At 42.7% G+C, this 72,089-nt stretch overlaps 1 long non-coding RNA gene across 1 annotated transcript; it reads left to right on the top strand.

Moving 5' to 3' along the window:
• Positions 1-48,913: 48,913 nt before the first annotated feature.
• On the top strand, positions 48,914-67,060 carry LOC129050777 (uncharacterized). Its single transcript, XR_008514541.1, has 5 exons — positions 48,914-49,012; positions 49,295-49,380; positions 50,237-50,436; positions 63,048-63,472; positions 66,771-67,060. It is a non-coding gene; the product is annotated as an uncharacterized LOC129050777 (long non-coding RNA).
• The last annotated feature ends 5,029 nt before the right edge of the window (positions 67,061-72,089 follow it).

The following is a 72,089-nucleotide window of genomic DNA, read 5'->3' as shown; positions in this document are numbered from 1 at the left end:
ATTCATGATCTTACAAGAGAGGCTAGCCTGGCCCTCCCATCTTTTCTGCCATGTGAGAACATGATGTTCATCCTTTTTGCCTTTCCACTTTTCCCCCATGTGAAGAGGGTGCAGCAAGAAGGCATCATCTTGGAAGCGGAGTGCAGCCCACACCAGACACCCAATCTGCTGACACCTTGATCTTGGACTTCCCAGCCTCTGTGAGAAAACAATCTTCTGTTCTTAATAAATACCCAGACTCAGGTATTTATAAATCCCTGTTATGATCACACAAATGGACTAATGCAGGGGGTGAGTAGGCACAATTGCTGATGAAAGTGGTAAAGATTTTTTACCTCTGGCTGGTGGAATTCCTTACCTTAAACCAGAATGTGTGGCCACTTTCAGGAAGAAGCTAGTAATGAGGTTACAAAGATAAAAGTGAATGATCTTAAAATATTACATATGAAATTTAAGTATCAGCAAGCACTCTTTTTTTGTTGATAAAGATGAATATGGGCTGCTGTGGAATTATTGTTCTTGGAGTAAATCTTCATACTAATTCTCCTAGCTGAACTGTTCACTACAGAAACCCCTCCAATATCATAATTATGACAGTAATGATAATAGCATCAACTACTATTTACTGACCATTTATAACATGCTAGATTTGACTAAGTACTTTACACACATTAGCTCATTTAATTCCCTCAACACTGTAAGGCAGGTATGGTCATCTCCATCCTACAATATGAAGAAACTGAGGCTCAGAAAGATTCAGCAACCAGGCTAGGACACATAGCTGGAAGGTGACAGAGGTAGACCCAGCTTTCTGAGTCCAAAGCTCATGTCTTTAAGAGTAATGTCAGTTTCACTCAGAGTGTGCGGGCCACAGGTTCCCAGCATCTGAATTATCTGGAGTAGCCAAACTGTAAAAATGCAGATTTTTAGGCTCCACCCTGGACCAGAATCTCTGAAGATTCATTGGGCATTCCTTGATGCTCACTAAAGTTTGAGGACTCCCAGTCTCCTGGGCTTCCTTTCTCCAAGGTACTACTTCTGTCCAGACAGCATCTTCTTGCACTTGAAAGGGTCAGCCTGGCTCTCTGCTCCACTCCAGTCCAGCTCTGCAAGCTGATGAATTACTGAAGTCATTTCATGGGAGCAAAAGGAATCTTCAAAAACATCACCTTCATCTGCTTATATTTTAGAAGAGGAAACTGAGGCTCGGGAAAGATGACCGACTTGATCTAGATCACAGAACAGCCCAAGTACTTTGCTTCTCCATCCAATGTGCTCTCCCCTATGCTGAGGGTCCCTTCACTTCCTCTGGCCCTTCTTTTCCCTCCTTTTCAGACAGATGCATTTTTCTCATTCAAGCAAGATGGACTGAGCCTAAGCTTTTCTTTGGGGCTGGCATTTACAGAGACAGAAAAGAATGCCCACAACTGGATCACATCAGTAGAGTTCAAGAAGGCACGAGGCCTGTCTTGCACCTAGGGTAAAAAGTTCTCACCTTGCAAGCATACAGCCACAACATTTGCATTTGAGCTGCGGAACACAAACAGACTTCGCCTCCATCTGAAAATTGAGAACTTCACCCAACTTGCCTTCTGCCATGTCCCCTTGTGAGCCTCATCGAGTGCCCCTTTGCTCTCAGCAGCCCCTACCTTAAACTTTTAAACACCAACAAAAGCCTTCAGGTGCCACATTCTCCTGGCTTTGTGGTTGTCTTTTCCTCCTCCCTCTCTCTCACTTTTTCAGCTGCCTTCAAAACAGAGAGGAGAAGCCTCTATTTGGTTCTGACAACAAGATCTCCCGGTGCATATTTCGCCTCGTGTTTTCCTTCTGTCATTGATCAATAGACTCAAATGCCAGGCCTCCATCACAGCTGCAGACTTTGATAGCCCAAACTGTCTTGGCCCAGCGGAGCTTGTCTGCTTGAGTTCTGGTGCTGAGAAATGTCACAGCAGGGAGGGGCCAGGAGCCCCTCTCAGCATGCAAGGGAGGAGGGTGGTGATAGCACATTCAGGCACTCTCTAGGCATCCCCTATGGGCTGGAACTCATTCCTGTCTGGGGCTGTTTGCAGCCACAGGTAAAGCCTGTCACTGTGCAGGCACTAGGTGAGTAAGGCATCGCCAGGGCTCATGGCAACCAAGCCTCGTTAATTTTTTTGCCGGGAAATCCTCAAGGAAAAAGGACATCCACAAAGAGTTTCCTGAATCCAGGTCTCAGCTGGGATGCTTACCATCAGTGTGCCCTTTGGGCTGCACTGAGCTTATCTGGGCCTCAGTTTCCCCAGCTCTGTAGAAGCTCCCCATCTTCACCACCTGTCTGAGAAATAAACAAAGCAGATGTGAAAGTGATTTGGAAGGTGCAGAGTGCTCTATGAGTGAGGAGTGGGCCATGATAGAAACTAGATAAGCAAGTGCTTTTTCAAATCTCTGTTTCTTCATTGTCTGTCTCTACAAAAATGAATCTGGAGCTGTGCTGTTTGCAGAGCAATTCTCACTTACTAATTACTGTGAAAGTTAAAAATTATAGGTAGATATGGAAGAAAGGAGAACTAGGTAGTTGCTAAATTATTCACAAATGCTCCTGCTCAACAATTACCTTTTACTAATCTTCACCTCCCTCTGCCTCAGGTCCTAAACTCCCCTCCCCACAAAAAACCCTCTCACAGGAAGATGTAGGACTAGAAGGAAAGGCAAGAGATGGGTGGTGGGAGCCACCTGCCTCCTTTGCCTAGTTGGGATATGAGTGAGCTCTTGTCAGTTTTCTCTGCCAAGCGGGGGGCATCACTTCTTGGCCAGCTGGAAGTGAGATTTCTGCTCAAATTTCATTAGAAGAAAACTTCACAACCAAGAACACTGGTGTCCTCTTCAGGAAATGGCCCTGTATTTTACGGGGGGCAGACTTCAAAGTGGATATCCAGAACCACTTTTTTTTTCCCACATGCTCACTAACTTTTTGCTATCAAGGTTGCTGGTAGTGTCCCTTTCACCTGGCCATCAGAGACAGGCTGATAATGAAAACAAGTCTATCTGGATGGGTGGGATTTTCTCTAAATCAGAGTGCTCTCCCTACTTCCCCAGGCTGTCTCTCTGATTGCAGCAGAAACTACTCACACTCCTTCTTACAGCAGGACCCTTAACTAGAATATCTGTGCCTAGCAGTTGCCCCCTACACTGGCACTGGATACAGGCAAAGCCCCCACCATGAATGTTAAATGCAACACAGAAACTCACATTATAAATCATGCTGAGGAGCCAAGATGGCCGAATAGGAACAGCTCCGGTCTACAGCTCCCAGCGCGAGCGACGCAGAAGACGGGTGATTTCTGCATTTCCATCTGAGGTACCATGTTCATCTCACTAGGGAGTGCCAGACAGTGGGCGCAGGTCAGTGGGTGAGTGCACCGTGCGCCAGCCGAAGCAGGGGCGAGGCATTGCCTCACTCGGGAAGCGCAAGGGGTCAGGGAGTTCCCTTTCCAGGGGTGACAGACAGCACCTGGAAAATCGGGCCACTCCCACCCGAATACTGCGCTTTTCCGACGGGCTTAGGAAACGGTGTCGCAGGAGAGTATAGCCCGCACCTGGCTCAGAGGGTCCTACGCCCAGGGAGTCTCGCTGATTGCTAGCACAGCAGTCTGAGATCAAACAGCAAGTCGGCAGCGAGGCTGGGGGAGGGGCGCCCGCCATTGCCCAGGCTCGCTTAGGTAAACAAAGCAGCCTGGAAGCTTGAACTGGGTGGAGCCCACCACAGCTCAAGGAGGCCTGCCTGCCTCTGTAGGCTCCACCTCTGGGGGCAGGGCACAGACAAACAAAAAGACAGCAGTAATCTCTGCAGACTTAAATGTCCCTGTCTGACAGCTTTGAGGAGAGCAGTGGTTCTCCCAGCACGCAGCTGGAGATCTGAGAACGGGCTGACTGCCTCCTCAAGTGGGTCCCTGACCCCTGACCCCCGAGCAGCCTAACTGGGAGGCACCCCCCAGCAGGGGCAGACTGACACCTCACAGGGCCGGCCAGGTACTCCAACAGACCTACAGCTGAGGATCCTGTCTGTTAGAAGGAAAACTAACAGAAAGGACATCCACACCAAAAACCCATCTGTACATCACCATCCTCAAAGACCAAAAGTAGATGAAACCACAAAGATGGGGAAAAAACAGAGCAGAAAAACCGGAAACTCTAAAAAGCAGAGTACCTCTCCTCCTCCAAAGGAACGCAGTTCCTCACCAGCAACGAAACAAAGCTGGACGGAGAATGACTTTGACAAGCTGAGAGAAGAAGGCTTCAGACGATCAAATTACTCCGAGCTACGGGAGGATATTCAAACCAAAGGCAAAGAAGTTGAAAACTTTGAAAAAAATTTAGAAGAATGTATAACTAGACTAACCAATACAGAGAAGTGCTTAAAGGAGCTGATGGAGCTGAAAACTAAGGCTCGAGAACTACGTGAAGAATGCAGAAGCCTCAGGAGCCGATGCGATCAAATGGAAGAAAGGGTATCAGCCCTGGAAGATGAAATGAATGAAGTGAAGCGAGAAGGGAAGTTTAGAGAAAAAAGAATAAAAAGAAACGAGCAAAGCCTCCAAGAAATGTGGGACTATGTGAAAAGACCAAATCTACGTCTGATTGGTGTACCTGAAAGTGACAGGGAGAATGGAAACAAGTTGGAAAACACTCTGCAGGATATTATCCAGGAGAACTTCCCCAATCTAGTAAGGCAGGCCAACATTCAGATTCAGGAAATACAGAGAACGCCACAAAGATACTCCTCGAGAAGAGCAACTCCAAGACACATAATTGTCAGATTCACCAAAGTTGAAATGAAGGAAAAAATGTTAAGGGCAGCCAGAGAGAAAGGTCGGGTTACCATCAAAGGGAAGCCCATCAGACTAACAGCAGATCTCTCGGCAGAAACTCTACAAGCCAGAAGAGAGTGGGGGCCAATATTCAACATTCTTAAAGAAAAGAATTTTCAACCCAGAATTTCATATCCTGCCAAACTAAGCTTCATAAGTGAAGGAGAAATAAAATACTTTACAGACAAGCAAATGCTGAGAGATTTTGTCACCACCAGGCCTGCCCTAAAAGAGCTCCTGAAGGAAGCGCTAAACATGGAAAGGCACAACCAGTACCAGCCACTGCAAAATCATACCGAAATGTAAAGACCATCAGGACTAGGAAGAGACTGCATCAACTAATGAGCAAAATAACCAGCTAACATCATAATGACAGGATCAGATTCACACATAACAATATTAACTTTAAATGTAAATGGACTAAATGCTCCAATTAAAAGACACAGACTGGCAAATTGGATAAAGACTCAAGACCCATCAGTGTGCTGTATTCAGGAAACCCATCTCACGTGCAGAGACACACATAGGCTCAAAATAAAAGGATGGAGGAAGATCTACCAAGCAAATGGAAAACAAAAAAAGGCAGGGGTTGCAATCCTAGTCTCTGATAAAACAGACTTTAAACCAGCAAAGATCAAAAGAGACAAAGAAGGCCATTACATAATGGTAAAGGGATTAATTCAACAAGAAGAGCTAACTATCCTAAATATATATGCACCCAATACAGGAGCACCCAGATTCATAAAGCAAGTCCTGAGTGACCTACAAAGAGACTTAGACTCCCACACATTAATAATGGGAGACTTTAACACCCCACTGTCAACATTAGACAGATCAACAAAACAGAAAATCAACAAGGATACCCAGGAATTGAACTCAGCTCTGCACCAAGTGGACCTAATAGACATCTACAGAACTCTCCACCCCAAATCAACAGAATATACATTTTTTTCAGCACCACACCACACCTATTCCAAAATTGACCATATACTTGGAAGTAAAGCTCTCCTTAGTAAATGTAAAAGAACAGAAATTATAACAAACTATCTCTCAGATCACAGTGCAATCAAGCTAGAACTCAGGATTAAGAATCTCACTCAAAACCACTCAACTACGTGGAAACTGAACAACCTGCTCCTGAATGACTACGGGGTACATAACGAAATGAAGGCAGAAATAAAGATGTTCTTTGAAACCAATGAGAACCAAGACACAACATACCAGAATCTCTGGGATGCATTCAAAGCAGTGTGTAGAGGGAAATTTATAGCACTAAATGCCCACAAGAGAAAGCAGGAAAGATCCAAAATTGACACCCTAACATCACAATTAAAAGAACTAGAAAAGCAAGAGCAAACACATTCAAAAGCTAGCAGAAGGCAAGAAATAACTAAAATCAGAGCAGAACTGAAGGAAATAGAGACACAAAAAACCCTTCAAAAAATCAATGAATCCAGGAGCTGGTTTTTTGAAAGGATCAACAAAATTGATAGACTGCTAGCAAGATTAATAAAGAAAAAAAGAGAGAAGAATCAAATAGATGCAATAAAAAATGATAAAGGGGATATCACCACCGATCCCACAGAAATACAAACTACCATCAGAGAATACTACAAACACCTCTACGCAAATAAACTAGAAAATCTAGAAGAAATGGATAAATTCCTCAACACATACACCCTCCCAAGACTAAACCAGGAAGAAGTTGAATCTCTGAATAGACCAATAACAGGAGCTGAAATTGTGGCAATAATCAATGGCTTACCAACCAAAAAAAGTCCAGGACCAGATGGGTTCACAGCCGAATTCTACCAGAGGTACAAGTAGGAGCTGGTACCATTCCTTCTGAAACTATTCCAATCAATAGAAAAAGAGGGAATCCTCCCTAACTCATTTTATGAGGCCAGCATCATCCTGATACCAAAGCCTGGCAGAGACACAACAAAAAAAGAGAATTTTAGACCAATATCCTTGATGAACATTGATGCAAAAATCCTCAATAAAATACTGGCAAACAGAATCCAGTAGCACATCAAAAAGCTTATCCACCATGATCAAGTGGGCTTCATCCCTGGGATGCAAGGCTGGTTCAATATACGCAAATCAATAAATGTAATCCAGCATATAAACAGAACCAAAGTCAAAAACCACATGATTATCTCAATAGATGCAGAAAAGGCCTTTGACAAAATTCAACAACCCTTCATGCTAAAAACTCTCAATAAATTAGGTATTGATGGGTCGTATCTCAAAATTATAAGAGCTATTTATGACAAACCCACAGCCAATATCATACTGAATGGGCAAAAACTTGAAGCATTCCCTTTGAAAACTGGCACAAGACAGGGATGCTCTCTCTCACCACTTCTATTCAACATAGTGTTGGAAGTTCTGGCCAGGGCAGTTAGGCAAGAGAAGGAAATCAAGGGTATTCAATTAGGAAAAGAGGAAGTCAAATTGTCCCTGTTTGCAGATGACATGATAGTATATCTAGAAAACCCCATTGTCTCAGCCTAAAATCTCCTTAAGCTGATAAGCAACTTCAGCAAAGTCTCAGGATACAAAATCAATGTACAAAAATCACAAGCATTCTTATACATCAATAACAGACAAACAGAGAGCCAAATCATGAGTGAACTCCCATTCACAATTGCTTCAAAGAGAATAAAATACCTAGGAATCCAACTTACAAGGGATGTGAAGGACCTCTTCAAGGAGAACTACAAACCACTGCTCAAGGAAATAAAAGAGGATACAAACAAATGGAAGAACATTCCATGCTCATGGGTAGGAAGAATCAATATCGTGAAAATGGCCATCCTTCCCAAGGTAATTTACAGATTCAATGCCATCCCCATCAAGCTACCAATGACTTTCTTCACAGAATTGGAAAAAACTACTTTAAAGTTCATATGGAACCAAAAAAGAGCCCGCATCACCAAGTCAATCCTAAGCCAAAAGAACAAAGCTGGAGGCATCACACTACCTGACTTCAAACTATACTACAAGGCTACAGTAACCAAAACAGCATGGTACTGGTACCAAAACAGAGATATAGATCAATGGAACAGAACAGAGCCATCAGAAATAATGCCACATATCTACAACTATCTGATCTTTGACAAACCTGAGAAAAACAAGAAATGGGGAAATGATTCCCTATTTAATAAATGGTGCTGGGAAAACTGGCTAGCCATATGGAGAAAGCTGAAACTGGATCCCTTCCTTACACCTTATACAAAAATCAATTCAAGATGGATTAAAGACTTAAATGTTAGACCTAAAACCATAAAAACCCTAGAAGAAAACCTAGGCAATACCATTCAGGACATAGGCATGGGCAAGGACTTCATGTCTAAAACACCAAAAGCAATGGCAACAAAAGCCAAAATTGACAAATGGGATCTAATTAAACTAAAGAGCTTCTGCACAGCAAAGGAAACTACCATCAGAGTGAACAGGCAACCTATAAAATGGGAGAAAATTTTTGCAACCTACTCATCTGACAAAGGGCTAATATCCAGAATCTACAATGAACTCCAACAAATTTACAAGAAAAAAACAAACAACCCCATCAAAAAGTGGGTGAAGGACATGAACAGACACTTCTCAAAAGAAGACATTTATGCAGCCAAAAAACACATGAAAAAATGCTCACCATCACTGGCCATCAGAGAAATGCAAATCAAAACTACAGTGAGATACCATCTCACACCAGTTAGAATGGCAATCATTAAAAAGTCCGGAAACAAGAGGTGCTGGAGAGGATGTGGAGAAATAGGAAGATTTTTACACTGTTGGTGGGACTGTAAACTAGTTCAACCCCTGTGGAAGTCAGTGTGGCAATTCCTCGGGGATCTAGAACTAGAAATTCCATTCGACCCAGCCATCCCATTACTGGGTATATACCCAAAGGACTATAAATCATGCTGCTATAAAGACACATGCACACGTATGTTTATTGCAGCATTATTCACAATAGCAAAGACTTGGAACCAACCCAAATGTCCAACAATGATAGACTGGATTAAGAAAATGTGGCACATATACACCATGGAATACTATGCAGCCATAAAAAATGATGAGTTCATGTCCTTTGTAGGGACATGGATGAAATTGGAAATCATCATTCTCAGTAAACTATCGCAAGAACAAAAAACCAAACACTGCATATTCTCACTCGTAGGTGGGAATTGAACAATGAGAACACATGGACACAGGAAGGGGAACATCACACTTCGGGGACTGTTGTGGGGTGGGCGGAGGGGGGAGGGATAGCATTGGGAGATATACCTAATGCTAGATGACGAGTTGGTGGGTGCAGCGCACCAGCATGGCACATGTATACATATGTAACTTACCTGCACGTTGCGGACATGTACCATAGAGCCTAAAGTATAATAATAATAATAATAATAATAATAATAAAAAGAAAAAAAAATAAAAATAAATCATGCTGGTGGTTGGGGGAGGGGGTATTGCCATAATTTTCAGTAGATTCCCAGCCATTTACACCGAGTTCAGTGGAGCTGCATTCCACATGCATCCCCTCTGTGGTAAGGAAACTATCTACACTTTATACAGAAAAAGTTACGAAAGAAGAAAAGAGCAATTTGAGTGGTTTCTGTGATTCTGCTCAGGAGTGAATGAGCATGAAATGAGGGGCATGTCTGGGGCGCTCCTCAGTCACCAGCATTTCAAAATGCCTCTTGCCACTAGGAGTGGGATTCCACCTCCAAACTACACATTGTCTGAAACACCAGCTGAGAAGTGCCACTCTCTATTTTGTGCCTATTCTCACATGACGTTGAACCTTGGATTTAATGGGTGATTTAAGCTATATTCAAGAGTTATTTGGACTTAACTTGATTTTTACCTTAGTCTCTAGAACCCAACATCTGGTGAGAGAACCCAACCCTGTCTAAGCTCAATAGAAGGTAAGTTTAGACTTCTTTTATTATTATTATTATTATTTAGAGCTGATGCAAACATACCTGTAGCACCCCTGCCTCATGCATCCCTTGTGATAGCAAAGGCATGCTTGAGTCAGAAAGGAGGGAGCAGAGGTTCCATTAGGGCACTGGGAGCCGAGAATTCATTTACCAGGCCACGAGGTTGGCTGTGGGATTATAGAGTTGTGCTTCAGTTTTCTATTTTGTCAGGGTTTACCAAAATCAGGGATGTGGAAATTACCCATCAAGTGTCTCAAGGGGAGAATAAAATGCAAAGACCAGAGTCACATCACCTCTCTGACCCTTTTACTCTTTGTCTTCCATCTCCTGGGAAATAAATTGGCACAGATACAGCCAAGGGCCCTTTCCTTTGCGGCCTTCCTCCCAGTGCCCCCTTCCTCCCCAGAGGCACTTTTTGTTGACGTTGTTCTCCCTTGCATATTTTTATACTTCACTCATTAATGCTGACATAGATTACCGTTTTATGTGTGCTTGGGTTTGTGTAATGATACCAGGCATCACATGCCCCTTTGTGGCTAGCATTATTGCTACTTTTCTTTGCTCTACTGTAAAGAAATCTGTCCCGACTCTCTGAGCCCATTTGGAGTCTGCAGTCTTTCAGGAGGTCCCATGGGTGTGCCCTAGCTCTTATCGACTCCCCTCTTGTCTGGACCCACTTGGTACTGGCTGTCCTGCCCTACCCGCCACTGGGCTCATTTGTCTCTGAGGGCAGCCACTGAAACTCAACTGTCTTTGCAACTCCTCTCTCCTACCCCACCCCACAGCACAATACCGGATTTGAGTGGGAGTTGCTAAGTGATCTCATTCAGTAGGTTGTGGGCAGTGAAGGCATGAGGGGTAAATTGTCTCCCTCACCCAGTCTTGGGTAATTTGTACTGTAAGTTCTAGGCCTTAGGAGGGTCCAAGAGGAAGCAAAAGACACCGCTTTGCAACAGCCAGCACCAGACCTGCACAAAGAGGACTGTGGACTCGCGGGTGCATTCTCTCCCCTAACTTATGGCTTACTCACACATTTGGGGGAATTTTAGGAACATGACCAGCCAGAGTTGGGCTGAGATTTTCTCTCTTGGGGCAGATGTTTCCAAAATTGATGATTCTCACAACTTCCTGTACTTCATAGTCATGCAAGGAGTTTGTTCAACCTGAGGTTCCTGGTGCCACGCCTGAGTCTGATCTGTATGTGAAGCTGTTCCCACTCTCAGCGTTCACTGAGTTGTATTTCTTCCTTCCATCCAACATCAGTTTCTCTGGGGGCAGGTTAACATAACCCAGTGTTTCCAGACCTTCCTCATCCTCATATTCCCTGGGGAAGGCTCAATAAAAATGCACATAGTCTGCCCCAGCTCTACTGAACCTGAATCTGCAAGAAGAGGTGCTAGAATTTGTATTTTTAAAACAAATATTGCAGGAGATTCTAATCGGCAAAGCTTGGGAAGTACTGATCTAATAAATGTAACATTTTCTCTCAATATTTTATTACGAAAAATTTCAAACATACAGAAAAATGCAAAACATTTAAAGTGAACATGAGTATTTCCACAGCCTAGGTTCTACCACTGACATTTGAAGGTACTTGTTTATTACATATCTATCCATCTATCCATTTCTCTCTGTACAGATCCACCAGGATGTCTTTGTTTTGGGGCATTTTAGTGTAAATTGCAGGCATCAGTACACTTTCCCCTAAATACTGCAGCATGCATATTATTAACTAGAGTTCAGTCTTCGGGTTTACACTTATTTTTCTTCTGAGATTAAATTTATATAGAGTAAAATGCACCTATTTTAAGTGTACCGTTGAACTAATTTTGACAAATGCATATACCCAAACCCTCTTAAGCTACAGAGCATTTACTCACTCCAGAAGGTTCTCTCATACCCCTTCCCAGACTATCTCTGCCTCTACCCCTCAAATCCAATTTTCTCATGTTTTCCACCATAGTTGAGTTTTGCCCTAATAAAAACAACCTTTAAAAAGCAGTAAAACGAAAAATGGTTTTCTGGCAAACTCATATCCAGATTATCAGTATTTCCAATGACTGATGTGGAGATGCTGCAGTTATGGCTGTGTGTGAATTCAGAGTCCTGGGCCCTGGGTCTCCATGTTGTTCCCCAAATCCCTCTAGGTGTCTGTTTTATCCCCTAGTGCTCCAAGGAACTCCATGTGAAACTGTGGCCCTGGGGGCTACTGCAGCAAAGATGGTCTTATATTATTTGGTCCTTAGAGTGTTGCTTCATTCTTGGGAAACTTGCTTTCTCTCTCTCTCTCTCTCTCTTTTTTTTTTTTTTTTTTTTTTTTTAGACAGAGTCTCACTCTTTCCCCCAGACTGGAGTGCAGTGGTGCGCTCTCCACTCACTGCAGCCTCCGCCTGCCGGGTTCAAGCGATTCTCCTGCCTCAGCCTCCTGCGTAGCTGGGACTACAGGTGCATGCCACCACACCCAGCTAAATTTCATTTTGTATTTTTAGTAGAGGTGGGGTTTCACCGTTTTAGCCAGGATGGTCTCGATCTCCTGAACTCATGATCCACCCGCCTTGGTCTCCCAAAGTGCTGGGATTACAGGCGTGATCCACCGCACCCAGCTGCTTTCTCTTTAAGTGGGAAAAAGATTCTGGGCTCCTTGATATAGCTTGCTACAATAATTCTACAAAGAAGAAGAAGAAGAAAAACATAGCTTCAGTTATTGTTTTTGTTTTTTTGTGGGATGGCGAGTTTTCTTGTTCAAATACGGGCACATGGGTAATGCAGTTTCATTTCACAATTCTCAATAAAGCTACCTGAACTCTGATTGTATCAGGAACCTCCGGCTACTTCCCTATCATACACCCTGTAATATCAGCCTGTAATTTTCACTGTGCAGCAGGGACAGGCTTTATGGGCTGGGGGATGCAGCAGAGTTTCATCTTGCTGCCTGGTTGCCACAGGCTAGCAGTGTGGAACAGAGCTCATGCTCAAAATGTCAGAGAGAACGTGAGAACAGCCCCCGCTCCTGCCCAACTGGAGCTTAGGATGAAGAAAGCGAGGGGTCTCCTAGCCCTTCTTTCCATGAGCCAGCAACCAGGTTCTCCTGGCTGGGCTGCTCAGCAATCCTTTCAACTACCCAGTCTCCCTGGACAAACAATTGCTCACCCACAATATCCTGGGGAGTGTTACTGACCCCAGCCCTGCTTCTTAGTCACATCCTTCTGCTTCAAAGTTGTTTCTCCAAAGCAAGCTGCTAAGTCACAAATGAAAACCAAGGAGCAGGGGTTAGCTCCAACAAGGAGTCCCATCCCAATCTGGACCCAAGTTAGAATGACCATAGAATTCAAAGTACAAACAAAAGCAGCTTTTATAATGCAAAGGGACATTATATTATGCTGATGTAACATGCAAAATTGGGAAGGAGTGTCACCCTAACTGGGAGCCCAAAGATGTGGCCAGATATGTCCTGGGTTAGGCCAGGCTCCAGGCCCTGTTTTAATCTTGTTGGCTCTTCCCTTTATTTAATTGGCCAGCCCGTCTCCAACTTTTGGCTCTAGTAATAAGAGTAGATTTATCTGCCAAGAGGCAGGCTGCCACAGTTGAGCCTAAACCTACATACTTTGGCTGAGCATGATTCCCAACCACTTAGGAAGCTGAGGTGGAAGGATCACTTGAGGCCAGGAGTTGGAGACCAGCCTTGACAATGTAGCAAGACCCTGTCTCTCTCTATATATTTTTTTAATTAGCTGGGCGTGGTAGCACGCACCTGTATTCTCAGCTACTCAGGAGGCTGAGGTGGGAGGATTGCTTGAGCCCAGGAGCTCCAGGCTGCAGTAAGCTATGATCATGCCACTGCACTCCAGCCTGGGTGACACAGCAAGACCTTGTCTCAAAAAAAAAAAAAAAAAAAAAAAAAAGTCGGACTGGGGGGGCGTGGGTGGGAATGCTTTGAAGTAAAAAAGAACTTGGATTCCAGTCCCACTTTTGTCTTATTATTAACGACGACACCCTAGGAAAGTCACTTTGACTTTTTGACCCTCAGTTTCCTCACTTCTAATGTAGAGATAATTATATGCTCATTCCACAGAATTGTGATGAGGACTAAATGAGATCATATGTGGCAGTACCTGACAGAGTGCTCAATAAATGTTGAATACTGCCTTGTGAGGCTAACCCCAGTGCCTCTCTCTGTGTCTCTCCCTGTCATTCTGTCTCTGTCTCTTGTCCTTATGAGCTGTGTGTTTCTAGTATTAATACACAAAGCATATTTGCTATGATTCTTTGCTGAATTATTACAGAAGAAATTTGATACATGATACTTGCATCTACGCATAGTCTCCATTCTGTGGCCCCATGCCAGATCACTTTCATTCATTTTAGGCAATCAATTATTGCCTTTAGAACTGAAGCAGGGACTCTCTTGACCCTAAACAGTGTGGTTTTAATCAGCTCAAAAGCAGATGACTGTCCCAAGCCTCTTGCCTATTCATTTTTGGACGTTGGTGTTACCAGTAAATAGAGACACTTGGGAAGAACAATGAATAGAACAGGACTCATTCTTTTCCTATGAAGAATGACCTTTTGTTAGCTTATAACACAGGCTGTACTTTATTATAATTATTCATTTGTGGAATGTTGACTAAGCCTGAATCCCTGGTATGAAATTCAGATGCATTTTCTACAATTCAAAGACAGTTAGCAGGGGTAAACCTCAGTTCACAGAAGCCTGAAAGCAGAAATTATGTCATCCTTTATTTGCTTTGAACTCTGAGCTCTCTTCCCGCTAGGTCAGTGGGGAATTCAGTCTTGGCCAGGACAGGAGATATCCCCACACTCCAGAGTTGGCTGATCTGCTGGTGCTTTACTCACTGAGGTAGTTGTCAGTGCTGATTGTCAACTATTCTGCTCCCTTTTCTCTTTCTGGACCATGGCATGACTTCACTTCCCTGAGTCCATTGTGCTTGGGTGGGGCTTGATGGCTTATTCAGACCAATGAGCTGTAAGTGGAAGTGATGAAGCTGGAGCAAGGATACTGAGAAACTGATCCTTTATTATCCTTGGCCCCATGAGACAAAACTGGCAGTCTGTTTGTATCTCATACTCTTCAGATGGTGCAGGAAACTGACATGATGTGGAAGCTGGGGCTTGAAGAAAATCCTGGCTCTAACTAACCTGTTGTGGGGCATTGGGCAAGTAACTTAACATCCCAGAGTTATCATTTTTATGGATACAAAATGGTACCCAGGATTAAGTGAGATCTTCTAAATAAAGCTCCTACTAGAGCACCTGGAATGTGGTAGCGGCTTAACAAGTACGAGTTACCCTTTGCTAGCCAGTTGTAGTCTCACAGCTGTCTCTCAGACGTCTTGATAGAAGTGTGGGTGGCACTTAGCTCTAGATAACAAATGTTTTTCTCTCTAAGTCTGCCAGATTCTGTTGCAGAGTTATGTCAGACACAGAACCAAGACATTTACTGGAAAGGAAGCAGGCAGCTGCTGAAAATGCACTGGTTCTCTACATCAGGTTTGCTATTTCAATGAACTGTTAAATGTCAAGTGAATGTTTTCCTCCTTCTTTCAGACCTCACCAAGATCATCTCTCTGTGACCCCAGAGAGAAGGGCTTGGCAGTCTTGATTCACTTGCAGACTGCACACTAGGACTTGGAGGAGGGGAGTTTAATCAGGCTAAAGTGTTAACACAAACTCAAATTTTTAGCTTGGAGATTTGTATGGCTTATTTTATTTGAAGTGTGTATGCATATATATTATGCATTCACTCAAAAATATTTATCAAGATCTTACCATTCATCAAGCACTATTCAAGAATCTAAGGATACAAGGAAAAACAAAAGATAAATATTCCAGTTCTCAGGGAGCTTACATGAGCTTACATTCTATGAGGGATATAGAAAACAAGCAAGATATGTAAAATAAATAAGAAGGTAGATATCAATAAATGCTAAGGAGAAGACTAAAGCAGGGAAGAAGAATAAGAAATTAAGTGGAGGTGCAATTTTAGATAGGGTGATTTGGGAAGTCCCCATGAAAAGAGAACTTCTGAGTATATACAGGTATCAGCATCTCCAGACTTTGAAAATGTCCCTGCCCTGCCCCATCTCACACCATCCTTTCTGATAAACTCAAAACAATGGCCAGGATGTGTACATGACTGGCACCAAGAATAGCGATAGAAAGGATGAGCAGAGAAAAAACCCACTGAAGGACGGAGTGGTAGGAGTGCAGGGTGCAGAGATGACCCTGAACAGGTGGAGCTGTTTTATTCATTCATTAATCTAATTTTTCAACAAATATCCATTTCTGCCAATAATATATGTTTATCTTGTAGTTAGATTTTAAAAATGTTCTTAGAATATGACTAAGAGGGAATTAAAAAAAAGAATGAAGACTTTTATGGGGTGTTGGTCCTGTCCATGGTCCTGAAGCCCTCAAACCGTGGAGTCCTTGCCATGAGGGAGCTTACCACCTAGTGGAGGAAAGGGGTCCAGGTATATATTAGTAATAGCAAACACTCACAATAAAGTGTGCTTTCTGCCAAGCTCTAGTGTAAGACTTTAACAATATTGAGTCATTTAATTCTTACTACAACTCTATGAGGTAAGAACTATTATTATCCTAGTTTGCAGATGAGGAAACAGAGGAACAGAGAGGCTAATTGCTTGGCTGAAGTCACACACCTAGCAGGTGGCAGAGCCAGAAATTTGAGCTCATGCAATCTTGCTCCAAAACCTATAACTTTAATCACTACACTGCCTTTCTACAAACAAATAAAATGAATGGTTATAATATAGAATAATATGTACTGAGATAAAACTTGTATTTTTTATGCCACTGATATTGAAAGACACTAGAGTAATCAGACTGTGACAAAGGTCCAAGGATTCAGATGTGGGAAAAGGCATCTCCCTTGTGCTCAGCTTTCTGGGGCTGGGGCAGACCTGGCTTGCCCATGGAGAAAGGACTTTGAAAGTCATAGCCTAGCAGAAGCAGGAGGGTGCTTGTTCACACATCAATTCTGTCACCCTGTAGCAACCTGAAGTGTGTCTAGGAGGAGCTGTTAACAGTATTTGTTTCTGGTAAACACCTTTGTTCCTTGTGTTGACTATTTTTAAACTTTTCAAGCTGAGCTAACTTCAGGTGTGACATTTCAAAGCGGCTGCCCAGTTTTCTATTAGATGAGTGAGGGGGAAGGGATAAATGAGTGAAGAAAAGAACCTGAGAGAATATATTTACATTGCACAAAATGGCAAAATAGAATGTAGGAATGATGCTTCAACCATCCAGTATACCTCTGGAGACATTTTGGTGTGGCAGAGCAGGAGGTGAGAAAGGCTGAAAGGAGCATCTTTTATACCTTCTTTCCCCAATTTAACAAACGTTGATATGATACTCTTCACTCAGGTTTGTGGTGGTTCCCTACCATCCAAGATGCTTATGGTTACACTACCAGATTGTAGTTTTTGATGTTATATTCATTACCTGGACATCCTGTTTTCCTAGTCAGTTTTGAACCTCAAAGCTGACTTTTTAAGACCACAGTTAGGTTGAGTTTCAAGAGCTGCCTTATTTATAAATCAATAACCAGGCCTTGCTACTTTGGTCCCTACAGCTTCACTAGTAACCACAGGCAGAGAAAATTCAGCAGCTAAAATAAAGAGAGTGTTCCCACCTCTGCCATCTTCTTCTTCAAGGGCACCAAGTGCCTGTGAAGTGTTTACCAGCCTCCATGGGAAGAAGGAGCCCCATGGTGACCTCATATGGGAGCAGTGGAGCAGCTTGTGTCCAGGTCTGTTTTATGCCAAGCACAGAGATCAGCCAGGAAGGTGATCTACCAACTCCGTGCAAGTGGAAAACTCACCAGGAGGTGTGTTTCACCAGGAAGGAAGAGAAAGAGATCTTCTTGGGAGAAAACAATTGGTGGAAGGAAGGCAAGAGATCACAAGTTGGAGTTCTGTGCCCCCCCTTGAGGGGAGGAGTTGTGGAGACCTAGGCAAAGTTAGAAAAACTCCCATAGGTTTGGAGAACTTCTGGATTAGGGAATTTCCTTCTTATTTCATGAGGGTCAATCTGAAAAATATTGCAAGCCTCTGAGAAAAACTCTCATGTTTAACATGGAGCTGGAATAGCATGGTCCCACACAGGCTGTAGTTGGGACCAGCTGCAGCGATGATGTAGGAAGTGAGAGGGTTGACATTGGTGTCTCTCAATCACCCTGACTCTATTGAGCCATGAAAGAAGCACCGAGATCTCATAGCCTTTCAAAGGGAGTGAGGCTGGCAGTTGAGTTGCACTGCAGGGATCCCTACAGCTTGGGAGGGACTGTGTCAGCTGGGACCAAGGAAGGCTTGGTTCTTTGGGGGCACCATACATTTTACTACCATGACTTTAGTGGTATGTGTCAGAACATGGCCACCCCAGAAACAAACAGGCCAGAATTCCCTCCCCACAAACAAAATAACAGCACTTGGTTCTGCAGCTCCTACCTCATCATCACTAGGTTGCTACACAAAATCCCCTGGAATTCAGCATCATTAAAATACAAAGCCAGAAAAGGTGGAGCAGAGACAGCCTGGCCTAACCTGAATTTCCTAAATGTTTACTCAACAATGTTAGCAACCATTTGATACTGAGATGTTGATTGGAAAGCCTAAATTCTGTATGCTCCATTACCAGTCAGTAGTAAGGGATTCATAGGAAATTTAACTCAGCTACAGAATGTAAAAAATGCCACTTTTGAACATCTGAAGGTAGCGTTTGAATTGTGCTCTCACACTTTAACCTAATTGAAGGGATCAGACTGAAATAGAAAGCAAGGCAGAGAAGGGGTGGTGAGTGTGAAAGGAATGGGGCAGACAATGGTGGGTGTGATGGCGTCTAGGTGAATTAAGGGAAGAGGGCACTGCTGGGTAGGTAGGAGAGTGGGCAAGTCACCTCTGGCCTCTGGGCCTCGTGACTGCAAGCTGGTCTGTTTCTCTCTATCGCAGCTGGCCCATAGTTTATTGTGAGAATCAAATGATATTACAAATACCAAAAATCCAGAAAGACTGTAAATGATGTTGATGTTTGTGCTTCTTCATTCATACTTTGGTTTTCTATTCTCACTCTGCTGTTTTTGTATACTTTCCACAGAACAATTTACCAAAAATGTTGTGTAAGACATGCACTAGGTGGGCTCCGACTGGATGTTTGGGAGAGAATAAATGTAAAGACCAAAAGGCATGTTCTCCATCCTCAAAAGTTAAAAATAAATTAAAATTAAAATTTAAAAAATTTAAAAGAGCTTCAGGTGCCCTTTAAGTGGCTGGCACATCTCCTGGTGAGTTTTCTGCTTGCACGAAGTTGGTAGATCACCCTTCCTGGCTGGTCTCTGTGCTTGGCATAAAACCGACCTGGACACAAGCTGCTTCACTGCCCCCTAATGAGGTCACCGTGGGGCTCCTTCTTCCCTTGGAGGCTGGTAAACACTTCACAGGCACTTGGTGCCTTTGGAGAAGAAGGTGGCAGAGGTGGAAGTGCTGGGGAACAGTGAGGAGGTTGCTGTACAACGAAAGTGAAAAGGCTGTGGAGAACCCTCACCCCTCTTACTGGGATAGGGGCAGGCTCCATCCTGTGGCTTTTATGCTTCTATCTCAGGGGCTTCCAGGGTCATGTCCTGAGGAGCCTGGACAGGGCCGTTAGTGCTGAGAGCCTTTTTCTTGAATCATGCACATTCTCATCTCTCGCAGCCCTCCCACCGACCCTAAGAGGTAAAATGAGTCAATGCCGTCGCTCCCCAGAGTATCAGAAAAGCCAGGCAGACACAGGGTTTCCTCAATGAGCCCTGGCCTCTTTTCTCCATTGTCCAAATCATGGAAAATGTCAGAAACAGAGAATACAGAGTATTCTACATAACACATACGCAATCACCTCCAGATGGAACAAGTACTGACGGTTTAATATACATGCTCCAGCTTAAAAAATGCATGATAGACACAGCAAAGTTTACTCTTTGAAATCTTCAAAATTCCATCTTTCTTTTCCTCCTTAGAAGGAACTATCATGAAAGTCATGTTTATCCTTTCTGTCCATGTCTCTATCACTTATGAATTAATAGACAAATGTAGGATATAAACTTTTATGTTTTCAAACTCTTTCATAGATGATAGTGTATAGAATATCATTCTTCAACTTGCTTTTTCTTTCTGTCTACAATTGTTTGGAGATCTTTCTTTTTTAATTCATGTACTTAGACTTCATTTCAGGCTGAATTGTGTCACACACTCAAATTCATGTGTTGAAATCCTACCCCCAGTACTGCAGATTGTGACTGTAGTTGGAGATAGGGTCTTAAAAGAGGCAATTAAGTTTAATTAAAGTCACAAAGGCCGGCCCTAGTCCATTATGACTGATGTCCTTATAAGAAGAGGAGACTTGGACATAGACCCCTACAGAGGGAAGGCCATGTGAAGATGCAGGGAGGAGGTGGTAGCATCTATAATCCAAGGAGAGAGGCCTGGCACAGATCCTTCTCTCACAGCCTTCAGAAGGAAGGAACCAACCCTATCAACACCTTGATTTCAAACTTCCAGCCTGAAGAACTGTGGGAAATAAATTTCTGTTGTTCGTCATCCAGTCTGATGCTTTGTAATGGCAGTCCAAGCAAAGGAATACTGCCTGCGTCTCACAGGGGAATCCTAGGGGAGGGCCAGGGGCTTGTCATGGACTAGGACGTTGCTTCTCCCTGAGATTTGTGGATTTTATCAGAGGAATTTATGAAAGCCTTCATGTCTATTACCTTAATATCTTGTTAGGGCAGAGCTTGAGGCACTGTCACAAGTTGTTGGAGAATAAGTTTTGGGGCAAGGGATTGTTCCCAGTGTCCCATAGTTATCTCCAGGACACCAGCCTTTTATGACTACACAGAAGACTGCAACATCATTGGCCACATCCCAAGAGCATTGGCCACTGCTTCTAAATTCTTTCTAATCTGGGGAGTCTGATTGACACTTCCAGAGGCTGCTCTCAGTTCAGAAGCTTCCTATATTACACAAAGCCTGCCCTGCAGTTCCCGAAAAGGCAGAGGATGGGAAAACACATCATAGAGTCAGCTTGTGATATCACCCATCATCTTTAAGAAAGCATTTGTGGAGCTTCACATAAAGCCCCTGTGCCTGTAACATGGGTCCACACCTGAGGAAAACATTTGGATAGATTTTATCTGGCAAAAGGCCAAGGAAGCCAGCCAAGATGAGATCTGTTCCTCAGACTCACTCATTGCAGCTCTGCAAGGGCTGACCTCATGGACATGCTGCAAGAATAGGTTCATGTAATGACCGGTGAGAAATCTCCTTGCTGGAGGAGGCAGCTTGAAGAAACCAGACAGTTTGCTTGAAAACTCAACAGCTTTTTGTAGCCCAAATGACTTAAAGTGCTCAGAGGAAAAGGTGGTATTTTGTCCCCTTCAGAAGCATTTTGGAGCCATTGTTTACAATGGTGAAAAACTGGAACCATCCTAAATGTTTCCAATTTTTTAAAAAGTGGGATTTGTTAAATAAAATAGAGAAGTGAAACTCTTAAAAATGATATGTAATGACATGGAAAGATGATGAAGAAATGGTGTTATTTGGATAAAAAAGTTACTTTTTAAAAGAGTAAGTATGCTACAATTTCATCTTTATTTAAAAATATTTATAAGAAAGACTAAATGGTTATGTAGAAAATGGTAACTTATCTCTAAGTGGTAAGTTCATAAATGCTTATATGTCTTCTTGTTTCTTTTTGCTGTGATATATACAGTCATATGTAGCTTAAGGAAGGAAATATGTTCTGAGTAATCCACCATTAAGTAATTTTCATCATTTGTGTGAACATCATGGAGTGTACTTACACAATCCTAGATAGTATAGCTGACTACATACCTAGGCTATGTGTTATAGTCTATTGCTCCCAAGCTATAAACCTGGACAGCACGTTGCTATGACGAATACTGTAGGCAATTGCAACACATTGTGTACTTAAACATATTTAAACATAGAAAAGAACAATAAAAATGTGATATTATGATCTTACAGGAACACTGTTATATACGCAGTCCGTCATTAACCGGAATGCCATGTGGTGCATGACTGTATGTATGGATATATCTATATCTATATCTATATCTATATCTATAGCTATATCTATATCTATCTATATGTGTGTGTGTGTATATATATATATATATATATATATACACATATATATACAGAAGAAGAATTTACCCTGTGTTTTTGTCCCTCTTTATGTAGCGAGAGAGAACTAAACCAGACATTCTTTAAGCTCTCTACCAGCTGTAACATTCCAAGACTGATTCTGAAACATTGGAAATTAGTTGGACTTAGTGACATAAAAAGTATTTATGAAAAGAACGTTTGCCTGATTAAAAACAAAGTTGTTGGAGAATGTGGAGCTGGCTGCTACATCCACACAACCCATGGGCTTTCATGATGTTTTGGCTGTTCTGATTGCAAAGGAAAAATGATGATAGCTCACAGCAACTAAATGCATTACATACTTGGAATTGGGCCAACTGTTTTACATGTATCATTTTACTTAATCCTCACAGTAACCCTATGAGGTAGATGCTCCCATTGCAAGCTGTAACTCTGGAGAGATCAAGTCAATGCCCAAGGTCAGTAGCCAAGAGAGTGGGGTGTGCGTTTGAAGTTCAAACCCTGAGATTTGAGTCCACAGCCTTCATCTTACTTTCTGCTGTCCCCTGGTGGAGCACTTCCCTTAGCCTTGCCATGGCAGGAAACATGGCATCCTGGAAGAGACCAACGGGGCAAGTGTAAGCCTTTTGGGTCATGAGCGTTAGTAGAGAATAACCCACTGAAGTCTCCTTAGGGCAAATGAAGTGACTCCACAAACCAAGAGCTGAGCTTGGTGGGAAATGAGTCACAAGTGTCAGCCCAGGGAAAGGTCACGGTGGTTCTCCTTGGTGTCAGGCTCAGGGTGGCTGGAGCAAAGTGAAGAATTGCTAGGAATGGAGGGTAAATAAGGGAAATAAGCTACACTGAAGGGTTTGCATTTCCTTAAAAGTGTTATGTAAGGTTTCATGCTGGAGATGAGTTAATGAAACATGCTGTAACTTTAATGAAGTGTTCTAGTTTTAGAAGCATGAGGTATTGCATGCGAGCTGTGCAATTCCCCACTCCTGCCCTGCCCTGCTCTATATCATGGAGCCAGGAGCCTCAGGTTCCCATGCCAGCTCACCCCTGTCTGGGTTCAGATGGTGGAAAGAAGAGAGAAGGCAGGGCATCTCCCTCCATGGCCTCCAGCAACATCTCTGCTAGAGGTCACGTCTCCTCTGAGGCTCTAGCCCTCACTGAATGACTTACCACATTTCCAACTTCTGCTGGATGATGTGAAACCTGGGCTCTGGTAACCCCACTTCCTCCCAGTTCCTGCCCGCCCACCAGTCTTGTGGTGGTAGCAGCTTCTACCATCACCAATCTTTGGCTAACTTGCATCCTTTGCTTGATTTTTCTGTTTTTCCATTACTTGTGTAACCAATTACATTCCCTCTGTTTGACATATCAGAGTGGTTTCCTTTTTAATCGATACATAATGATTGTACATATTTTAGGGGTACATGTGATATTCTGTTAAATGCATACAATGGATAGTGATAAAATCAGGGTAATTAAGATATTCATCACCTCAAACATTTATCATATGATTCCTTTCTTTTGATTGAACTCTGACTGTTATGTTCTTTTGGTTATCAATTTCTGAGTTATTCCATGATCTATAGGGTAAAGTGTGGCATGTAGTGTAAGGGGACTTCAAGGAAGGTTCTATGGCAACATGAAGGTGGGTGATGATAATACCACCAGGAGCATCAGGTGTGACATTTAGCTTGGCCATTAATGAGGCCAAGCTGAATGAGGGAGCTGGAGGAGAGAGGAGCATTTGGGTGAAGGGATCTGTGTAAGCAAATGCATGAGCAGTAAGAATCCTGGTCTTGTAAACAATGGCCAGTAATGAATAAAAAAATAGATGAAAAGTCTTCAACACTACAAACTGAAGAAGTTCTTCAGTGAAGGTGCATTTGAGGATGGAGATATGTAGGGAGTATCAGAGAACCAATGGGTTGTGGATGTGTCTAAAATGCAACATTTTGAAGCGGGAGGATTGCCTGAGTCCAGGAGTTTAAGACCAGCCTGGGAGCATAGCGAAACCTCATTTCTACAAAAAATAAAAACGTAGACAGGTGTGGTGGCACAAACCTGTGGTCCCGGCTATTTGGGAGGCTGAGGTAGGAGGATTACTTGAGCCCTAGAGGCTGAGGCTGCAGTGAGCCATGATCAAATCATTACACTCAGCACCAGCAAGAGGTGAAACCCTGTCTCTAAATAAATAAGTAAGTAAGTAAATAAATAAATAAAAAGTGCAAGATTGGAGAAAGTTGGGAGGAATAAACCCAGAAGGGTATATTGAGGTATGACTAAATGCCAGATTAAATATTTGGGCTTCATCTCAAGGCAACTGTAGGCATCATTGACTCCCAGGGCTTGGCCATGAAAGGTATTCAATTAATCTTGTTTAATAAGTAAAGAACTACTGAAAAGCTTGGTAAAGGGAAGAGACATAAACAGAGCCATCTTCTGCAAAACTTGTTCTGGCAGAAATGTGTAAACTCAGAGTGGTGGGAGAGCAGGAGGGGTGGGGACCAGTTAATAAGTGACTACAAGCTGGCTGGGTACAGTGTCTTATGCCTGTAATCCCAGTGCTTTGGGAGGCTGAGGTGGGATGATTACTTGAGCCCAGAAGTTTGAGACCAGCCTAGGAAACATAATGAGACCCCTGTCTCTACAGAAATTTTGAAAATTAGATGTGCATGGTGGCACACACCTGTAGTCCCAGCTATTCAGGAGGCTGAGACAGGAGGATCATTTGAGCCTGGGAGTTTGAGGTTATGGTGAGCTATGAATCATACCACTGCACTTCCAGCTTGAGCCACAGAGTGAAACACAGTCTCTAAGAAAGAAAGAAAGAAAAAGAGAGAAAGAAGAAAGAAAGAAAGACAGAGAGAGAGAGAAGAAGAAAGAAAGAAAGAAAGAAAGAAAGAAAGAAAGAAAGAAAAAGAAAAAGAAAGAAAGAAAGAAAGAGAAAGTTACTGCACGCAATCATGAGCCTGAGAAAGATAAGGAGGACTCAGATATCTTACATATCAAAAAATTAGAATTGCAGATCTCAGATGTGGGTGACACAAGAGCGCCTCTGAGGCCCAGCACCCAAGCCCTGGGAGTTAATGATGCCTAAGGTTGCCTTGAGATGAAGCCCAAATATTTAATCTGGCATTTAGTCATACCTCAGTATACCCTTCTGGGTGGACAGAAATGCCAGCATGAGCATATGCATTTGATCAAGCAGGGGCCAAAGAAGGGCAGGCATGGAGAAGATGAGGGAGACGCGTGTTTAGTGGTGACAATTATTTAATAACCACCCTTGGATCTCCTGGCCTTTTCTGTCCTGTTGTTGTAAAGACATTCATTTTTCTTTAAACCCAATAAATTATTCTCTGTCGGCAAGCTGGGGGGAGGGGATGAAGAAAAGACCTCGGTTTGCTCTTGGCTTTCCCTCTGTCTAGTCCAAACACTGGAAATGTCAAGTTTGCCCACTAATTAAACATGTCTGTCTTGGACTGCACTTGTATCTTTCACTGAGAAGGTGTAGATTTCCAGGGAGACATTACACATTCATGTTTCCAAATACAGCATTTTACAGTCTCCCTGTGTGACACAAATACCAACTTTGTGAAAGTGTCTCCTAGTAGGAAAGACACCTGAGTAAGGCAGCATGGGTCTGGTGGAGAATGGGGATGTGAGCAAAGCCTTCCCTTTGATTTGTTTTCTTGGGGAGCTGCTCTGGGAGCCTCTGTAGGGCCAGCTCTGGACCTTGCTGGATTTCCATGAATTCTGCTACATAGCTGATGTCTCTCAGGACTGGATCATGGGAAATCTTGTTCCCTGGTCACGTTGACACTCCCTGCTACTGTCCTTGGTGTCTGGGTGGTAGGGAACTTGGCAATTTGCAAGTGTATCTGTGGCCATAATTTTCATAATTTTGCAAAGCTTTCCTAGAAACCTAAGAGAAAGGTATCATTATCACATCCATTCCACAGATGTGGGCTTGTAGTCTTGAAACCTTTATAGAATGAGTTTTTTTTTTTTAAGTGTATTTTCTAGGTGCTAGCTATGAGCTTGGCCCTGTGTTAGGTGCTACAGATAGATCTGTAAACAAGATTGGCACAGTCCCTGCCCACCTGGAGTTTTAGTGGAGTGTAAAGCAAATAAATGATCAGGCACCGGGGAATCAGAGAGGTTAGGAAACACCGAGGAAAAGATTCTGCTGGTTAAGTGGCCAGGCCAGGCCTGCTTAACTTCAAATCTCTGGTCCGTCTTCTTGGGCAGTAAAGCATGAACCTTAAAAATGTGAGCTGAAGATGTGGATGCCATCTGAATCCTGTGGAAGTCAAGGAAGAAAAGAGCTGGAGGGGCCACAGCCTGATTCTAACATGGGTGAAGGCATTTCTGTTATGCTGCTCCCAGAGTGCCAGGCAGGGGTGACTCACTTGGAGGAGGCATGCCTCGGCAGAGGTCTGGGGGTGCTCCCAGGCTCCCTGCCTCCTCCCCCCACTGTTAAGTCACCACAGTGTTGTGGGGGCTGGGGAAAAGCAGCAAGGCTGTGGGATGACAGTTTTCCACCTGCCTTCCTGGACCTGTTTTAAGTCTCAGAATCTCAGCTTCTCCATCTGAACGTGGGCATCTTGACACATTGTTAGACCATGAGTGGCCAGTGCTTGGGATTTCATGGACCACTCATAGTTTTTAATGTGTATGTGTGTGGTGCGGGGGATGGAGCTCAAGTTAGGAAACTATACATTTTTTAAAAACCTGACTGTCTACTTTTAAAATCTCTTGTTAAACAAAAGACAATTTCATATCATGTAAAGAAAGAAGCAATAATACAATGTATAAGAATACAAAATTAAAAATAACTCTTTAAATGGAATTTACATTAGTGGTGTTTTTTTTGTTTTTTTCTTTGTGTGTGTGTGTGTGTGTGTGTGTGTGTGTTTTGTTTTGTTTTGTTTTTGAGACAGAGTTTCACTCTTGCTGCCCAGATTAGGGTGCAATGGTGCCATCTTGGCTCACTGCAACCTCCGCCTCCTTGGTTCAAGCAATTCTCCTGCCTCAGCCTCCCAAGTAGCTGAGATTACAGGTGTGCACCACCATGACCAGCTAATTTCTTTTATTTTTAGTAGAGATGGGGTTTCACCATGTTGGTCAGGCTGGTCTTGAACTCCTGACCTCAAGTGATCCAACCGCCTTGGCTTCCCAAAATGCTAGGCTTACAGGCGTGAGCCACCTTGCCCGGCCGAATTTTACAGTAGTTTTAAAGAGCTGACTTTGTTGTCATTTTTCTCACTTCTCTTTGGACTGTGGTGAAAACTGCACCACGGATCCAGCCCCATCTTTGGCCCTGGGCCCAGCAGCTGGGAAGATGGTCCATAAGCCCCTTTCAGCTGTGTGAGTTCTGGGCTTGCGGCATCCACAGGGCAGTCTGGGGTCTGCAGCTATTCTCCTAGGAAGCAGACAGTCTTGGCTTCATTTCACTCCAGAATTGCGTCTGGAGGCTTCTGTTTGGTCTGTGATCACTGAAATGGCAGCGTCCTGCCAGAGCAGCTCCCTCCAAGTCTCTCCATATGGGGACTGCATTTCCACTGGGCCTGGCAGCTCTTTTGCTCATAACATCAGTCCCTACTGATAGATTCGTCCCTGTCACACTGTTTACTGAAACTAGGCCACTTAATTAAAAGCAAGAGATTTTGCATAAACTCCAGCAGTGGCTTTATAAATTCCAAGCATTGTAAAGGGACCAGATGGAAGAATGGGCCAATTATCATAGAGCCCAATGTTCCCACCCTTTCCAACATGCTCCTTAATCATGGAGGCACCTGCTCTCCCCAGGGAGTAAGGATCCTACTTTCATTGTCAGCTTACCATGAACTTGAAAAGGGTCAACCCCAGCACAAATATGATCTGCTTTCTTGGGATATTTACATCACAAAGTCAATGGTTCAGAGATGCACTTTTTAGACAGCTATGGAGCCACATTAACCATATGGGAGAAGGGACTGCAGATGGGGCAGATATCTTGTCAGCAGGGATTTGGGTACCAGGCTGGGAGGAGGCACTAGAGAACCAAGCAGGCTTCCAGCTCTGAGTCTTACACTGTGGAGTCTTTTGGCTTCTCCAGATTCCTTCTCTGCTCTTCTCCACTCTGCTGCACCTCAGGGGCTGACCTATGTGAACTACATGGTCCGACTCCCCTGCCTTCTGGCTTCTGCTTGCATTTGGCCAATGAAAGCTGCCAATGAGGATAGAAAGATGGGAGGAGCAAGAGGCGAGGGCTTTATTCCTCGTTCTCTCCTGCCAGGTCATTGTGGTTTGGCCCCGCAGGACACATCTCCCATCAGGTGGCTCTTCCTTTACATTCTTCTCCCCAGTTTGGGGAACTGCCAGCTCCCTTTGCTTCTTCATGCCTCTGATGGGGGGATGTGGGTGGGGGTATCGGCTCCCTGCTTTGGCCAGTCCTGGATACCACACTATCCTTTATTAGTTTCTCTAAACTTTGTAAACAAGTCTTGTTTTGGAGTATTAATAAAATACTCCGAAAATAACCCCATCTGGGTGAGCCATTTCTTGACCACCAGGACTCCAACTGTGGCAGGGGTCTTTAGGAACGTCATGAGTGAGTACAACACAGTCCTTGTACCCAGGAGCTTACAATGGAGTTGGAGACATGAGACAGATAAAAATGGGACCAGACTTTCTGTTAATCCAAGGCTGCTATGAGGCATCCTTGATTCAGAAAAACGAACAATGTGGGCTGCAACATCAGGGGAGGCTTCTGAGAGGAGGTGGTGACTTGGGTTGGGTCTAAGTATCGTCCATGTTTAGGGAAGTAGGGAAGAGGTGGTGGCATGCTGGGTAGGAGAATAGCCTAAGCAAAGAGCAGGGGATCAGGAACACCAGGGGCATGCAGTTTCAACGATAAACTCCAGTGGTCTGATGGGAAAGGAAAGTGGAGAAGGAAGAAGGGAAGCATTTGAAGAGGTGGAGGAGGCATGATGAGTCTGGACTTGGTGAGAATGAAGAGAACCACAGTCTGTGCAAATATCTCCTTCTCTCTGTCCAAGGAGCAGGTGCAGCTTCTTTCAGGCTCATTGTCTGAAAGAGCCGGCTTCCCTGGAAGAGCTGGCTGGACTGTTCTCATCATTGAGCCCTCAGATCAAATATCCCATCTTTTGAGAAGCCTTCTGTGGCAGCCAGCCTCCGAGGTGGCCCCAGTGACACCCACCTCTTGGTATTCACAATCTTGTGTAGTTACTTCCTGTTGAGTGAGGGCTGGACCTAGTGACTTGAGTCTAAAGAATAAAAGATGTGTGTGTGCATGTGTGTGTGTGTTTCAGAGACTGTCATAAAAGGCAGTGTGGCATCTTCCTCTCCTGCAGATCATTTGTGCTGGGGAAATCTATTCCAGCTGTCCCGTGCAGAGACGTGCTTGGCGAGGAGCAGAAGCTGCAGGCCAACAACTGCATGTGGGGGCAAATCCACCAGCTTCAGTCAAGCCTCGGATGACTGAACTCCCAGCTGACAACTTGATCACAGCCTTGTGAGAGACCCTTAGCCAGACCCACTCCAGGTAAGCCACTTCCAGATTCCTGACCCTTAAAAACTGAGAAAACAAACATTTATGATTTTGAATTGCTAATATGTTGTACAAAAATAGCTAACCAATACACACCTTCTCTGACTACAAAAATTAAATCAGCACCTCCCTCTCCACCCTGTACCTCCTGTTACCATCACTCCATGCCCCAGCTTCACATGACCTGGCTGTTGCTCTCTCCGAGGGTCCTTCTCGTTCCTACTTTAGTACTTTACTGCTTCCCTTGCTGCTCCTTGAACCTGTGGGGCATGCCCCCACCTCACCACTTTTGCACCTACTGTTCTTTCTTTCCAGAAAATTATTTCCCAGTTACATGCATGGCGTGCTCTCTCTCTTCCTTGAATTTATCAGTGAGCCCTTCCCTGACCACTCTATTTCAAAGTATAACCACATTCCCAATGCCTCCCTAGACTTGTCTCAATATATCTTTCTCCGTAGTATTTATCCACGCCAAACACAGCATATATTTCTACCCATTTATTCTTGTTTTTTGGTGTCTTTTTCTCACTAAAAGGTAAGCTCCAGGAGGCTAGGCATTTCTGTCTGTTTTGTTCATTGTTGTATAACCAGCACTTAGAACAGTGCCTGGTGTATAACAGGTGCTCAATAAGTATTTGTTGAATAAGGGATGATCACATTATTTTTTTCTGCATTTTGGCCCTCCTTGCCCCTTGGTATACATATGAAGGTGTAATTTTATGGGGAAAAAAGAGACTCGGCAGATGTAATAAATGTTACTTATCAGTTGACCTTAAGATAGGGAGATATTAATAATTGTGGATTATCCACATAGATTCAATACAAGCATATGAGCCCTTAAATGCGGAGAGTAAGGGCAGAAAAGGAAAGCAGCAAGATTCCAACCATGCACAGTAGCTGATAAGAAGAGGCATAGGGTCCATGAGATGAGAAGGAAGGCGGGCAGCCTCCAGAGGCTGACAGAGTGGCCCCAGGCTGACAGCCAGCAAGGAAGCAGGGACCTCTGTTCTGCAGCCACAGGGAACTGGATTCTGCCAGCAATCAGAACGAGCCTGGAAGATTCTTTCCAGAGCCTCATGATAGGAGTCCAGATGGCTGACACTTTGATGTTGGCCTAGTGAGACTTGGAGCAGAGAGCTCACATGTGCCTACCTGGACTTCTGACCTACAGAACTGTGAGATAATACATGTTTGTTGTTTTAAGCTGTTAGATTCATGGTAGTGTGCTGTGGTGGCACTGGAAAAGTAAGACAGAACCCTCTTAATTATTGGCTGTTATGTTGCTAGTTTGTTTAGTGTGAGCTCAGAGCTATTGTCTGTCTTGTAACCCCAGTGCTTACAACAGTGCCTAGCACGGAGTTGAATAAATATTTTCTGTATGAATGAGTGAATGGATGGATGGATGGGTCTCTACTTTGCAATGGGGTGGGGGTGTCTGTTGGCTTGTCTAGGGGTTCACTAGATTGTGAGAATCTCAGGCACCAGGGTCAGTTGCGTTCAACTGCACAACCTTAGTGCCCTGCCCTGACCTGCCTCAGAGTGGGCTACAGTACACCTTTGGCAAACTCATGGGCAGCCTAGGACCAAGCTACAAGGAAAGAGCACACAACACTGGCAAAATAACCTGACTCTGTATGCAAAGTCCTTATCCCCGCACCCTGTAGAGTCAGACTCTGGCCATATCAGTCAGAGATTACGAGGAAGGCTTTGGTGACAGATTCAAATGCAGCTGAGCTCTTTACTAACTTCATTTTCTCTGAGCTTCAGTTTCAAGCTCTCAAGTGGAGATGATGATGATAATACCCACCTCCTAGGGCATCTTTATGAAGATTAATGAAACTGTACAAGTAGAAGACTTTGCACACAGTAGGTGCCTAATAAATAGTAGTTCTTATTAGTTTGCCTTTTGTTGAATACTGCACCTTGGTGTTTTCTGGGGAAAGCTTCAGGTGACTTTTTAGAGAATTTCACTTGAAATGGATGACAAGTCTGGTCGGTGACATCTGCTTTGACTTCCACAATGAACTCCCCCAGCCCAACTCAATGTCTGTGTTCACATTTACACCAAAGGTGATCAGCTTGCTCTGGCTGCAGCCATCCAGGGACCAGATTTCCACAAAGCAAACACAATTGATGTTAATGGAAAGACAATGATTATAAAACACATGGCAAAAATGACAAGTTGAGTTGATCCATCTAGAAATGATGGAATGAAATATATGGTGTTATCAAACGCACACAGATACTCACACACAGACACACACAAATACACACAAACACACATATTTATACTCATACACACACACCCCTCACTGAAAAGGTTAAAGACAGTTAAACTATCACGGGAATGGATACAAAATATTGCATGGGGATTTAGAGGCAAGAAATACAAGGAAACATAATGCACTGTAAATTAAAGTCATTTATAAAGTGCAACTGGCACCCAGATAGAAAGGAAAAATGATTTGTCAGCAAAAGTGGGATGTCCTGTTATTTATTTACAGACTATTTCTATGGGACAGGAGAGAACATATTTATTAAGGGCTTGCTGGTGTACAAATACAAACATATTAATGCCGGGCACTGAGGACACCTACCTAATTATTTGTCTCAAAATGACTTTGTTCATTTGTTAGTTTTAAGCCCACGAGGCCCCTCTGGCATTCCTTGGAACGTCTGTTCTCCCACCGGTGTGGATCTCTTTAGCTCTAGGGCTGGCCTTGCCCTGCTCTGTGGACACACGGCATGGAAAAGTTTACTCCCAGGGGTTACCGCAGCCTCCCCTGACTTACACAGCACTGCCACCCTCATTCAGCAACAATGACAGGGTCTGTGCGTTGGATTTTCTGTCCTGCCTCTGCAAGTGAGCATGGCTTTTGGTGTTGGAGGGGAGCCACTTCTGGCCTAAGGAGCTGTGGGTTTGATGTTTCTTCCCTGCTTTCTGCATTCAAAAGGAGTATGTGTTACCTGGGTATCACCTGGCCACTTGTGACCCTAACAGAAGCAATGAATAAATCTGGAAGCAAAAACAAACAGAGAAGCCAGAGAAGAAGGTGAGTTATATATTAGAAAACACTGCTTACAAAGAATAGGATGGTGTGTATGGTGAAAAGGGAAAGAAGAAAACACAAGGACCTCCAATACTCAGACTACAGAGAGGACTTGGGAGCATTTTGAGAGGATTAAGTGAGATTGTGTATGTAAAATATTTAGTACTGTTCTTGGCACCTAGGAGTGTTCAATAAATGATAAATAATAATTATTATTATATACTAAAAATATTAACAATGAGAACTTGTACCTTTTAATAACCCTTCTGTTATCTAAGCAGTTTATCTGAATTTTAGAAGCACACAGAATGTTTATTATCATAAAGATCCTGCTTTCTAAAGCAATATTAGCAGTTCAAAAATTGGAACCCAACTGAGACCCTATGGGGACAGTTACACCGAAGAAATTTAAAATCAAACACCAGCTCCTGATATTTAAGAAGTAGGCATCTCCTGAGATCAAGGAGAAACATAACATGTCACTGATGTGTCAGTTGATGTGAGGTAATTTGAAAAATTGATTAGGCAATTTTTCTACCGTACAATAAAAATATAACCATTCATTGCACCTCAATGCAAACACAAGTCAGTTCTGAACTCTGCAATGGATACTATAGTGAGTACCCTGGGAAGTATCCAAGTAAAAGTACAGAAAATTAGGATTCAAGAGACAAATCTCCACAACAAAGAAACTGTAGCAAAGAAAAAGATGACTTGCTTGAGTCCCTAGAAATGACGAAAGCTAGGACCAGGAACCAGACTCCATGCTGCTAAAATCCTAGATGTACTGGCATTTATTTCTTTCTGTCTGACCAGTTTCCTTTTTCCCTTCGATAGCAATATCACCTCTTAACTTTCTTTATAGAATCACACTTCTCCCATTTTCAGTCCATGTGTTTCAAATGCAGCTGACTCCCCCCAGCTCCAGAGAGAAGCAGGTGAAGCAGGTGTCCCAGGCCTAGCCAGCCAGAGCACCATGACAGGGACAGGCTCAGGAAGAAGCACACAGTCCAAGTGGAGTCTGCAAGGTTCGGTTCTGGGACTTTTGTTGAAATTCTTGAAAACAGAAAATCTCCCATTCTAAAGGTATTGTCTGGGAGCCACCAAAAAAAATTCTATTTGAGAATGGACATAAGACGAGGAAAACTGGAACTGAGAGACAGTGTGAGGTCAGGTCCTGATACAATTATTTAAGCTTCTGGATCCAGCAGAGCTTGAAACCAGTCATATTACTAGAAAGAGGGAGGAACTGATAGGTAGACAGATAGATAGGTAGGTAGATAGATAGATAGATAGATAGATAGATAATAAGTAGATAGAGAGGTGACAGATAGTAGATAGGTAGATAGATGATAGCTAGATAGACAGACAGACAGATAGACGATAGGTAGATAGATAGATGTTAGACAGGTAGGTAGATAGATAGAGACGGATAGATGGATAGATAGACAATAGAAGGGTAGATTATAGATAGGTCGATAGAGGGATGATAGATAGGTACAGATGGATAGATGGATAAATAGATGATAGGTAGATAGAAAGAGATGGATAAATGGCTAAATAGATAGATAATAGATCATAGATGATAGGTAGAGATGGATAGATGGATAAATATATAGATGATGGAAAGATAGATAGTATATAGATCGATAGATGATAGAGATGGATAGATAGATAGATAGATAGATAGATAGATAGATAGATAGATAGATAGATCAATAGAAATAGCTTATGCTGTCTTGGGTTGATGTCATTTATTTGTACCTGAATGAATCCTAACTAATATAAAATATAAATCCTTTCCTCTTCTGATACCCCCCCCTGCCTCTTAAATGTTGTCCTTTGAGAAAATACTATGGTACGGTAACCACTAAATACTTGAGTGCATCTCCCTAGGGAGAGTCCTCCCATGTAAGTCTAGCACCTGTGCCTGTGGGAGATGCTAATGAGGTGCGCTGGCCCCCATGCAGACCTGGCTGTGGGGAGGAGGAAGGATGATGGGGAGCAGAGGCCAGAGAGTGCCTACAGGCAGGAATGAGCAGACTTTCCTGCATGCCTGGCAATGACATGGCACCTTAGCAGTGAGAGCTGTCAGCTTAGGCATCAGCTGTGCCACAGCAGCCTTCATCAGAAACGGCATCTTAACAGGAAACAGTGAAACCACCTCTGAGGTGGCTGTGAGTGTCATGACTGAGACGTAGAGGGAAAGTGGCCATCGTGTATGGAATAGCAGGAAATCAGGATTTGCAAGATCCAAAGTCCGGAGTGGGCTACTGCTTGCTGATAGGGGCCTTGGAAAAGTCTATAGCTCCAAGTTCCCAGCCTGTAAAATAGGAATAAAGATATCTTCCTACCTCTTGAGATTTCCTGAGGCTCAAAAGTGGCCAATAATAGTAGTAAAGAATGATATTTTGTGTTCATTGATGTGTCAGCTGCAGTGTTTAGCATCCTGCCTACCTTTCCTCATTGAAACTTCACAAGATCCCTATGAGGTAGGCCATGTTGTTATGCACATTGTGCAAATGAGAAAACTCAGGCTTACAGAAATTTAATGATTTTCCCAAGGTCATACAACAAATGAGTGGCAGAGCCAGGATCTGAACTCACAGTGCAAATCCAAGGCTGTTCCCTACTGTTTCCTAATGTGGTCAGAGAATATGGACCTTGAATAAGGACCTTGAAGATGCAGACAATGGGAGCTAAATGTTCAGAGTGTGCTGTGTTTGGATTAACTCTATTTTCCATTAGGTTTTCTGTTATTAATACAATGACTCTTCTCTAAAAAGCTCTGGCATCTGGGATAAATTACTGTCTTTGTCCAAGCAGATGAGTTATAATAAACAGCCTTAAAATCTCAGTGGCCTAGCACAGTGGAATTTTATTTCTTGTTCATATAATGCACTGTAGGTGTTTGGTTGTTGACCTCCACATGCTGATCCAGGGACACAGAATCCTTCTATCTTATAACTTTAGCACCCTCTGTGGCCCTAGAGTGGCCTGCTGCATCCTTTAAATTCAGCTGGAAGAGAGGAGAAGAGAGAGAAAATAGCATATGGAAAGGTTTTTATGGGCCACTAGGACAGACACATTCACTTTACGCACACTTCCTTGGCCAGAATTCAGTCATGACTACATAACTACAAAAGAGAAGGGGAGTGCAATCTAGGTGTGTGCTCAGGAGGAAATGGGTTTTGTTGAACAAATAGAAGTCATTGCCACATTTATAAAATAACCATTTTTCTAGCTTACAAAATTTTTGATGATTTTATTGATTTCATGTCCTCTGTCTGGACTGCCCAGGAACCAGGACAATCAATGTCTTTGGCTCAGCCTCCACATGGATGCCTTGAAGAAGACATAATTCATGAGAGAGAGGAAAACAATACTTCATCCCAGTGAAGCCTTTAATCCCCTCTCTAGTGGATGCTGGGATGCGCCACCCAGGTTCCTATCGGACAAAGGTGCTCATCCCCCCGTTGCTGGAGTGTTGTTGGCTGACAGATGTCAGCTGAGATGCTCTCCAGAAGTTGTCCTCAGATGAAGGGAGCTGTCTCACCCAAGGTTATGACCTCTTCACAGGAACAACTTTCAGACAATGACTCCATTATGTGGGATATAAAGACCCAATCCCCTTGCCTCAAAGTGAGGCAAAGAGGGTGCTCCCAGCCCTAGAGCTCCTGTGGGGTTAACTGAAGCTAATTGATGCTAACTGTGGCTGCATCACAGTCCAACCTATCCTTTTGAACAATCCTACTTCTTCCCCTCCCCAACAGATGTGGTCCTGAAGATCCTCCTCAATCAGCTTCCTCTGGGGAAACTCTATTTCAGAGTCAGTTTCCTTAGAAACCAAGCCTAAGACAATTGGTGTCAAGAGTGGTTTAAAGAAGCAGACCCCAAAATGGAGTTTTGGAGCTGGATCCCCTGTTAACCACCTGACAGTGAGAACACCGCCACTGGCTGAGGGGTGAAGCATGGGTAATGCTGGAGCAATGCAGTTATTAAAACTCCCCAGTGCTGAACAAGGTGGGATAGTAGTGGAAGAGAATATCCTGGAAGGGGCATTGTCTCAGGCTTTTGGAAAGCGTAAGGGAAGTCATGATTATAAGGACTATGGAATTAGATGGTTGGGTGTGTGTGTGTGTGTGTTTGTGTGTGTGTGTGTATCTATGCAGACAGAGTCTCACTCTGTCTCCCAAGCTGAACATCACCACAACATCCGCCTCCCAGGTTCAAGCGATTCTCGTGCCTTAGCCTCCTGACTAGCTGGGACTACAGGCATGCACAACCACACTCTGCTAATTTGGGGTATTTTTAGTAGAGATGCGGTTTCACCATATTGCCCAGGCTGGTCTTGAACTCCTGCGCTCAGGCACTCTTCCAGCCTCGGCATCCCAAATTGTTGGGATTACAGGCGTGAGCCGCCATGCCCTGCCTAGAATTAGACGGTTTTTGTGATAGTCCATGCATTAAGAGAAAACAATGAATGGCTGGCGGAGTTTGTAAAGGCAAAGTTGAAAGTCATGTGGTGTCTTTGGCTGCATGTAAAAGAGGTTTTCATCCTTTGTGACCAAATGACATAAAAAGCTAAGGATCAAGCCCCATATTTAATTAATAGAGCATCAAGGACTAGTGGTGGTTTAATTCTCAACCTTGACAAATCTGCTCTACAAAGGTCAAGTTTAGGAAGGAATGGGACACTAAGATAAGGGATGTGGGAACATCTGGTTGAGGCATTCAAAAGTCTTGAATCCACAGATCCTTCTTAATACCCTGAGCTGAAAGAAGGGGTCCACTCCTCCCCATTAAAGACTAGCACCTCCTTGGTACCAAAATCTGTCTTAGTCAGCTTGGACTTCCATAACAAAATACCATAAGTTGGGTGATTTAAAAAACAGGAATTTCTTTTCTTACAGCCTGAGATCAGGGTGCCAGCATAGTCAGGTTCTGGGGAGGGCTCTCTTACTGGCTTGCAGACAGCTGCCTTCACACTGTGTCTTCATGTGATGGAGAAAGAGAGAGAGAGAGAGAGAGAGGAGATTATCTTCCTCTTTTTATAAGGCCACCAATATTATCAGATTAGGGTCCTACTCTAATGGCATCATTTAATCTTAATTACTGCCTAAGAGCTCTATCTTCAGATATGGTTACATTCAGGGTTAAGGCTTCAACGCATGAATTTGGGGTGGGGGGCAGGTACACAATTCAGTCCATAGCAGTCTCCTCGCTTGATGATTATGTAGAAGCTCCTACTTTGCGTGAAAACATACGCTGCCTCCCCCCACCTCAGGATCTACCCTCACCTCATCTCCTTGTCACCAGACAAATTACTAGGGTTAAGTTACAAATGAAAAAAAGTCAGCAGAGGAAACCCTGGGCCTGCTAAGAGAGGACAGGCATATATCTTGAAGGAGCCACAGGACCTGGCAAACGTATCCCAGCAGGAGATAGAAGAGTATGAGTGAAACTGGACACTGAGGGTCCCAGGTTAAAGGGACAGTTGAATAAGGGAGAACTTATCAATTTGGGAACACAAAAGACTGTAACACACTCATGTGCTGCTCTTGGAAGCATGGACAAAATCATCATCCAAGTTACATAAAAATGATAGAACTTCTAGGATAATTCTGAATGAAGGGATCAAAAAGCTTAAGGAAGTTGGCAAGCTGGAATTGATATATTATCTAAAGCCAAAAATCCATCAGCCAACTGTGCTCTGCAGGTGGGACCAGAAGGCACTCTATTTACAAAATGAAAAGGAATGCACTGGTGAGAGGGGCATGAACATTGTTGAGAAGTCCAGTGATGGCTGACTTCTATAGTCCAGGGTAATGGTAAGAAATGCTGTCATTAGCCTATCATATTTCCTTGATAGCAGTAGGGTTGATACCGACAGAATCTCCAGTCAGCAGAGGTGAGATGGCAGTACTCAGCCATCAGAAGCAAGGAAGATGCAATTATTGTAGTAAGTGACAAGGTCAGGGCCTTGACCCTCTGAGAGATATGAAGACGGTTAATAGAACCCAGCATTCCTATTGATGAGACAGATGGACAGCCAACAGCTACATTGCTCAACCTACACAATCAAAAGAAATGAAGAATGAATGATCAGGAGGCTGAGAGCAATTGTCACAACAAAAAATTATAGTCCACAGAACAGATTTGCATCTGACTAGTTTTTAGACCTGTAACTGACTTAAGGGGAGGCCAGGGCTCCAGGAAGTAGTATTCTGTAATACAATGGCAGGTATATATGGAAATGATTCACACAGCTCTTTTAAAAAGGGTCCTATGACCATTTAACAGTCACGCTAAAGAAAAGAGAATGTCAAACATTGGAGTTAGACACAGGGTTGGAGTTGACATTGCACCAGGAACTCAAAGCAACATTATAATCCTTCTATTAAGTGAGAGTAGCTAGGAACCAGGTATTAAATGCAGTCTAACCCAGTTGTAGATCATATTGGGTTAACTGGGTCCACAGTTTCACCCAGGGGTCATTTCCCCACTTCGCAAATATATAATGCCAACTGACATATTTGGTAAATAATAGAGCCACCATACTGGTTCCTATGCTTGTGGAAAAGCCAAGTGGAGGCCACTGAAACTGTCCCCCAATATAGTAAATCAAACAATATCACAAACCAGGTGACTGGCATAAATAAGTGCTACCCTTAAAATCTAAATGACACAGATGTGGTGGCCCCCATAATATTCTGGTTCATAGGTCTGGCTCCTAAAAAAGCCAGACAGATCTTGGAAAATGAAAATATACTATGGAAACTCAACCAGACAGTAATCCCAATTGTAGCTGTTATGCCAGATGTGGTATATTTGCCAAAGCAGATTAACCTAGTCTCTGATACATAGCATGGTCCCATGTGTTTGGTGAATGAGTGTACTATTCTTCATTCCCCTAAGTTTTCACTCAGTTGGGGCAGAAAATAGTATTCATTTACAGTCATGCCCCAGGGCTATGTTAACTCTCCCACCTTCTGTTATAATTGAGTGTCCGAAGGGATATAGGTCATTCTGACATTAACAGAACATCATATTGGTTCACCAAATTGATGACATCATATTGATCATACTAGGTGAGCAAGAACTGGCAAATCCATTGGAGGCACAGGTACTCAAAAGGGTGGAAAATAAACCCCTCAAAGTTTCAGGTCCTACAATATTAGTGAAAATTTTAGAGGTCCAGAAGTTTGAAATACACTGGGACGTCTCATCCAACTATAAAAAGAAATATTGCATCTTCCTCTTCTTACAATGAAGAAAGCACAAATCCCGGTTGGTCACTATGGGCCCTGGAGGCAGCATATTTTAAACGCTGATAAATGCTACCGCCCATTTATTAGGTAACATGAAAGGCAGAGCCAAGAGCAGAAAAGGGCTCTTCAGCAGGTACAGGCTGTAGTGTAAGTAGCTCTGCCACTTGGGCCATATGACTCAGCCGACCCTACAGTATTAGAGGTAGCGGTAGTGGCTGTCAGGATTTTACTTGGAGTTTGTGTCAAGTTTATCGACCCTTAGAGTTTTAGAAAAAAACCATGACATCTGCAGCAAAGAATTATACACCATCCAAAAAAAAAAAAAATACTTCTGGTGTGCTGCAGACCTCTGGCAGGGATGAAGCTCCTGAACATGGGATACAAAGTGAGCCTATGGCCAGGACTGGTTATTGTGAACTGGATTGTCAGACCCACCTAGCTATAAGGTGGAGCAGACCCAGGAGCAATCCAATGTATAATTGAAGTGGTGCTTTCAGACATTATCAGGGACAGAGGTACAAGTAGACTGCATAAGTGTGACCCAGACCCCCACATGATTAAAACTGTCGCACTGACACATCTCCCTTTGTTTATACATATGGCCCAATGGGAAGGTTTTTATAACCAGGGACAGACGAGGAAAAGGCTGAGCTTGGTTCACGGATGTACTCATTCATCAGGTCACTGTGAGTCAAAAATGGATTGCCACTTAACTACAGCCTCATGTAGGGGTGTCTTTGTGATACAGAAATTCTCCCAATTGGTGGAATGTTGAACATTGCACTACGTTTAAATGGAAAGAGAAGTGGCCTGAAGTAAGAGGGTGTATATATATGGACTCATGCATGGTGGCAAATGTCTGATTTAGGGATCTGGAGGGAGAAAAATGGGAAGATCAGAGTCAAAGGGATTGAAGGAAGAGGCATGTTACTATAAATAAATAAATACGAAGTTTGAAGGTCTTTGTGCATCATGTGAATGCTCATGAGAGAGCATCCACCAGGAACAGGCTACTAAATAACCAAATAAACAGAAGGACATGTCATCCAACTATAAAAAGAAAACCCAGTCTCTGCCATCAGCTGCCAAAGTGCTGACACACTAATGGAGGAACCACATGGCAGGGACTGAGGCTACGCATGGGCCCAACAGGACTGAGGTTATGCATGGGCTGTCACTCACCAAGGCTGATCTTGCTACTGTCACTGCCAAATGTCAACTTGCCAGCAACAAAGACTGATATTGAGCCCCCAGTGTGGCACCATCCCTTGAGGAGACCAATCATCCACCATAGGCAAGTTGATTACCTTGGACCTCGTCTCCCCAGAAGGATCAGTGATTTGTCCTGACTGTACATGACACATATCTGGGTAGCAGTTTGCCATTCCTCCTCTCAAGGTCTCAGCCAATATCACTATGTGAGGCTTATGAGTGCTTGATCCATTGACATGGGACCCTACATAATACCACCTCTAAACAAGGCTCCACTTTATAGCAAAGAAGTATAGGAATGGATCCATGACCATGGGATTCACTGGTCCTATCAAAACTGGACCTGTCAGAAGTTTCCACCAGGAAGTCATATGAGAGTTTTTTGAAAGCACAATTGAAGAAGTCCCTTCACCCCTGAGAAGATGGGGCATTATCCTCTAGGTCACAATAGAAACCCCAAATTAATGGCCATTATGTGATGCTCTGTCTCTAGTAGGTGGAACCCATGGATTTGAGAACTAAGGGCTGGAAGCAGAGGTGGTTCCACTTGCCATGGCCCTCAGTGGCCCTATTGGGGAATTTGTGCTTCCTGCCCCATGACTCTGGGCTCTGTGGGGCAAAAGGTTCTCATTCTGAGAAGTGAGATAAATGTTTCCACTAGGTGACGCAGCATGCGGTCTAGGCCCATCCAACTCTAAAGCTGCAACTTAGTCACTTTGAGCTCCTCAAGCTGAGAGACAAGCAGTCAAGCAAAGGAGACCTTCTGGCAGGGATGTTGACCCAGATCATCAGGTGGGGGTCATGCTGATGTCAATATGAAGGCAGAAAATAATATGTTTGGCATCCAGGTGATTTATGTCTCTTGGTACCTCCTTTCTCAATTTTTGATGGTAAGTGAACAACTACAACATTCTAATTTGGTTAGGATATGGGACCTCTCAGGGACAAGGGTCTGGGTCACCAACCAGGTAAGTAAGTCACCTAGACCAGCAGAAGTGCTCATCCAAGGATAAGGGGAATCTAGAATGGGTAGAGAACGGAAGTAATGAGTATCAGGTATGAGCAAAACAGACCAATTGGAATCTTGGAGAAACTGTTCCTAGAACTTATTATGTAAAGAAAGTAAATCTGAATGGTGCAAGAAATGATCTTTTGTGGTTCTGTGGTGCTTGGCTCAGATTTCCCCTTCAAGATGAAGGCATGCGTTCTCTACTGCTGGGAGTTTTGGAGGCTAATGGATATCAGCTGAGTCCCTTTCCAGGCATCACCCTTAGCCAAAGAGAGGCAACTTACCCTATATCACATACCACCTGGAAAAGGAGGGGTGCAACCTGCATTCAGTGACATGTTAATAGGGATATAGCAGCCCCAATCTTGCTGTCTTTATTCTTCTACAGATGTTGATCCCTAGGTCACTCCCTGATCAACTTCCTGCATGCATATCTCTGTCTTATAGCTTACCAGCCAGGGAACCAGACCTAGGACAGTCTCATCCGTTATTCAGTTCTGTGAAATCCATTTTGTAAGCCAGGGAGTGGGAGTCACATTATCAGGGGAGACTTGAGAACTGCCCCCATGACATTTTTCCTACACTGTTGTGAATGGCCCCTTCTGTTCTCTTCTTATGGGCCCACAAGAAGTCACAAGACTCCACTCACAAGCCTAGAAAATGCAGACATCCTAAAAATCTTGGCACCAAGGGTATCTCTTGGCTTCTTTCCCTCAGATCTAATGTTAGTTGGACAAAATAATAGAAAAATCCATAAATCTAACATATTGGCTGAGCAAAAGTGAAAGGCAAATTTTCTGGGTGCAAAAAATGAATTGTATATTAGTATTATTATTCAGAAGCTCTGGCAAAAAGTAGTAAATTCTGAAATCCATGGTGGTAATAGAGAAGAATTGGTGACTAAATCAATGCTTTGATTCATCGTAGTCCAGAATCCTTCTCCAGCACAGTTCTGATTGCAAGATACCCAGTATCTTCAAACATTTCTAATTTGAGCTTCATGGCTCAGATAACGATTTTGGTTTTTTTAAGCCAGCGTTTCCTCTGTGGGGAAGCAGGGGATTCTTCTTTGAATTAAATTAAATTAAATTAAATTAAACTTTTATAAAATTGGCAAACATGTAGGAGAATAAAACTGGATCCTCATCTCTCACCTTACACAAAAATCAACTCAAGATGGATCAAGGACTTAAATCTAAGACCTAAAACTATAAAAACTTCAGATGATAACATCAGAAAAACCTTTTTAGACATTGGCTTAGGCAAAGACTTCATGATCAAGAACCCAAAAGCAAATGCAACAAAAATGAAGATAAGTAGGTGGGACTTAATTAAGCTAAAGAGTTTCTGCACAGCAAAAGGAACAGTCAGCAGAGTAAACAGACGACCCACAGAGTGGGAGAAAATCTTCAAAATCTATACATCTGACAAATAACTAATATCCAGAATCTACAATGAACTCAAACAAATTAGCAAGAAAAAAACAATCTCATCAGAAAGTGGGCTAAGGACATGAATAGACAATTCTCAAAAAAAGATATACAAATGGCCAACAAACATAAGAAAAAATGCTCAACATCACTAATGATCAGGAAAATGCAAGTCAAAACCACAATGCAATACCACCTCACTCCTGCAAAAATGGCCATAATCAAAAAATAAAAAAAAAAAAAGATGTTGGCATGGATGCAGTGAAATGGGAGCACTTCTACACTGCTGGTGGGAATGTAAATTAGTACAACCACTATGGAAAACAGTGTGGAGATTCCTTAAAGAACTAAAAGTAGAACTACCATTTTATCTGGCAATCCCACTACTGGGTATCTACCCAGAGGAAAAGAAGTCATTATACAAAAAAGATACTTGCACATGCATGTTTTAGCAGTAAAATTTGTAATTACAAAAATATGGAACCAGCCCAAATGCCCATTAATCAACAAGTGGGTAGAGAAATTGTGGTATATATATGATATATATGTGTATATATATATGTGTGTGTGTGTGTGTGTGTGTGCATATATGTAATATCTTTTATATATATATATGATGGGATACTACTCAGCCATAAAAAGGAATGAATTAATGACATTTGCAGCAACCTGGATAGAACTGTAGACTATTTTTCTAAGTGAAGTAACTCAGGAATGAGAAACCAAACACTGTATGTTCTCACTCACAAGTGGGCGCTAAGCTATGAAGATGCAAAGAAATAAAAAATAAAAACAATCTATCTAATAAAATTTTAATTTTAGATTCAGATGGTACATGTGCAGTTTTGTTACATGGGTATATTGCATGATGCTGAGGTTTGGGGTATGAATAATCCCATTGCCCAAGTAGTGAACATAGCACTCAATAGGTAGTTTTTCAACACCTACCCTCCCCTCCTTCCCTTCCCCTATTTGGAATCTCCAGTGTTTATTGTTCCTATCTTTGTGTCCCTGTGTACCCAATGTTTAGATCTTACTTCTAAGTGAGAACACACGGTATTTGGTTTTCTGTTTCTCCATTAATTCACTTAGGATAATGGCCTTCGGCTGCATCCATGTTGCTGCAAAGGACATGATTTCAATCTTTTTATGGCTGTATAGTATTCCATGGTGTATATATACTGCATTTTCTTTATCCAGTTCACCTTTGATGGGCCCCTGGGTTGATTCCATGTCTTTGATATTGTGAGTAGTGCAGGATAAACATACAAATGCAGGTGTCTTCTTAGTAGAAAGATTTATTTTCCTTTGGATATGTACCCAGTAATGGGGTTGCTGGGTTGAATGGTAATACTATTTTTAGTTCTTTGAGAAATAGCCAAACTGGGAGCAGGACTTCTGACACAGATAAGCTCACTTAGAAGATATATATACTTGAACTCTGCCAGATCCTACACCAAGCACAGAGTTACCAAGGTGAACTGTGCCCTTGATCTGGAAAGAATACTGCCAAGAGCTGTAGCTTCAGAGCTAGGATTGTCCATCTCTGTGTCCTGAGATGCTTAGGGACCTTTCTGTTCACAAGACATGGAAAGTACTTTCCACAATGACTCTTGGTGAATCTTTAAAGTTGTAAAGAGCTGAATAAACCCACTAATCTTCCAGCACAATAGTCACTTTGGGACATACCTCTCAGATCGGCCCATGAATTTTATGTTGGTCTAGCCTGGGAAGGCAGAGGACCTATGACAGTAGAGACACAACACTCAAAGCTCTTTCTCTCCCTGTATAATCCAGGGACCTTGATTATGAAGAGTCAGCCTGCCTTCCCAGCACGCAAGTTATTAGGTCCTGTGTGGTGCTCTAAGATCCTTTGTGGCGTAATCAGGCAGGCAAGTACTCATGTCCTTATTTCATTTATGTTTTGATTTAAAATTTTAATATGAAAGAAAAAATGCTATCTTATGTAACTGAAAAGTCTGGAGCACCAGGCTGCAGCCAAGGCTGTATCCAGGTATTCAAGTGATGTCACTGGGAATTTGCCTCTATCTCTCTCTTGGCTCTGCTTGGCTCTGTGCTGCCTTCATTTCCAGGTTTTACCCACATAGGGCGAAGATGGTCCCCAGCAGTACCTGGCTCACATGGTCCATGTGTCTCCAATTGCCCACTGTCTCCTGTTGCCTCATACACCTTCCTGATTCCTAGTCTTTGGCTCCTTTTGAATATTTATTTCTCATGTCAGATCTCATCATTTATTTTGACCTCATGCCATAACCCCAGTGTCCTTCAGGCTAAGTTGGAGAGGTCTCTGGGTTTCTGTTTAATTTAGTCCACATATTTTAAGTTGGATAAATGGAATATTAGTGATTATAATTCCTCCTTGCAGGAGAAATTCCACTTTGTTCTTTATGTTTGCTCAATACAGGGTGAAATCCATATTCTCATACGGCACTATTTGAAGTGAGAATGGAAGGCAGATGGGTGGATTTGAAGATTTGAAAGGGTGGGTGGTCTGATACAGGTGCTGCCCTGGTCCTTGCTCTTGCAGTGGTGTGCCCTTTACTATGCAAACCCATCATTGTCTGCTGGCTGGCAGAGCAGTGGGTCACATTGTGCAGCGATTGGTATTTGTTTAAGAGAAATCTCCCCCACTGACCCAATTCCTGTAATGCATAAAAAAATGACAGAAGTAATACTTTTGTTCTTGTTTCACTTTCATTCATCTTATTTGATCAGGGCTGAGCAAAACTGACATCTCATCAAACTCCAAAGTGTGTTTCAGCGCCAGGTTCACTGGAGGGTGGCATTTAAAACACAGACATTGCAGGAACAAATGTATTTGCCAATCCCGTCCAGCAATGTAAACCTGACCTTTCTCCTGTAGATTTATTGACACAAGCCTGTTTTGTATCATATTTCATTATTGTGCATGGAAGGATTGAAAGTTCTTCTCTTGGAAAACAACTCAGTTGGGGCCAGAGTGGCCGATATGCCTTCCCTTCATAGAGAGAAAAGAGGAATTCGTTAATCCTGGCAGGATTAGTACAATTCCTCAAAGAGTGTCTTTAATTAAAAAAATACCTGCTACTAGCAGTATAGGCCAGGAAGAAATTGGCATTTGGCATGTGGCAGGAGCAGAGGAATTACATCCAAGGTGATTGTCATTTACTTGTTGTGAGGTACATTACAGGTTCCTTCCATCTGGGAGCCCTGGGAAACACCCCGCTCCCGCTCATTGCAGAAATCCATCTCTGAGAAATGCTCACTCAGTCTGAGCTATGACACACTCTGTGTTAGAAGTCTATCACCTCACCCAGCCAAACAGCTGTAGAAATTATCCATTTGTGCGTTCGTGAGACAAAATATCTATGTGTCTAGAGACTCCCCAGGCACTGTGGATATCATAGTGAACAAGAGAAATAATATCACTGTTTTCAGGGAGCTTCAATCTTGTGACTATTGTTGATAGTCTGTAAGTTAATAACTAAACAATTTAAATATGACGATTTTAGGAAGTGAGGAGCATTGGTTTTTGTGTCTAACAGGGAAAGGTAATAGAGAACGGTTATGGGATGGTGGGGGTGATGTGTGCACTGACTTCTGAGGTTATGGGTGGGTATCAAGCTGAGATCTGATTAGGGAGATGGAGCTAGCCATGTAGAAGCTAGACCAGAGACTGTTTCAGGTACAGCATACCACAAGTGCAAAGGCCTGAGGTGGAAATGTGTTTGGCATTTTTGAGAAGCAGAGGGAAAACTAGTTAGTATGGTAGAAGCTTCAAGAATGAGTAGAGGCAAGCTCTGGAATGAACCCATGAAGTGAGCAGGGACAGACCAGATACACCTGCCTTGGGAGATCTAAATGCTGCAGTGGGAACTGCGAAAGTTATTAAGCTGAGGAACCACAGAGGCTCATTTACACTTGCAAATGATCACTCTGGCTGCAGGGTGGGAACTGAATTGTAGGGGAACAAGTCAGTAATAGCAGAAACCAATTGTATGGCTTTTGGAGCCAGTTCTAGCAAGAGATGATAGTGCCTTGACCCCCATCTGATCTATTGAGCCAAAATTTGTGTCTGTAGAAATCAGTTCTTCCCTCCCTGCTTCTGTCACCATCCATGAAGACAGAGTGAATCTAGCCTTTCCCAACACTTGGTGACAGTGTTTACGATTCCCCATTATCTCCTCTTCTCTGGGTAAAGCAGTCCCATTTCTTCCAACTCTTCTCCACATGACACAATTTTAAATCTCCCTCATCACCCTTACCACCCATTCCTGGCTCCATGTCTCATTAAACATAGAACGCAGCATGCAGCCACACACTTCATGTGTGGGTGTTGCCATTTTGCAGCCAGTCTCTGCCCTAGGGAAGCCTTCCTTCACCCCACTATTAGTTCATGTGCATCAGGTAGAGTGGGCTCCATTCTCGGCTGAGAAACAGAATGCAAGACCTGAGTCTAAGCCAGTCAGTGCCTTCCATCGCCCACTGTGATTGATCCAGAGAGGACCACATGATCCAATCTGAATCAATGAGAGGGAAAGGGTATCTAGCTGGGAATGCTGGGCTCAGATTGTCATCCTCTGTCACTGAATTCAACTTGAAATATGGAGTCTTAGGAGCTTCAAGCTCCTAAGGACTGTGAAAAGAGAGCTTGTTCAAGAATAGACAACCATTCCAGTAAGTAGAGCTGAGAAATGAAGAAAGAGAGAATGAAGGCATGTCATTTGTACATAGGAATTAAGCACAATCTAAAGTCCAGTTCTGAATAATTCGATGAATCAATACATTTTCTCTTTCTGCTTAAGCCAATGGGTCAGGTTTTCTGACACTTCCTATCAAAAGAATTCTAGCTGATAGACCAATCAGAGAACAGTGGGGCTATCGCCTCCCTTGAATAGATCATGATACCCCAATGGATGCAGCTGCAAGTCCTCACTGTTGTCAGCAGCTGTGTTGTCTTGTCAGTGCCTATTGTTTGAGCTTATAGCCAATGAGAGCTCACACTTTCCTGTTCAGCAATTTCCTTCTCAATTTCTCTCTGAGACATCCTCTGAGGGTTTATGTAAAGCCCTTTTATGAATTTAGTATTTATTAGGCTTCCCTCTTGCACTTGACACGTATCCATTTTTGCCTGAGTTGCAAACTGCTGAGAACCCAATACTATGATCCATTTGGGGGTAAACAGCAAAGAGAACCAATAAAACCTAACAAAGCTAAGTCTAATCATTGCCAAAAACACCCATTTGGCTCCCTAATGGGCCAAAGGGGAGGGGGCTGTGATATCTCAGTGCTTTTGCCTTTCACAATTGTTCCTGATGCCTAGAAAGCTTTCCATTAAGCTACACAGCACAGCCATTTTTTAGGGGCCTCTGAGACTCATGTCTGTGTTTGTGGCTTTTGCAGCTTAAGTGGCTGAAGTCAGAGAGCAGCTCAGAAATGAGCCAACTGCCCTGAGGACAATGGAACCTGCAAGTCCAGCTCTCAGCCCTGCTGACAAAGTGAGGCATCGTGGAAGAAAAAAGGAAACATCTAACTTTTGACCTTAGACAGGGCTTAGGATATAGACAGGGATGGTGCTAGCAGCTGGCTAGCTGGCTTACAGTACCCTAAGATGAAGGGCCAGAAGGGCCTTTTAGGGGCTGCTAGTCCTGTTAGGGAAACTGAGGCCTAAAGAGAGCCAGATATTTTCCTTGGGTTACTCAGCAAAGTTAATGCCTGAATGACTCTATGTAGAGTCAAGGTCTTCTGTTACTTCAGCCACTGTTCTTCCCAATGCACAGGGCAAGGTAGCAGAGTGGCTAAGAGCGGCACACACGGCTACTTGTTATATAGAACGTTGGATCCTCTCTCTGGTTTCCTGGGGCAGGTGAGTTGGACCATTCTGTGGATGAGGAGGCTCCATATTCGCATAAGGGACCCTAGAGACAAAAGCCCTAGAGATGAGATGGGGAGGGGCAAGTGGCTTCTGGCTCAGGAGATCAACATTCTAAACTTGACCCCATCACTCACTGGGCAGTGCAGAGCAAAGCACATCCATTTTGAGCCTCACTTTATTCATCTGCAAAATTGCATAAATAATAGCTAGCTCTTACATGTCAGATGCTGCCTTATTGCTTTATATTATAAACTTCATGAATCATGATAATAATTTTATGAGGTATTTGCTGTTATCTCCAATCTAAAGATGAAGAAAGTGAAGCACAGGCAAATTAAGTAATTGGGTCAAAATGATCCAAATCAAACCCAAGCAGTCTGGCTCCAGAATCCACTCTTAACCTCTATGGTAACTGCCAAAGAATAATAATAATTAATAGTAAAATAAAATTGGTAAATAATAAAATATAAATAATAATAACAATAAAGCAATGCATCTCCCACAAGCTTCTTGTGACGAGTCAATGAAAAGACCTGAATGTATTATTATGGCTTTTATTTTCTGTATTCTGATGCTTTGACATCTGAAGCTGACTCTGAGACTACCTATCCCAGGGTTAGCCAATTCCTAGAGACTGCAAACAGTTCACCTGAGGGTGTGCTCTTTAGATACAAACCAACCAACCCAGAGTCCACACCTGCAATCACCTCCTTTATGGGGCTCTCACACTCTGGGTCACTATCCTTCTGCCTTAATTATCCCACAGTCCTGTGCCCCAGAGCCTGCTGAAATTATTCAAACTAGCCAATCCTAAACCTGCCAACACTGTTTTGCCATTTCCTTCCAGTGGAAACCACAATCAAGGCTGTTGCTGCCATTCCTCACTGCCTCTGCCTCTTGACCCACCGTGGTGCCTCCCTGTGTGGCCCCTGTGCCATGGTATGCCCCCTCCTCTTGGGAACCGTGAATAACGAGCTGTCTCTTTAGTGGCAGTCATCTCCTGATTTGCTTGCCTTGTTACCCCTTCTCACGAATAGTGCTACAAATGTAAGTTATTATCCATTTACCCTACCCACGGGGGACAGAAATGATCAAGTGCTTACCAACTTTGTGCTCAGTATTTTACATATATAATTTCATCTAATCATCACTACTGCTACTATTAAAACTAGGAGGTTTTTTTAAATTTAGATTTGGGGATACATATGCAGGTTTACTACATGGTTATATTTTGTGATGCTGAGGTTTGGTCTTATATTGATTCTGTCACCCAAACAGTGAACATAGTACCGTATAGGCATTTTTTCAACCCTTGCCTCCCTCACTCCTTCCTTTCAGAGTCCCCAGTGTCCATCATTCTCATCTTTATGTCCATGTGCACCTAAACTTTTGTCCCTACTAGTAAGTAAAAACATGCAGTATTTGGCTTTCTATTCCTGCATTAATTTACTTAAAATTATGACTGCTAGCTGCATTCATGTTGCTGCAAAGGACATATTCTTTTGTATGGCTGTGTAGTATTCCATGGTGTGTATGTACACTACAGTGTATATGGTGCATATGTAATGACAATGTACTACATTTCATTATCCAGCCCACTGTTGATAGGCATGTAGGTTGATTCCATGACTTTACTATTGTGAATAGTACTGCAGTAAACATATGAGTGCAGGTGTCTTTTTGGTATCTAGTAATGGGATTGCTGGGTCAAATGGTAGTTCTGTTTTTAGTCCTTTGAGAAATCTCCAAACTGCTCTCCACAGGGTCTGAACTAATTTGCATTCTCACCTACAGTGTATAAACATTCCCTTTTCTCCACAACCTCGCCAATATCTGTTATTTTTTGACTTTTTAATAGAAGCCATTCCTACTGGTGTGAGATGGTGTCTCATGGTTTTGATTTGCATTTCTCTGATGATCAGTGAAATTGAGCATTTTTTCATATGTTTGTTGGCTGTTTGTATGTCTTCTTTTGAGAAGTGTTTGTTCATGTACTTTGCCCACTTTTTAATAGAGTTATTTGTTTTTTTTCTTGTTGAGTTGTGTAAGTTCCTTGTAGATTCTGGATATTAGTTCTTTGTTGGATGCATAGTTTTCAAAAATTTTCTTAAAACTAGGAGTTATTATTCCTACTTTACAGCTAGGAAAACCAAGATTCAAGAGGTATAAGCAGTTTTATTGAGTCACTAAGTTTGCAGAGGGCAGTTTCCAAGTCTGACTCTTGGTTTTTCTGATCTTAAAGCTTCTCTTCTCTGTTCCACTCAAGAGCAGAGGACATTATGAAGTTTCTTCTAGAAGGAATGAGAAAACAAATAGGTTTCAATAGCAAAGTCTCTGCTCTTTTCCTGACTGTTTGCCTCCCTTTCTGGTGTGTTTCAGGAAGATTTTCTCCCAAAAGAGCTTCTTTGCCTTATATGAGCCTTTGCCTCTTCATTTATTAATTCCTTCTCCAGCTCATTCTCAAGATAGTGGGGAAAGCCTGGCTTTTAAATAACATATGCTTTAATTTCACCTTGACCTGGATCAATATTTCCACTTGTTCCAAACTGGCAACTTGTCCTCTACTGCCATCCCTAGGGCCATTTATCCTGCCTCTCGCTGCAATTCCCTTAGTTAAGACAGCTCGTTAGGCTCAGCTCATATTCCCAGGCCAGCGACTGGCAATTAGTATGGCATTCCCACATTCCATCTCCCCATGATATGTAACTCCAACATGACAGACAATTCCCTTGGTGTGATCAAATATCCAAAGAGTGGGCATTCAGATGGAAGAAGGCAGTCTTGTTTCTATTTTCCTGCAAGGTGGGTCTCAGACAATGCAGATAGTATCAAGGAGGCAGGCACTGACTCAGTATGAGAAAGAGCTAGCTAAGAGTTAAGCTGGGAATTTTGAAGTTGGATTCTGTATTTACTATTTAGGTATTTATATTATGTAATGCTATTTTATGTATTTCTCAAAGTTTCCATAAGAAAAGTTCAACCGCTTGTATGGTCCTTTTGCTCTATGTTCAAAGAATAAAAAACATAGATTCTTAGTTTCCTGGAATTGCAGGGTTAAGGATTATCATACAAATCCAACTTCCTGCCCATCCCCACCCCCCCACTGGCATGACTCAAGAGTTGGTGTTCTGCTGGAGCAGTCCCTGTGATGAGGAACTCCCACCTCCCAGCCTTTTCTGAAAGGCGGGTCCTTTTCCACTCTTCTGTTACACTTCCCGAGTGGGGTCCCTTTGGGGTAATGCTTGAACTGTGTCTTTAGAGCCCTCTGTCTGGTCTCACATTTGATGAGAACCCTTAGGAGTGAATGCATTTGAGGAGGCAGCATGTGCTACCACTCAGCAAAAGTGGGATGAAGGCTTATCCTGGGGTAGGGCAAGAAAAGGCTATTATTTAGAGGTGCCCAAATAATCTCCACCTGTACAATAGAAGCGTAATATGTAGCACACAGAAGGTGACTTTCATGGTGCTTTTGCCTGCTCTCTATCCTCTCTGTGGTCTTAGCAGCTGTCTCTTGCTCTTGGGAACCACTTTCAATGCTGTGATTTCAGTAGGGTTGACAACACCCCTGACCCCTAAACCCCCAGTACCAGCACTGACAAATTGGACTATTGCAGTTTCTTTGGGTGGGCACATGACTGATTCAAGTCAATGAAGATCAGCCCTGGGATTTTAAAATAAATAGTTGGGAAAGAGGTGCCCTTTCCTTTGAGGAAGTTCAGCTGGTAGGAAGTGGACATGGGGTTGCTGGTGGCCCTATGTGTACCACATGGGCATAGCTTGCCTAAGAACAAAGCCAATGAAGAGGAAGAGCAGAGAGGAGATGGAAGACAATCCTCTTGTTGGCCTAGTTTAGACACCCAGATCTAGTTGAGCCTCAAATTAGATGCTCTGCATGACTCTCAGTTGTGTGAGCCATCACTGTCTCTTTTAGTCATGAGCAGTTTGAATTGGGTTTTGTCCATTGGACCCAAAATAGTCTGTACTAATTCACTGCAAGTCCCCCTCTGAGCTGCACAAGGTAGACCCTCTGCTGCAGCCACACTGGCCCTGGTTTTCCTTTGTTGGTTGTCCCAGTCTTGTCTCTTGAAGCTATCTTTATTAGGAACGTTCTCCTGCACTCCCATGTTGCCTGGGTAACTTCTATTCACTCTCTGGATCTCAGCTCAGACATCATGTCCACAGACCAAGGCAGGCCCTCCTGTGACACATTCTACACACCCTTAAGCTTTATTTACTTCAGCGCATTTAGCCGTTGTAATAATGTATTTATTTTGGTAATTTTCTAGTTGTCCTCTTTCCCCACTAGATTGGCAGTTCCATAAGGGAAGAGATTCTGTTTTGTTCCTCAGCAGATCCCCAATACCTAGCATAGTGCCAGACACACAGTGGAGGCTCAGTCTTTGATGAATAACTGTATATAGGAAATAAGTATTTTATCCCTGTGTGGACTCCCCACAGTAGTGAGAGGCATGAGACACATTGGAGTGGGGCCAAGGGAGACAAGGCAGTGGTGCCTCATCTCGGGGGAGTGGGATTGCAGCCATCAAATACCCAAGTGGTGGGCCTTTGGATGGAGGGAAGCAGTCTCTCCGTGTGTGAATTTATGGGCTACATGTGCAATTTTGTTATATGCATAGATTGTGTAGTGGTGAAGTCAGGGCTTTTAGGGTATCCATCACCCGAATAGCCTACGTTGTACCCAATCAGTTATTTCTCATCCTCTAACTCCCTCCTACACCCTTACCCTTTCAAGTCTCCATTGTCTAACATTTTATTCTCTACTTCCATGTGTACACACGATTTAGCTCCCACCTGTGAGAACATGCAATATTTATTTTTCTGTGTCTGACTGTTTCATTTAATAATAGTCTCCAGTTCCATCCATGTCACTGCAAAACAAATGATTTTATTCTTTTTATGGCTGAATAGTATTCCATGGCATATGTATACCACATTTTTAATCCAATCATTTGTTGATGGACACTTAGGTTGATTTCATATCTTTGCTATTATGAATAGTACTGAGATAAATATATGAGTGCAGGTAGCTTTTTTGTACAATAATTTCTTTTTCCTTTGGGTAGACATACCTAGTGGGGTTGCCAAATCTGATGGTAGATTTTTATTGCTGCTGTGGTTTTTTTTTAGTTCTTTGAGAAATCTCCATACTGTTTTCCATAGAGATTGAACTTATTTACATTTCCACCAGCAGTGTATGAGTGTTCCCTTTTCTCCACATGTTTGCCATCATCTGATATTTTTTTGTCTGCTTAATCATAGCCGTTCTGACAGGTGTCAGTCTGTTTCTCTTTGCTGCAGGGCGGGTCTCTGACAATGCAGAGCCCATGAAGAAGGCAGGAAGTGTCTCAGAAGGAGAACGGACTTAGAGCCAAGTTGTGAATTTTGAAAGTGGATTCTGTAATATTTTATGTATTTATTAAAGTTTCCGTAAGGAAAGTTTGACTAGTTGTTTGGTCCTTTTGCTCTTTGTGCAAATCCTAGAATCACAAACGTAGATTATTAGTTTCATAGAATTGCAGGATTAAGGATTATCATAGAGACCCAACTTTCTGCCCTCTTCCTCCATATGCCATGACTCAAGAGGCAGCGTTCTGCTGGAGCCGTCCCCGTGATGAGGAACTCCCACCTCCCAGCCTTGTCAAAAGTACGGGTTCCGTTCCACTCTTGCCTTATGTTTCTTGAGTGGTTGCCTTTTCGGTAATGTTTGAACTCCGTGTCTTCAGAGCCCTGTGGCTGGTCTCTGCATGGCCAATGAGCCACAGGGTTATAGCTTATATTGCTCTGAAATAGGATTTTTGATGAGAGATGTTGTTGCTAATAAAGATGGGCCTGCTGGCAAAACCAGCTAATAACTTGGCTTCCACCGGGCCCTCACTACCTCCACACAGATGACTCCAATGAGATAAATTACTTTTCCACCAATAGAAACATGACCGCAATCAATATAGCTAGTAAATAACACGATTTTCAGAAGAAAAGAAATTACCAATTTTAAATACATTTATATTGACATGAAGCCAGGTTGGTCAAGATGTGTGTGAGCGCAGGCACCCATACCTGTGTCCCTTGGGAAAGGTACTTGAGCTGAGCATTGGCCAGTGCCCTAGCATGGTTGAGGACTCACCCTCTCCTCTGCCCTAGACCTAGGCCCCAGGAAAGCAGAGTAAGGATCATGCCAAGAGGAATTTGGTTCTTCTAGAAAAATGTGCTTTGGGGTCTCAGATCTCTTTTTTGCTGGAGGTTTGAGTCCTCTGCTCTTCCTTCCTTGGGCTGTGGAGTCTTTCTCCAAACATTTGGCCCCTCTAGGTTTCATTTGTGTCATCTGCTAAGCAACAATAATTTTCCCCAGGGAAGCACCCTCTAAGTAAGGCTGTAATAAGGGTCTGCTGACACATTGGTACAGCTCTGGAAATCTTCATGTCCTTGACACATACCATGTGATCCTTCCATCCTACTTGCCCCCTTGCCTTCTTCATTCACATTTTATAACACTGCTGGGACAAAGGGACTCCCCAGCTTAAACTTAACATCAGTTTCTGGGGATTAAGTTTGGCCAGAGCAGAGGCCGCAGGAGAAGGGTGGTTGGAGAAACAGAGAATAAAATAATAACAACATCAGCACTATCAAATATTTATTGAATACTCATTATGGGTTGGCCCGGTGTTAAGTAAGCATTTTACATCAATTATTTAATTCTTGCAACCGTTATGCTCTGTTATGATCCCTATTACAGATGATTAAACATAGGCTGGAGTGGGGATAAAAAAGCAAAAAGTGTTCTTTTAGGAAGGGTAGACAGGACAGGCCTCTCTGAGGGAACTCTATGTGAGCCATGAAGTGAACCCGAAGTGGGGCGTGAACCCTGCCAGTAGAGGTCTGAAAGGGGCATTCCAGGCAGAGGGGTGAGCACATGCAAAGGCCCAGTGTCAGGACCTGCTCAGTGTGTGTGACAAACACCAAAGAGCATGTGAGGAAAGAGCTGTAGGAGATACATCAGAGAGGTAGGCAGGGTGAGACTTTTGGGCTCCTGAGGACTGTGGCAAGAAGTTTAAATTTTATTCTAGTGTGAATGTGGTGGCCATGAGAATTAAATAATTAGCCCAAAGCCATTTATGAACTGTAAAACGTTAAACTTATGTGGTATGTTATTTTAGTCATTCATTCATTCATTCATTCATTCATTTATTCATTCATTTAACACTCCCCCTTTGCTGGTCTATGTCCAGGGGGGCTTTTTCAGGGAACTCAGATTCAAAGCACTCCTAGCTGTTTCCTGGATTCCAGATGAGCTGTTAATAGACCAACCCTGTCCTTCAAAGATTTGTGAGCTAGGAACCGATCAGGTAGTAGAAGCCCAGAATAAGGTAGCCCCCAGGAGTTGCTCCTTCTGATTCCTTTCCAAACTAACAAACTATTAAAATAAGGCCTGCTCCCTGCCATTTGGAAATACATAATGGGCCATTGCAAGATAGCCATAACCACTCTGAAGATGCGCTTGGGTAGTTCCAGGAGGAAAGCCTCATTTCTAAGCACCCAGAGATTTCCTCTTGGTAGTTGGTGTAGCCTATAAAGAAATTACATTAAATACTCTCCCCCAATACCAAAGGGAAATGCAGAACCGTGAATTTACAAACTTGCTAAGCAGGGTCCTGAGGATTTGCACAGCCACACATTGGTCTGCAGGCCCTAATTCTGGATTAATCTTATGAATATTTGCAAAGAGCAAAGCAATAAAGTGTAAAGGTGCATTGGAGACATGAAGTCATTCACAGATGCTGGCTGTAAGGAGTTCAAGCTGGGATGGAATTCCTGGGCAGTCACCCAAACCTGGAATCCTCTTTTCTTAAAAAGTACAGTGTGCATTTATTATTCTTGTCCTAAGACCTTGTAATTTTTCCAATTTCATGGGTTTCATTATTTCTCATGTTAGTTTTCTTGATTACAAATAAAGTTAAGCCTATTTTTTTAAAGGAGGAAGGATATGTATTTGTAAATGATGTTAGGCACTGATTATAGTGGCATAAAGCCAATCTTTTTTTTTTTTTTTTTTGCCTGACATTTTCTCTTCTTTCTGGAGATAAAGGAATGGAGGCAAGATATGTTATCAAAAGTAATACCACTTAGCCAAGAACACGTCTGATATGCCTATTATTTATCTCTTTTGCGTTATAAGCAGTTATGAGCTACCACTTCCGTAAGTCAAAATAGCGAATGTGGACTTCTGCAACAGAAACCTCTCACATCTCAGTGGCTTATAACAGTAAGGATTATATCTCACTTGTACAAATTCCTGTGCAGCTTAGGTGTCTTCCCTGCATAGTTATGCTGCAGGTGGTGACACAGGGATCCAGGTCAGTCCCATCTTATAGCTATGCCTTCAGAACAAGGAACTTCCAAGGCTGTGGTGTCAGGGAAGAGATGAGTGGAAAATTGTATCAGATGATTTTAAGAGTTAGCTTGGAAGTGACTTGCATTATTTTTACTCACATTCTCTGGGCTTGAATTCAGTCACCTGACACTGCCTAGCTGCAAGGGAGTCTGAGAAATGTAGAAGAGCACATGGGTAGATGTAAGCACATGGGTAGATGATGTAAGCACATGGGTAGATGATGTAAGCACATGCGTAGATGTAAGCACATGGGTAGATGATGTAAGCACATGGGTAGATGTAAGCACATGGGTAGATGATGAAAGCACATGGGTAGATGACGAAAGCACATGGGTAGATGACGAAAGTGCATGGGTAGATGATGTGTGCACATGGGTAGATGACGAAAGTGCATGGGTAGATGATGTGTGCACATGGGTAGGTGATGTAAGCACATGGGTAGATGACGAAAGCACATGGGTAGATGATGAAAGTGCATGGGTAGATGATGTGTGCACATGGGTAGGTGATGTAAGCACATGGGTAGATGCAAGCACATGGGTGGATGATGTGAGCACATGAGTATATGATGTAAGCACATGGGTAGGTGATGTAAGCACATATGTAGATGATGTAAGCAAATGGGTAGATGATGTAAGCACATGGGTAGATGATGTGAGCACATGGGTAGATGATGTGAGCACATGGGTAGATGATGTGAGCACATGGGTAGATGATGTGAGCACATGGGTAGATGATGCAAGCACATGGGTAGATGATATGAGCACATGACTAGATGTAAGCACATGACTAGATGATGTAAGCACATGGGTAGGTGATGTAAGCACATGGGTAGATGATGTAAGCACTTGGGTAGATGATGTAAGCACATGGGTAGATGATGTAAGCACTTGGGTAGATGATGTAAGCACATGGGTAGATGACGCAAGCACATGGGTAGATTATGTAAGCACATGGGTAGATGATGCAAGCACATGGGTAGATGATGTAAGCACATGGTTAGATGATGTAAGCACATGACTAGATGATGTAAGCAGATGGGTAGATGCAAACACTTGGCAGTATCTGCCTTACACCTATGTGTTGGCACCGGTGCTTGCTGGTGAGAGAGATTTAGGGGTATGAACACACCCACCAAGGAAGTTACAGCCTAATTGGGGAAAAAAAAGCCCTACAGGATTATGCCATATGGCAGAGGATTACTGGGGCGTTATGACAATTATAGATCAGTTGCTATAAATCTCTCCACACCTTAGATGGTGGTACAGGTAGAGAGATCAGCAATAACAAGGTGTGCAGACCAGAAAGCATGAGGTGTGTCTGACAACTGTGACACAGACTTTAGTTAGAGACGAGGACATGTGAAGGGAACGAGTGGCAGAAAATAACTCTGAAAATGTAATTTGAGGCCAAATTGGGGACAGGCTAAGGAGTTTCAGAAGCCGTTGACTGTTCTTGAGAAAGGAAGGAAAGAATATTAAATAAAGCAACTAATTAAACAGTTCCACCAAGATAGGAAAGGTCTGCAATCACTTTGTGCCTTCCTTTCCTTATCTATAAAATGAGGGTGTTAATCTTTACTTTTTATGGCAGTTGTGAGGATTAAGTAAATAAACACATATAAAGAGTTTAGAATTATTCTTGATATAGTAAGTGGCTCACAGTAATATTAGCCAAAGAATACGTAGTCTTGATGTACTTACATCTCCAAGGGAGATAGACATAACTTGATGGACAATCTTGACCAGGTCATTAAAGAGATGGCCCAAATTGGTTGACAATCGGGATGAGAGAAGTAAAACATACAAGGTAAGGACAGAAATGATTTTCTGGAAGGTTCAGTACTTCACAAAGGCCATATTCCCCTCCATGTACTCTCTTGCTTTGAGAGAAAGAGTATAAAAGCATATTTTAGACTACATGGGGGCCATCCAAGGATCCAAGGAGTCCTAGGGAAAAGCACACGTTGGTTAAAAGAGTGGGTGCTGGTCTCAGATTGTTTGGGAGTGAATTCTGACTCTGTCATTTATTAGCTGTGTGACCTTGCACAGTTTATTTAAAACCCTGTTAAAGTCTCAGTTTCCACTGCTGTAAAATGAAAGTCATATTTACCTCATGGAGTTGTTAGGAGGTTCAATGAGAAAACATATGTAAGATGCTTAGCATGGTATTTAGTTTTTACTAAGTGTTCACAAATGCTGGTTATTATATTTTATTAATTAGAAGACATAATGAATTAATTAAAAACTAATTCTGTAGCCAAATCAAGGGTCAACACAAATCCAAATATCTGGACATATGAAAACAACTTGTGGATTTTATTCCATTTCTATTCACATGTTTAGAAATGTTTAGGTACCATCCCAGAGAAGTGAGTATATCTGGTCAGTTTCTTGCTTTTCGCAAAGGAGAAGCTTTAAACATATGTCAGACTTAGGGGGTAATTTAACCTTTACCTTAACCCAGGTTAGCAAAAATCTTATAGTTCATTTTCGTATCTAATTATGTTCCAATATGATTTGATTTTTCTATCTTTTTCCTAGCAAAATCTTGGGCCCTGTGCCTTTGAAGGAAATAGAGCTGACTCTGTCCATTTGGAAGGAACTTTGTAGAGCATTCAAAGGAAGGGCTGTGTGTGTTGATGGTGCTTCCTCTACCTCTCCAAAACCACCCAGCCTCCAGGGCCTAAGCAAGGCTGGCTTCTGTACTCAGGCACAGACAATGGCCCTTTCCTGACCCTGTGCCTGCCCCAGTGCAGCTATGCTAACTCTAGTGCCTCTCCTAAGATATAAATTATAGTCTAGGACTTTATCTGCCTGGTCACCCAAGGGGCCAGGTAGCTTTAAAGACCACCATTGGCCGGGCGCGGTGGCTTGCGCCTGTAATCTCAGCACTTTGGGAGGCTGAGGCGGGTGGATCACGAGGTCAGGAGTTCAAGACCAGCCTGGCCAAGACGGTGAAACCCCATCTCTACTAAAACTACAAAAATTAGTCGTGTGCAGTGGCAGGCGCCTGTAATCCCAGCTACTCGGGAGGCTGAGGCAGGAGAATCGCTTGAATCTGGGGGACAGAGGTTGCAGTGAGCCGAGATCTTGCCACTGCACTCCAGCCTGGGTGACAGAGCAAGACTCCATCTCAAAACAAAAACAAACAAACAAAAAAAATCACTGTCCCCACTGTATCCTGTTGAATCTTCCAGAATCAGTCTCTCTACTTAAAGCATCTTGCTTCTCTATTAGCCAAAATAAAAGAAGCCTCATTTCAAGTCAGGAAAATAGTTGCCTATCATTCCGTAAGCAGTCAAACTCTGAATCTAGTTTGGGCTCAGAGGCCCCTGTCCTAACCTTACCCGTATGCAACTCTACCCCTATGATATGTAGGACAAATTCAGGCAGGATAAAGGAGGAAGAACATGAAAAAGTTAGAATTGCTGTATTTAATTCAGTTCTGCAAACATGTATTGATGCCTGCTGCATGCCAGGCCCTGCTCTGGGCACTGGGAGTGAATAAAGGCCTGTCAGTGGCCTTAAGAGGCACAAGTAAAGTGGGGGAGAAAAAAGATTAATCCAACAAAGATAAAGTCCATCTAGCAGGATAAGTACTATACTGAAAGCAATTTTCACATGATGCATCCACACAGAGGAGGGGGCAAGGGTGTCAGAAAAGGTCTCTAGGGGGACATATTTGTCCTGGATTTCCAAGATTGAATAGGAATTCTGCAGGTGGAAAGAGAGGTAGGAAAATGAATAAAGGGAAGAAGTGTTCTCAGATCTTCCTATTCAGAGTGTGATCTACAGACCAGCATCATCATCACCTGGGAGCTTATGAGAAATGCACAGTCGCAAGCCTCCTCCCAGATATGCTGAATCATAATCTGCATTGTAACAAGATCTCTGCCTGATTCATGGGCACAGTAAGACCTGAGAGTGCTCGTCTAGGAGGAGTGAACAGAGCAGAGGAAGGGAAGATAGAAATCTCGGCCTCTCCAGGGAATTACGAGAAGCTTAGATTAGCCAGGGAGCCAGCCAGGGGCAATGGTAGATGAGACTAGAAAGGCAGATCCCACACCCACACTACCTTTACAAGAAAGAAAAGATCCTTCTTAACCTAAATTCCTCCACATGTAACCCCCAGACCTTTCCAACAGCAGTAGAGACTCAAACCATGACCAAGTATGGGGAGCTGGGAGCTTGACTCTGGCATCTGCCTCACTGGAGGCCAGAACAGACCTCGGTTTGCATTTACTCCTGCAGGCTGAGGTCTGTTAGAGCCGATTCAGCTGTTTACCTCTGCCTACATCATGAGGCTGTTCTGAAGAAAGTTCATACACACCAATCAATCAGGCCGATTTCAATTAATTCTAATTGTTCTGTTGAGATTCCTTGCCAGTAGCTAAGATGTGGTGAGACCCTGGCATGACTTCATCATGGCCTTCAGAATTCCCACCGATGCTGGAGGTGGCTCAACCTGTTCTGAACTCTGCAGACCTCTGTGCACAATGGTGTGCATGCGTGCGTGCGTGTGTGTGTGTGTGCCCACCCTTCTATGCAGCACACAGTATAGCTCCTCAGAACAACTAATTGCCTTGCTCTTTCCTGTGGTTCCTCTTCTGGGAGTAAGGGGAAGACCCATTGACAGATGAAAGATACAGGCACTGGTAAATCCATGCACAATTGCTCGACCTTTGGGTCTCCTTTCCCCCACCTCTAGGCACAGTCATGGGGCGCTTTCCTCATCTCTTACTCATTCCATCCTTGTCCCCAGATACCACATGTCCCTTCACATCGTCTTTGCACATGCTGTTCCCTTTGCCTGGAATGTCCTTCCCCTTCTGCTATCTTCCTGGAGAGCTCAGCCGCAGTTGCGCCTCCTCCCTGAAGCCCACTGTGATACTACCGGCAGAGTGTGTGGGGCTCTCCTCTCCCTGTCTATAGTGCATAACTTGGCTTTTTCCTGAACGTTTCTCATGCTGAACTGAGGCTGGGGTTTGTGGGATTCTTCCAGGGCAGGGATTATTTAACTTATTTTTGTCTGCATTTTTACACCAAGAACATTTCTTAGTACACAGTAGGTATTCAATAAATGTGCAGGGAAAATTCTACTCTATTGGAATTGAGATGGAATATTATTTTGTGAATAAGTTTAGTCAAGTAATAGGAGTGAATTTTTATGAAGTATGCATCATGATTTAAAGAATATCAGAAATATAGCCCCAAATCTTTTCTCAATGCTGCTTAAACATCCACAGGTAAAAAGTGGACAACAGATGTGAATTGGAATATTGGGAGAAGAAGGCAAGCTTAGAGAACGTGGCAATTTTGCAAAGACTGGACCAACAGGGATAAGTGATGTCTCTCCGAGGGCAACTCTGAGCCCCAGAGAAAGAACCCCAGAGCCAGGTCAATTCAAGGAGCTTTTGCAATCCCTTCCCACTTATAAAAGACCTCTGCTAGTATGGGCAATGAGATATAGATGAGGAACTGAAGCAACCAGGAGAGACAGGTTCCAGCTCCAGCCACAAGCTCCCATCAATAGCAGTGCAGTGACCACTGGATTGTGAGTGAGGGACAAGATGATGGGGAGCTCCTTATGTGCCTGGACTTGACACAAGGTCATCTGCATCAAGTTGTCCAGGGGAGTTCAGGGTGGCTGAGGAGAAGGCAGGTTAAGAAGGTGAGTACAAGATCCAGAAGAGCTGGGTTTACATCCAGGCTCCACCACTGACCACACGACCTTAAGGAAGTTTCTTGACTTTACCAAGACTCAATTTCTTTATCTAAAAAATTGAGATATTTACAGAAGCTTCTTCATGGGGCTGGTTGGGAAGATTAAACAGTGCTTAGAATTGTGCCAGGCACACCATGCAGGCTCAATTAATGGGGGCTGCTATTGTACCTTCCTACCTGACAGTCATCCTTACCAGAAACAGAAAAAGGTACCCATCACAGCCCAGGAGTGTGTGGCTCCTGCAGTGAGGGTCAGATGCCAAGCAGAATAAGAGGCACAATCGTCCTCTAAGTGAAGACCTCCTCCTTCCATCCACAGCACTGTCCACTGGGTCTTCACAGAAGCTCAGAGCATCAAGAGCCACAGCTCAGACATGTGGCCAGATGGTCTAGCTCTTAGTCCTGGCTGTGCCGTGGGACCTTGAATGAGACTTGAGGTCTCTCTGGGCCTCAGTTTCCCTCTCTGTAAAATGGTGCCATTCACAATTATCTCATGTGGACTGAGTAACATGATACATTGATGCATGCAAGAGTGATTGATAAGCTGTGGAGCATGGGATGGAATGATTACAGTTCTGTTTGGTGGAGTGGGCTCATTTCTTGTTAGGATTTTTGTTGGACCTGGATGGGGGAAAGAAGAGGAAGATTCTTGTTTTAGTACGTATCACTCAAGGGCCTATGAAATCTGTCAGACTTCTCTTGGACACCAAGTTCATTTTATTAATTAGTTAACTTATTTCTTTATTTTTGGGATAGTCTTGCTTTATTGCTCAGGCTGGAGTGCACTGGTACTATCTTGGCTCACTGCAACCTCCGCCTCCGGGTTCAATTGATTCTCCTGCCTCAGCCTCCTGAGTGACTGGGATTACAGGCATGCACTATCATGCCTGGCTTATTTTTGTATTTTTAGTAGAGAAGGAGTTTCACCATGTTGGCCAGTCTGGTCTTGAACTCCTGACCTCAAGTGATCCACCTGCCTTGGCCTCCCAAAGTGCTGGGATTATAGGCGTGAGCTGGACACCAAGTTCATTAGGGCTTTAACAATTCATTCATTCAACACACACTCACTGAGGGTCTCCAACATGCCGGGTGTCCTGGGTGCTGGGAATATATCCATGAATGCAGCATATAACCACTTTGGATATTTTCACTGCTCTGTGGGCCCCCAAAGTCCAGGCAGTCCATGCCACATGGCTATGAATGTGACATCACAGTCTATGAAAGATGAGACAACCCCAGCCCAGAGAGGTTAAGAAACTCAGCATGTTACTTAAAATAGCACAAGTTGGTGGAGGAGTTGAGTCGTGGTTAGATTCTAAGGCCTCATAGTATTACGGTAGAATGATGTTAACAATTTAACATAGCATGGTGACCTACTGAGAAATTACCCTGTGCTTGATTTTAGCCATTTTATATTTAAAAAAAAAAAAAACAAAAAGGAAGGAAACTTCCAGCATCCACACCACCCCATGATTGACAGGCCTTTTCTCCTAAGGTCTCAGTTTATTCAAGATGGGGAAGGAGAGGTTAAGCATTGTGAGTCCTTTTTTTTTTTTCTTGCAAGATCCACCCAGTTCTTCAAGGGGTTGTAGGTACATGGAAATAGAAGTCTTAAGTCTCTTTACGTCTCCTCTCCCCTCATGGATACTCAATGAATAACCATCAAACAGAATTATGGCTGATAGAAAAGTCACTTTTTTGTTGGGTACCAGGGAGAACTCATATCCTTGTCATTAATATTAACTTCTAGGGCTTCTGAGGTTTCCCTACAAACCTGTTCAAGTCACCCTACTGCATTCTGATAGCTTCCAGGTACTTCTCCAAAGTTCCTAGCATGAAGCATCTTGTAGTGCCAGAAAGTAAGGAGGAAAAAAAAAAAAAAAGAAAGAAAGAAAAAGAAAAAAGAAAAAAAAAAACACAACTATGGGAATATGTCAAAGGGACATAGAAGCCAATTGAAAAAAGCTCCCAATAGCCAAATAGGGAACAATTTCAGCAACGAAATAAAAATAATATTGGATTATAACTCAAAGTGTAAAATAAACATCCATAAGTTCAAACTGATATAAAAACATGATTAAATAAATACATAAATAGAGAAGAATAGACAAATCTCCCATGTAGAAAAAAAGTCCAACAGCTCTTCCCTAATCTACAAGGCCCAGCCTGATCTGCCCCTGCCTGCATCTCTGGCTTCATCTCCTGCCACTCTTCCCCTTATGCACAATGTTCCAGCCACAGTACATTTCTGGGGGCCTTTGCATCTGCTATTGCCTTAGCCTGGAACATTCTGCATCTGATTCTTTGCATAGTCAGCTGCCTCTTGTCATTGAGGTCTCAGCTCAATGTCACCACTACAGGGAAGTCCTCCTGGATCACCCTGACAACTCTGTATTCCTTTGACCTGTTTTATTTTATTGATCACACTTGTTATTTCTAAAGTGATCTCACTTACTTGCTTATTCATTTGTTTATTTGCATTGTCCCCTAGTTTAAAAAAATAAGCCACAAGAACAGTAATATTGTCTGTCTTTTCACCACTGGGTCACTGATTCCAGTATTGAGAACCTACTCTGTGCCAGGTACCCTGCATGGCATCAGTGGCCCAGTGGTGAAATACATATATGAAATAAATTAGTAAACGAATTAATGCTTATCAATGTCCACTTTCTTAGAGCCAGGCACAGTGTGGAGCATAGACTAAGGGTGAATATAGTTTTGAATGTGTACATCATTAACAAATAAGTGAATACACTAGGGGATGAATGAGCAAAGAATGACTGAGTATGAATATGTGAGCAAAATGTGTTTATAAAATCCTGGGCTGTGTTTATAAAATCCATCTAATGCATTGCTGTGTTTATAAAATCCATCTAATGCATTACTAGTGAATTTACCTGTCAGCTCATTCTGCAAAGTTGTCCTGCATACCGGGCTGTAGAAAGTTAGCCTGGTTGGAGTTTATGGATAATTTGTACCTCAGCTTTGGAGGTGCCTGTTTTAGGTAGGGAGGAAAGGAAGCCTGTGAGCTTCTCCTCTCTAAACATTTAATGAGGCTTTTGGAGCAGATAATTTGGAGAGGATGCTGCAGAGATGAGGACTGGGGTATAAAAATAGATGGATTTCCTTATTGCAATGACTCCTGATCATATTTTCCCTGTGTGACAGAATGATTAAAACTCATAAATTACCATTAATGGTGAAGTGAGCACATAGTGAACCTGGAAACATCTCTTCTATTTTAGATCCAGGTCTCAGGAGCCCTCGGGGAAGGTTTGGTGGCTGCAGAAAGGGACTTTCTCTGAGAATCCAGCAGTGACATCAGGGAAGAACCTCAAAGGATCCATGGTCCCCCAACACAGAGCAAGTGAGTGCAGCTCCTAGAATCTCTTCCTTCAGGGAGACCCAGAGAAATGAAGTGTTAAGAGGCCTTACCCTCAGACAACATCTTCTCTCAGCCTCTGTGGCTACAGTATGTACAGTGTGCTGAGTATGGAAGGACCTCTCTCCCCATTAAATCTGTAGTGCGATCACATGGAAGGCATCTGAGGACCTAGAGCAAGGAAACATGGCTATTCTGCCCCACTGTGGTCCCAATCTGGGTACTGAATCAGCATCTTCCAAGGATTTTTAAAATAGAAACCCCCAGTTCTCAGCCTACACCAATGAATCAGAATCTCTCAGGATGGAGCTCAGGGAAGCTGTGTTTTTAAAAACTCCAAGTACCTTACTTACCTTCTCACCATCATGAAAATAGAAATGAACAAAATTAACGTGGTAACAATTTCCAGGCACCAGACCAGAGGCACAGTGCAGAACTGTGATCTCTGAGAGGAGGGCAACACTCAAGGGAGGGAGACCTGTGTTTGCCCAGGTTCTGCCCAGGTGAAGCACAGGGAGGGGAAACCCAGGCAGACCACAGTGGTCTGATGGAGCTGAGCAGAATTCGGAGCTTGGGCTGCTGAAGTGGCTGGCATCTGTGGGGGCAGAAGACAGGAAAGGAAAGCTGCAGAGGGAGAGAACAAAAACCCCAGAAATGTGTATGCGCATGTCCTGTGGGCTGTTGGTTGAAGCCCGGGCTTTGAAGAACAGAGCAAGACTTGGTGGAGCCTAGCAGAGAGCAGCTGCTAAGGGCCTGGGAACAGAATGGAAACATAGGGAGACTCTCTGCAGGGCTAGGAGTTCTAGCTCAGCTAGAATGGAGAAACCCTGGTGTGCATCTCAGTGGAGACTGCATAAAGGCCTTGTATTAGGAATAAAGACTATGCTTCTAGGAGAAGGACTACACCCTAGCACAGAGTTTCTTGGTATCAGCAATACTAGCATTTTAAACAGGTCATTTTTATTTTCCCCTCCAGAGACAGAGTTTCACTCTTGTTGCCCAGGCTGGGGTGCAATGGCATGACCTCAGCTCACTGCAACCTCTGCCTCCCAGGTTCAAGCGATTCTCCTGCCTCAGCCTCCCAAGTAGCTGGGATTACAGGTGTGCACCACCACGCCTGGCTAATTTTTGTATTATTTGTAGAGACGGGATTTCACCATGTCGGCCAGGCTGGCCTCGAACTCCTGACCTCAGGTGATCCACCCACCTTGGCCTCCCAAAGCGCCGGGATTACAGGCGTGAGCCACCATGCTCAGCCCAGGTCATCTTTTTTGTGGGGATTGTTTTGTGTATTATAGGATGTTTAGCAGCAACCCTGCCCTCTACCCACTAAATGCCAATAGCACCCCACCCCCATTTATGAGAAACCAAAATGTTTCCAGATATTGTAAAATGTCCCTGGAATGGGGAGCAAAATTGTTCTCAGTTGAGAATAACTGCCCTAGTGTAACGGCCACATCTTATGACTAATGAAATGAAAATAGACCAGTCCTAACAACAACAACAAAACAACAAAAGAAAACAAAGTGTAATAGGATCATGAGAATTCATCAGTATTTAAATGTCTAAATTAATAGCCAAACTCATAACATTTAAAGCAAAACAATATAATCCAATCTCCCTACAAGGTATCATCCACAATATCCCACCTACAGTGAGACAAGTGAAACAAACAAAAAAATATGATCTATAATCAAGCAATTGGTAGTCAATAGAAACAGACACTTAGATGGCACAGGTATTGTAATTAACAGAAAGACTACAATAGCTATTATAAGTGAGGGGTCAGGAAATGTAAAGATAGATCAATAGAAATTATTCAATCTGAAGAACAGAGAGTAAAAAGAGTTTTTTTTAGAAAAAAATGAATAACCATTGCTATTGACTTTAATGTGTCAAGATTTTCAATGGAGAAAGAAAGTCTTATCAGCAAATATTAATAGTATAGAAGAAATTCGATAGTGACATGGGAAAAAAGAACCCCATACTACATACAAAAATCAACTTGAGATGAATCAAAGATGATTTAGATCTTAAAAGTAAAGTCTAAAGCCGTACAAAAACTGAAAGAAAGCATAAGAGGACATGACTTTGGTAAGCCAAAGTTTCTTAAGTGGGACACAAACAGCAACCAACAATAACTATGAAAGAAAAATATGATAAATTGCATGCCATCAAATTAAAACCTTTTGTTTCTCAAATGCACCATGAAGAAAATGAGGAAGCAAGCCACAGATTGGGAGAAAATATTCCCAAAACATATATTTCACAAAGGACTGGTGTCCAAAATATAAAAAGAATGCATACAACTTTTTAGAGACAGGGTCTCATTCTGTTGCCCAAGCTGGACTGCAGTGGTGTGATCGTAGCTCACTGCAGCCTGAACTCCCAGGCCCATGTGATCCTCCCACCTCAGCCTCCCAAGTAGCTGGGACGACAAGCACATACCACAACACCTGGCTCAATTTTTTTTTCTTTTTTTTGTAGAGACGAGAGTCTCCCTATGTTGCCCAACCTGCTGAGCTGGTCTGAAACTCCTGGGCTCAAATGATCTCTTGGCTTGGCCTCCCAAAGTGCTGGGGTTATAGGCCTGAGCCACCGTGCCCAGCCTAAATCCCCAGTTTTTGAAATAAGCAAAAGAAATTTGAACAGACATTTCGCAAAAGGAGATCCATCATTGGTCAATTACCACATGAAGAGTGCTCAACATTGTTGGTCTTCAGGAAAATGAAAATTAAAACCACGATCTGTACAAATTCATCCAACAAAATACCTAAAATTCAAAAGACAGAAAACATTCAGTGTTGGAAAGAATATGGAGCAATCAGGACTCTTGTAAACTGTTGGTAGAAATATAAAAAAGCACAACCAGTTTGAAAAAAGTTCCAACAGTTTCTTGTAAAATTAAATAAACACCTGCTCTATGATCAAACAATTCTACTTCTAGGTATTTACCCAAGAAAAAGGGAAATACACATTCACAGTAAAAGACTTGTTCAAGAAGCTTCATAGCAGCTTTATTTATAATATCTAAAAGCAGAAAACAGCCCAGGTGTCATTAATAGTAGACTGGCTAACTAAACTGTGGCAACTTCACATTGTGGAATCCTACTCAGAAGCAAAAACGAACAAACTCCTGTTACATGCAGCAACATGACTCTCAAAAAATCATTAAGCAAAGAAAAAAAACTTACAAAAAAGAGTATATACTGCATTATTTTATTTATATAACTTTTTTTTTGGACAGATTTTCACTCTTGTCACCCAGGCTGGAGTACAATGGCATGATTTCGTCTCACTGCAACTTCTGCCTCCCGAATTCAAGTAATTTTCCTGCCTCAGCCTCCCAAGTAGCTGGAATTACAGGCATGCCCACCACACCTGGCTAATTTTTTTTATTTTTTAATGTTTAATTTTTTTTTATTTTTAGTAGAGACAGGGTTTCACCACATCGTTCAGGTTGGTCTTGAACTCCTGACCTCAGATGATCCACCTGCCCCGACCTCCCAAAGTGCTGGGATTATAGGCATGAGCCACCATGCTAGGCCTATATAAAGTTTTATGGGAAACTTTAATAATAACTTCAATTTTCCATAGGTTAATGTAAAATTAATTAAACTGGTGAAAAGTAATTACAACAGTGGTTGTCTCCGGGGAGGAAATTGACTAGGAAAGAGCATGAGAGAACTTTCTGGAGTGATGATAGTGTTCTACGTCTTGATAGAAGTTTGTGTTATGCAAGTGTATGCATTTGTCAAAATTCATCAGGTGGTACACTTAAAATTTTAAGTGTGTCATTGATGAGTTTTGACAAACTATAGGTATAAGGTTTATACGTATATACTTATATCTAGATATAAATCTTACCTTTGAAAAGAAACCACAAACAGATATTAAACTCTTGTAATAGTGTCTATGCTATTATGTGGATTTGAGGACAAACTATATTGATGCCCACAACTTACTTTGAAAGCCGTCCTAAAATTAGATGGATTGATGGATGGCTAGAAAATGAGCAGACGGTTAGATATGTGATAAAACAAAATGTTAATTATGGAATCTTAGTGGTGAGAATATGGGTCTATAATTTCTTCAATTTCTTATATGTTTGAAAAATTTCATAGTAAAATATTAGAAAGTAGATGAACAGAAACTCAGTAACTAGTGGGTCAAAATCAAGTTGTCAAACATATGTGCAATTGAATTTCCTGAAGAAGAAAAAGAAAGAATGGACAAAAAAAATTTAGGAATAAATAATTTCCAAAATATCTCCCAAATTGGTGGAAAACGTCAATGTACAGATCCAAGAATTCTAAAGAACTTTAAGTTGGATAACTACAAAGAAGACAGTATCTAGGTGCATCACGGTCAAACTGCTAAGAAACAAAAATAAAGAGAAAATCTTTAAAGCAGCCAGAGGAAAAAAGTCACATCATGTATGAAGAAATGATTAATTAAATAATAGCCGATTTCTCACCAGGAAAAAAATTGAACCCAGAAGACAGAAGGATGGTATCTTTAAAGTGCTTGGGGAACAACACCAGTGCAACATTCTATGTCCTACGCTCCCCCAAAGCAAAGCACAAACAAAACAAGATATTCTTCAAAAACAACAGGGACAGAAAGACGTTCAGATAAGCAAAAGCTGAAGCTGTGTGCCAACAGGGAATATGTGTTATAGGAAGTGCTAAATAAAGTTCTCAAACTGAAGGGAACTAGCAACAAATAGGAAATCCAATCTATTGTAAGAAAAGAAATGGAGAGCTTTACTAATAAATAGTAAATATATGTATAAAAATAAAAGACTCAGTTTTATTTCTTAAAATTTTTAAAAGACACCTGACCATTTAAAGCAAAAAATAATAACATTGCATTGCAGAATTTGTAGCTTATGTATTAGTAAAACATGTGACAGTAAAAGCACAAAGATTGGGGGAGTGGTAAAAATAATTATACTGTTTTGGTTTTACATTTTATGAAAAGTGGCACCATATTACTTCTAAATTGACTATGGAAAATTAAAGATACATATTTTTCTATCTGGGGCAACCACAAATAAAAATATACAAAAAGTATAGCCAAAAGTCAACTGAGAAAATAAACTACAACACTACAAAATATTTAATTAGTGTGAAACAAGGCAAGGAAGAAGAAACAAATAGCCCATAAAATAGTAAGATAA

This window comes from Pongo abelii, chromosome 18 (assembly GCF_028885655.2).
Source record: "Pongo abelii isolate AG06213 chromosome 18, NHGRI_mPonAbe1-v2.0_pri, whole genome shotgun sequence".
Lineage (NCBI taxonomy): Eukaryota > Metazoa > Chordata > Mammalia > Primates > Hominidae > Pongo > Pongo abelii.
Note: the sequence above shows the minus strand (reverse complement) of the source record. Positions and strands in the feature narration are given on the sequence as shown.